The sequence below is a fragment of the Cetorhinus maximus genome, chromosome 36, assembly GCF_964194155.1.
Source record: "Cetorhinus maximus chromosome 36, sCetMax3.hap1.1, whole genome shotgun sequence".
NCBI lineage: Eukaryota > Metazoa > Chordata > Chondrichthyes > Lamniformes > Cetorhinidae > Cetorhinus > Cetorhinus maximus.
In genome coordinates this window covers 511286-583374 of record NC_135914.1, presented here as the reverse complement: position 1 = coordinate 583374, position 72089 = coordinate 511286, and the positions used below count along the sequence as shown (strand labels likewise).

The 72089-nt window shown below is 41.9% G+C and overlaps 2 protein-coding genes across 2 annotated transcripts; both read left to right on the top strand.

The window, feature by feature from the left end:
• Positions 1-18457: 18457 nt before the first annotated feature.
• LOC144672193 (scavenger receptor cysteine-rich domain-containing protein DMBT1-like) lies at positions 18458-48099 on the top strand. Its single transcript, XM_078534011.1, has 6 exons — positions 18458-18503; positions 24096-24404; positions 29353-29661; positions 39866-40174; positions 45084-45398; positions 47858-48099. The coding sequence occupies exons 1-6, from the start codon at positions 18458-18460 to the stop codon at positions 48097-48099; spliced, it is 1530 nt and encodes a 509-aa protein (XP_078390137.1).
• A 1454-nt stretch (positions 48100-49553) lies between these two features.
• Positions 49554-58233, top strand: LOC144672283 (scavenger receptor cysteine-rich type 1 protein M130-like). The gene is made up of 6 exons (XM_078534129.1): positions 49554-49896; positions 50883-51200; positions 51430-51747; positions 54428-54535; positions 57472-57582; positions 58079-58233. The coding sequence occupies exons 1-6, from the start codon at positions 49554-49556 to the stop codon at positions 58231-58233; spliced, it is 1353 nt and encodes a 450-aa protein (XP_078390255.1).
• Positions 58234-72089: the final 13856 nt, after the last annotated feature.

The window sequence follows — 72089 nt, the reverse complement described above, 5'->3', positions numbered from 1 at the left end:
GTTAATGCTGCTTGCTGCGAAGAGGACAAACAATTCAAAGTGCATTCTGACCTTTGCAACTATCAACACATTGTTTAGCCCTTAACACGGCCATTAATATTTCCATTGTTCTTTTGTTCATGACGTCAATATTAGTCTCTCCTTTGCACTCACACATCGCTGGCCTTCTATCCAGCTTTATCTGTTCCACACGCATTGAACAGTACTCATGTCAACAAATTTCTACTTTCGCTTTAGCTCTGAAAAAGATTGAACCAAATTCGAAATATCGACACGGTTTCTCCCTCCAGAGATGCTATGGTATTTGCTGCGTTTTTCCAAAATGTTCTGTTTTTGTTTCGCATTTCAAGCTTTCACACCTTTTCGTTTTTATCTTACAATTTACTTGACTGCCACTCCTCTTCCTGGAATGCCTACCTTGGACAAATTCTGATCTTCCCTCTGGAAAAAAATATGTTCGTCTCGTTTGGCCTGTTGACCTCCTTTGTTTTCCATTTCTACTCTTGTGTTTTATAAAGTGTTTGCCAAAGCTTTCTTTCAGAGCTATATTTCCTTCCTCAGCGACTTTCTCCATCTCCGATTAACCCATGTGAATTCCATCCCACGCTCGATTCATCATGTTTCGAATCCATTGATCGGTTTAGGATTCCAAGTATCTCCAGGACACACGATGTTCCTCAGATTTCTGTTCTCCCGCATCCTGCTGTCCACATTCAGTGCACTGCGCTGCCACATGTACACATGCGGACACCCTCATATCAGCATCGACTCATTCTATCTCAAAGCTGTCCCAAGATTCATTTTAGTTTTCATCTTATCCAAGACTTCAGAGTTAACTTTTCGCTTCTTTTCAGTTGCCAAGGAATGCAAGCTCCAACAATGTATAGAAAACAACGCCCATCCACAGCCCAAACCCCTTCCCGTCCCTTTGAAATCATTCCATGCTCATAATCCCAGCCCTTGTCATTTATTCACTATGTTCTCTGACCTTACCCTCTCTGATGCTGAACGTTCATAATTCAGCAAACGACTAAGTTGCACGCCCTTATGTCCTCACCTCATTGAATTTTGTGCTGTGAACAATCGTGAACTCCTCTTCTGCTGCATTCGACTCCGTGCTCACTTCTTTAAGAAGGAGAATTCCCCACCCCCCCCCACCGCCACCCCGTTCCACGGATACTTTCAATCACTTCCAGCATTCTCCCTCCACTTGTATACCTGCCTCTGGCATGTTACCTGCTCTTGATCTTTTTTGAGAGCTGTCAGTGTGACATCAGCCAACTCAATATTAATGGTCCTATTACCCACTCTAATCTTTTCTCCATGTGAACTTGCTCCACTGCGTTCTCTTAGGTCCAACGCTGACATTGATTTGAAAACTGCTGACAAAAGTGTTAGGTTGCTGCTTGGCCTACTTCCATCTACTTCAGCGAGTCTGAGTGCTAAAGCTCCGACAACGCTCCCTTGTACCATGGCCCCACCACCGAAAATGTGGCCATTGATTGCAGGTGTGTCACTGCCCTCGTCTCTTCCGAAGATTAGCTGTCCTGAAATTCCACTCATAGTCTCCCAACCACAGAACAGCAGCTTCTACCTCCTTCCCAAAAGTTGCAAACATGACTCCCCAGCAGACAAATTTTGCCTGACTGTCCCGGCCTCACGGAATTCATTACCTCCTATCTTGACTTCGCCCTTTCTCCCCTTGTCCAGTATTTTCTTTCCTGCATGCGCGATTACTCTGATGCCCAAGGTTAAATCAACAATTTCCACTTCCCTGGCCCTAACGTCCTCCTCTTGACCGAGGATGTCCAATGACTCTTCAACTCCATCCCCACCAGTATGGCTTGAGGTCTCTCAGCTGCTTCATTGAACAGGGGCACGGGCAATCAGACATCCATCCCCAACCCCACCCCCCATCGCTCTGAAATTGTTCTCCCAATGAACAATTTCTCCTTTAACATGTCACACTTCATCCATTTAAAATGCGAGGTTATGGGTTGCCGCATGTACCCAGTTATGCCTGCTTCTTCAAGTGTATAGTGGAGCATTCCTTGTTCCAGTCCTAATCAGAACTCCTCACCGAGCTCTTTTTTCCATTACATCAATGACTGCACCGGTGCAGTTTCATTCTCTCATCCGGATATCACAAAAAAAAAAATTGCTCCCAACTTGCGTCCCTCTATTCCTTTCACATGTTCCACCACCCGCACTTCCCCTCCCTTCCTTAATATCTCTCTCATTATTTATAGTGAAAGCGTGCCCATGAGTTTTAAAGATCAGCCCATCGACTCACACAAAAACCTCGAAACATGCTCCTCCGCAACATGCTTATTGTGACGACTGCAGCCCATTCTCCAAGTTCTCTCAGCGACTTGGCATCTGAAACGATGATGGCACTTTCCAAAACGGCACAAAGGACATGTGTCCCTTCTTCCATAAGCGAGGCTTCACACCCACTGAGGCTGAGAGTGCTTTCAAGCCTGTCCTACCTAACTCCCGTCCCTCTGACCCCACATGCACTGTACCTGTTAGAACCATAATAGGGCCCCCTTTGTCCTCATTTTTCACCACAGACGTCTCCACATTCGAAGCCTATTCCTGGGCCATTTTTGCCATATCCGCAATGATGCCACCACAAATCACAACTTCAAGTCACCCCCTCTGTCAACATCCCGTCGGAAACGTTCCCTCCGGGATCCCTCGACCATTCCTCTATCTCACAGAAAATTTCAACTCCATCCCACGGCACCTTCCGATGCATTTGCAGAAGGAGCAACACGTGATCATTTACCCCATCCATCCTCACTGTGCAACGGCTCAAACGCTCCTCTCAGGTGAAGCAGCGCTTTGCTGGCACAACCTTCAATTCGGTCTACTAAATTCACTGCGCCAAATGTTGTCCCAGTGACATTGAACAGGCCAAAGGAAGACTAGATGACCGGTTTGCAGGACATCTTCAGTTTGTCCTCAGTCATGACCCAGACCTCCCTGTCGCTTGTTATTTCAACACAACATCTGCTCTTATGCCCACATGTCCATTCTTGGGCACCTGAAATGTTTCAGTAAAACCCAACTGAAAGAGGAGGAACAGGGTTTCATCTTATCTTTCGGCAACTTAGAGCATTTAACTCTTAATATTCCATTCAACAACTTCAGTTTTTTTAACTCTCTTCCCTACCAAACCCCCTTTGTAATCTCCTTTTTTCTTAATTTACTGTTATTTCATCTACATATGTAGCAGTCATTTATCCATCATTGTAAACAATGTTTCTAGGCTCTTCTATCCCATTTTCTATTATTTTCCCCACCACTGCCACACCCACCAACCCCTCCTCCAAAATTGCTACATTTTACTTCTTCCATGTTGTCCTATCACACAGTGCTACTCTTGATCTGCGATTATCGCATTCTGCTTTCTTACATTTATGCAACAGTAAGCACCGTTGTAGCCCGTAATGCTACCATTAACACTCCTTGTGTCATTTTAATTTTTTACAGCTTTGTCAATCTTGCCTTTGACCTCACCTATCGCTCGCCTTCTCTTCATCTTCAGCTGCTCCACTCCATTTAAACAGTATAATCATCATCAAAAATCCTCTTGTCCTCATCTCTCTCGAAAGGTCATATGGACTCGAAACGATGGCTCGGTTTCTCTCTTCAAAGATGCTGCAGGACCAGCTCATTTTCACTTTTTGCTTAAGTTTACACCATTCCCTTTTAACGGAAGATGCTGGTTAACTTTCCACTCAGAATATTGGTTGCACCCGGCCAACTATGAGCTCTTCATGATGTCGTAACCAGGAGTCTCAACGTCGACCAATATGAAGCTTTCTTCTCATAACGCAAAAAAAGTCCGCCAAATCACCGCTCAAATTTTAATATTCTAGGAAAAGAGACAAAGACTCCAAAAGCTTTTATGACAGTTACACTACTCACCTATGTTTTCTCGCACCTAAAACTGTTTGTGTACTTTCTCCAGTGCCAGATTATGGGGAATTGAGAGCTGGAAGTGGGTAGGGACGAACTGCATGCCAGAGATAATTTGCAAGAAGTCAATGACAGGGTCAGAAATTGAGAGAAAGAAGTTAAACAACACCACCTGTTTCGGAGGGTGGGAGTTGGGAGCGGTACGGATTAGGGGCATTCCCTGTAAGGCACGAAGACCGTGAATGCAGAGTGAGTGTGTGTGTGTGTGTGTGTGTGTGTGTGTGTGGGGGGGGGGGGGGTGGGGTGGGTGGGGGTTCAGACTTCCAGGGACGCTAACGCTGCAGTCCAAAATAAAATTAAATCTCACCAAAAGAAGGCTGTTTCAGGTTTCTGAAGACATAACAGGCGGGTTGCCGCAGGATTGGGACCGAGTGACACGATGGGGAAAGGTGAGACCCTTTAGGGACTGTACCCCAATGACAATGCCGAGGTGGGAATTGCAAGGATATTGTTGAGTAGATGAAATGTGGGGGATAAACGCAACATGTTATTTTGGGACATATTGATAGAAGATACTGAATGGTTGGCTGACCCTTGTTGAAAGCGACACTTCAAATTTAATTTGGATCATTTTCTATTCAAAGAGAATAAGAAAATTATCGGCAACTAAACAGCGAATTTGGGATTGTCAATTGGAAAAGTTCAGTGCCTGCGCATAATATTATTGCAGCATTAATTCGGTTGCAATCCTGAATGTTAAATGTACCTGTCAGAGAGACTCAGTTAATGTTTTGACTGAGAAAACGTAGGGAGGAATGAAAGTGTCTGAATGTGTTCGTTCATACAGAGTAATAGAAATGCATCAATAACCATTATAATTGGAACTGAAGGAGCGAACAGGATCCCGAAATTAGGCGAAAATTGGGAAGCAATACTTGCTTTTTGTGAGATCAGCCCTTAATGTGCAAAAATATGGGTATTTTGTCAGGATAGTTCTGAATTAAGTGATGTCCTGCATTTCGAAATGTCTGTCTTGAGTCAAATAATTCAAAGCTGCTGACGGAATGTCCTTCTCTAAGTGAATGAGGTTTCGAGCAATTATCGAATCAAAAACCATCGGTTGATTCTCACCCCGTGTATCCGTCAGGGTCCATTTGAATGGGTCTATTCAGAGTTCCTTCATGGAATGCCTTTTCCTGACCAGCAGAAGTCGCTTTTTCACAGCGAAATGTGTTACACAGTAATCGAACAGGTGGGTTTAATTAGTTTCACGTGCTTGCAGCTGCTGAAGTTCCTAATGAACTTAAATGTCAGTTCTTAATATTGTTACTGGCTATGAAATATACTGTTGCCATAAGTTTCATTTCTCACTGTGTGCAGTACACAAGCGTTTTTTTTTCACTTTCAACAGCTGATGATTAATCGATGCCCCAGTCTCTGCTATTTCAGTCTTGTAGCAATTGCCCTTTATCTGTCTTTCAAAATGCTTTGAAATGTTACGAATTTGAACTTGCTTAATATTCGTACGCGGTGCATTGGACACGTATTTTTCGGCTAACAGCATGAATCAGACCATCATGAGCTATGAACATTGTTTATCTGGGGCTACATGTCTTGAATTATTTGCAGTGTTTCGGAATGAGGCAGTTGACAGTTTACATTTTAAAAAGCGGCAGCGGAAATTCCCATCTCTCCAATAGCATGCTTCCTTTTTAAATCTGATTTCATTTTTTTATTTTATGTTCTCACTGTTGAGTATTTTTTCATTCTGGCACTGCCTCAGATTTACGATTAAATTCCCTGCCAAATTATTCATATCTTCTCGCAACTACATTTTGGAAGAATTTACTGTAACTGGCCACACTGACAAAAAATAGACACTTCAATTGGACGTTCTATAATTTTCAGGGTTTCTAAAGGGATGTTCCATGTTTCTGTAGAGAGGACGGTTCTTTCCAGTTAAGTGTAAAGTTAGAGGAAGCAGAGATTAAATGGACTTTCTGCCATTTGAATCGTAGGGCAATCTAGAGCTGCGCTTCACAATTGCAAGAGGGACATTTTTTTTGTGTGAGTTCTGTCTGGAAAAACCATAGAATATGTTTTCTTTCTCTGTGCATTGTATACTCTATAAACAGGTGGAGAAATGCTTCGTTTTTCAACATTTACAGCTGCTCACAGCGGCTTCAAACTGTGACTTGTACTGTTGAAAATCTGGCGGCCGAAAACCATGGAAAAACAGTGTTTACTGGCGATTAAGTTCTTTGAAAGAAGAGAAGAGAGCGTTGGAGATTGGGAGAACCAAATGCCGTAGTAGAATCATCAGTCTAAATAATGCAGAAGGTTGGACAGCTGATATGTTCGCAGCAATTACTGAGACAAACTGATATGAAGCTCTTCATATGATGCTGCCAGGTATAGTGAGGATTCACGTGGACCTGTTCCCTGTAAATTCAGGTTATCAAGTCCTCAGTTTTTTTTTTTCCCCTGAAGCTTCATTTTCCTTCCGTACTGAATAACCAGGCATATTAGCGTCTTGTTTTTATTTCAATGTTGTCAATTCACTGTTTAGCTATCGCTAATTATATTCTATCTGGCAGCTGAGTTGAAAAAATGGCAACATTATTTCTAGAAAATTATTTAATTGAGTGCTCATGAAAATGTGCTGAGGGAATTAATCACACGTGTTATATTCCCAGGTTACTGGTTCTGTAACACAAATGGCAAAAGGCAATTATGCGTTATTTCCCTAAATGAACACTGTTGCTCACATTTTTAGACAATTATTCTGCTGAAATTTTTCCCTGTATAACTCAGCCTCCTCTTAGTTGTTCAATTTGTCTACTTGCCAAAAACCTCTCCTCCATCCATCCTTCCACCTCGTACAATTAATTTCCCTTCTCTTTCTTAAAATGTAACTCAATGTCTCCTTCTCCAAATTTCTCTTCCAATGGGGGCCAAAAGCGCCAACCAACTAGCTTGTACGTCTTTTTATTTTAAAGGTTGCGTTATCAAAGCGATTGCGTCAAAATAGTAGAACGAACCAGCTGTAATAAACGTTGTCACTAAGTTTTCCGTGCCCTTTGACTCCAGCCCATATGACAATTTAACCATTTGGATTCCGCCTGTGTAAAACACCTTCTGCCTCTCGGCTGGCACTGCAGACTCACTCAGTCCCTTCCGTGGCATCTGTAATATTTGCTATATTTATTAAAGGATTTCATTACTCGTTGCTGACCGGTTTTTAAATAAACTACATTCAATAGTTCATAAAAACAGCGTGAATCGTATGATGCTTTATTTTTCCCTCTCCCAGTTAAATTGCTGGAGATTGCGATCCTTTCCTGAGGAAAGTACTGTCTGTCCAAATGTATCACTGGGCACCTGCTGCGCATGGCTGTGGCCGATCTACCTGTGGTTCTCACTGAAACGATATTGCGATATAATGTGCTGCTTTATTTCCGAGATTAGTTCCTTTGAATTACTGCTGTGAGCTGCATCATATTCTCCTTAACATTGCAGCCTCAGTGCTTTCTATATGGTTCATATCCACTTTCAACTTTGACTGATTCTGGCCATTTGTTGCGAGAAACTGAAAACAAAATATTGTACCGCGAATAGAGCGGCTGTGGTTCTTGGAACAATCAGCGTGGTGGGCTGCTCCAAACTGTCCCATTGTACATTAAAAGTGAAAAAATATATAAACGTGATTATGTTCCCTAGCATGTCATATTTAAATTTTATTTTGCTACTTCACCTGCATCATCCGCTTATTTATTGTTTCTTATTATTTCATTGTCCCAATGATCAGACATATTGTGTTTTCTAGTAGAATGAGACGATGACTCCAGAGCTGAAAGAAATCAGAAAATCTCAATGACCCAGAGCTCGAGTGCAAAATGACGTCCAGCATTTCACTTTTCAGTCTATGTGGCAGATTAATTATGTTGTTGTTTAACCATCTTGTTTATAATACTTACCTTATTTATTGCACAACCTGTTAATATGAAAGATCACAGAGCAACAAAGCTGCCGCTTTACAATACCCTCATTTACATTGTTACCCGGACTAAATTCAAAAACCAGATGGTGAACGGTGTCAAACGCCCAATCAACTTAATTCCGAAAATGATGAAAGGTCGATTCTACTGCAGTCCATCTAGCAGTGAGAGTTCCTTACCCATGTAGGCTGAACTCTAAAGTTAGTGATGGTGGTGCCTGACTGAATCATGAACAATGAAGTGCAAAATAAGCAAAGTGGAGCGGCGGGTAGAGGCAGAGTGTTTGGCGGGTGGTGTGGAGGGTAAAGAATGCAGTGTTACTAGATCATCTAACATCTCAGTGTGTGTGGTGCGCGGCCTGCAGGGGTGGGGTGGTTCTGTGAGGGGAAATTTCCCTTTCTGGTGAAAGATCATGGTGTGAAGTCGGAGTCTGTGTGTCCGCAATGCTCTCTGTTTACCATTTATTCACCCATAGTCTGGCGGTCGCTCGATGGGCCGAAATTATGGCGGATTCCTAATAGCCCTTGATAAGGATGTGCTGATTTGCCTTCGTGCAACACTGCATTGCATGATGTGCAGTAATACCTACAGCGCTGTTTACAATAGTTACAGCAATTTGAATCATCGACAGTGAGGAAATAGTGGTTTCTATCCATATCATCATGGCTATGGCATGCAGGGGAACTTCCAGTTGGTCGTATTCACATCTGTCTTTATCGTTGTAGTCGAACCGGTTTTGAGCATGATATCCCATGGTACTGTTTAAGGAGGTTTGGGGGACCTGCTGTGCATGCTGTTGATGGTACACAATGCTGCCAATATGCATCATCGGTGGATGGAAAGTATGTTTGTGGAAAAGGGAGACAAGGAGTGGGCTGCTTGCTCCTGTGTGTTACCAAGTTTCTTGAATTTAGCTTGGCTTACACTCATTCAGTGAAATATAGAGTATACCATCACTCCTGATGTACCTTGTATATGATGGACAGGCTTCGAGGAGTCAGGAGGTGAGTTATTCATTGCAGTGCTCCAAGTCTCGTACCTGCATTTGTAGACACAATAATTATATGGCTAGTCGAGTTGTAGAGCTATCAGTGTGTGCTTGCTGTCTTCGTGTCGTGCTCTCTTTTAGCCAAGTAGCTAAATGTTTTGGCGGGAAATTTGTGTTAGGTCCCCCATGTGAGTGTTCCAATGTGGGGATTCGCTTTGACAGGGTAATGGTTTTTGGGGCATCAATATGCAACGGGGTTTTTGTCTAAGGATCATCCTCATACAGGTTGAAACTGTTTTGCCAGGTGCCACCGCATTGGGAAGGGTAATTGTTTTTGTGGAGGTATCGCTGGGTTTGAAAGGGCGCACTTCCATATCAGTGTGGGGAGCATTGTGATTTTGTATTGAAGTTCCCGTGTGAGCACGGGTGTTTGCATGAAGTGTTTTCTGTGTGAGCCTGTTCCTGTGCCGCGTTTGTTTGCAGAATATGGGACGTCCATGCGTGCGGTGGGTTTCCCGCTATTCGTAAAGTATTTTGCAGTTCTCTAAATGTGGATTAGATGTCTGTAGTATCAATAAGTCATTGTTCCCTTCTGTCTGTACTTTGGTTTTGACATTGTGTATTACTCTCCTATTTTAAAGGCCACGATTGAATCTTCCCCCAGCCCAACATCAGGGATTGGTTTGCAGATCAGATGTTCTCGCCCTTGATTCATTCACAGTGTTCTTAAATGGGAGCACTGTAATTGACAATCACGTCACCATGGGGAAAACCTTTCCTCTGTCTAGTCTGCACAATATCCACATCGTTTTGATCACCAAGGTGATATCTCCACTGTGTCGCCTCCCCTCATCGGAGAACAGTTAAAATTTGACTGACCTAATCAGATAATTGAAATCCTCCACTTTGAACCACCGTTTCTGCTTCCTCTGTAATTATTGTATGACATTAATTTTGTGTGCTGTTCAACACTGCACTCAACACTACAGTTGAATCTGAACTAATGTTGTTTGCATGTTTATCATGACTGATTTTCTCTTGAAATCCATATCCCTGTTAATAAAGCAGAAATCGTGGATGCATTATCATCAGTCTTTCAATTCAGTAATTTATGGAAATATAGCTGCCCTCACTGCCTCGAATCCACTTATTTATTGTACCCATTATTATCTATATTCTCTCCTCCATTTCCTTACCAAGTTATCACTTGATACCGTCATGTCATTGGCAAATTTTGAAATTGTGTGTTTACTTCCATTTATCTGTCATCACTACATACTTGGAAAAACAGGCGGATATCGTTAATACGTTCATTGGTTAGTGAGGTAATGGGCGATGGGGAGTTATCGTTCGTGGAATTCTTGGTCATACTTGTGGGGGATCCCATTTAGAATAATGAGAGATGATTTTATTTACACTTGTAAGGTCCTGATGGAGATTGACTTGTTGACGTCTGAATGGATGCTCCGCCTCGTGGGAGATTCTGGAACTGGATTGTAGGGTTTAAAAACTAAGGTTCCTACCATTTCAGATGCAGATGAGGAGGCTTTTTCTTTCAGATGGCCGTGAAACTTTGAGCGTCTCCTGTTCAAAAGCAGTGGCAGAAGGGCCAGTGCACATTTTTTAATGCGGATCTAGAAGCACACTTGATTAACAAGGGAGTGGAAGTTGATCGGGGGTAGGTTAAATGTGGGGTTGAGCCACAATAACATAAGTAATGACCTTAATGAATGGCAGAGAAGAATGTAGTGGAAGAATGGCCTACTATTTTACCTAGCCAGTATGTATGGGGAATATGTTATTGCTGACCAACGCCTGCTTGCTGCCGTTTCCGTGTGAGAAAGCGAAAGGTGGTATTTCTTTGTGAAGAGAGATCTCTGTGTTTACGATCTTTCTCTGAATGGATGTGGTCTGAGGAGGGCGCTCGTGTGCGTGAGTGGGGAGAAGTCCTCTCTGTGGAGCAAGGCTGCTTCAGCAAGATTGAAAAATAGCGATGAAAAACATTGCATACTCCTCCTTCTGTCTCTCACGGTCCTATTCACACCTTTTTTCCTATATCATCATCTGGCCTTGTCTCATACTGGCTTCGATTTCAAATTAAAAAAAAACACCGCCCGAGATCTCTCAACTGCTGACATTCTGCTGCCTTCTCCATCTCAGATTTCCATCACTTCGCTATTGTGAAGCGAGGGTTACAAATAAACCACAATCTCCTCCTGCTGTCATGCAACCAATACAACTTCACAGATCATCTTTCAAAATATGCCTCAGCCACCGTTATCCCAGATGAAAAATGGTAAAGGTAGTTAATTTAAGATCAAGATATAACCTGTCTTCTCGGAAAATAAAGAAGACGATACGAAGTTGCTTTTTTTTTTTAAAAACCGCTTAAAATGCCTGAAAACAACTCTGCTCGTCTGGCAGCATCTGTGGAGAGGGAAACACGGAAAATTAGGTAGTGCGATAACGCTCATTTCATAGGAATTAGAGAGCAGTGGAATTCCGATGAGCGAAATGCTGTTGCAAAAAAAAAAAAGGGGCAGTGCAACACATTAAGAGCTCAGGGATATGCAAGAGGGTAGGAGCTGTTAGATTGGAAAGATGCATTGGGACAGAAGACAAAGGGAATAACAATCAAATTTCTAAACTTAGATACTTTTGTATAGACCAGCTGTCGATAGCACAATAAATGTCAGCAATATCTGACCCAAAATTAAATGAAGACTGAAAATGGCAGGAAAATCGCGCCTATTCTGTCTAACAGCAACTACAAAAAACGCTACAGATTTGCACGGCCGAAGAATAAAATCAAAAACTTGAACATAGTTCATTGCCTGGAGTTGGTAAATACAATTCTGAATCCAAGAGGCATTCAAATGCCTCATAGGAAGATAAGGCGTTGTTCTTGCAGCCTGCATTGGCCTTCATTGGAAAATTACAACAGGTTGAGGAAAGAAATTTGAGCATGAGAGCAATCTGGTGAATGGAAATAGCAAGTGATAGGAAGATCGGGATCATTCCTTACACAGATCATTTTATTTACCGGAAGACCACCAAGTCTGCTTTCGGTCTCCGCAACGTAGAAGACAGCATCATGAGCAGCAAATACACTGGAATACATTGAACAAAGTGCATGTAAATCGCTGCTTGACCTGGAGGGACTTTTTGACGCTTTGAAGGTGAAGGAGGAGTAGGTAAAGGTGCAGGTGTTACAGATCCTTCGATTGAAAGTGAGAGTGCCCTAGGAACGCAATAAGGTGTTCGATGTGTTTTCGGATTACTCTAGGGTGTCACAGAGAGTGTTGTTTCTTTGGAATGTTGACAGGCTAGGGAGGGACGATGTGTTTGCTGCTGGCATCATGCTACAATTCGTGGAATTGTTGTGAGTTGCTGTGGTGAAGAATAAGTTCGAGGGGAAACACTTCATAGTTTCCGGTAGAATGTGTGCAGAAATGCTGGATATGCGTTGGATACTGCTCAGGGGCCAAATAGTGGGGTTTACTGGGCTGGGGAAGAAAATAGGCTTTTCAGGATGTTAATTGTGAACGGCAACTTAATCAGATATGTGGGAGGCAGGAAGCTTGGGGACAGAAGAGAGTCCTTACCGAAAGAAGTATGTGAAAATTTATAACCGATACAACTGTGGAAATTGGTGGAATTGTAAAGAATGTTCATGGACAGCCTATTATCAGCAATTCAGACAGATAAATCAAAGAATGGAGTTACTGGAAATGTATAATGTGAAGGTGAGAAAGGGATACAATTGGAAGCAAAATTGAGTAATTATATTTTTTCCAGACATTCAGGCGAAAACATGAATTGGAGCGGTAACAGCCCTTGCTGTTCCAAAAAAAAACAACAATCACGGGATTGGTCCTCAGTCGGACTTTATTCAGAGACATCGAACATAACCACCCCCAATAAAGGCAAATGCAGATGGGGTCCATACTGGCAGCCATGCCCACACCGATTTGAGTGCAAATGTGATGAGAGAAACAAGCGTTTTCACGCAGTGAGTAGCTAGGGTTTGGAATGCCATGACTGGAATTGTGGTGGAGGTAGTTTCGATAGAGGCATTCAAAAGGTCTGTGGATCATAATTTAAATGAGAACAATGTGCAGGGTTACAAGGAAAAGTCAGGAGATTGACACGAAGTTAAAATGTCCAGAGAGCCGCTATACACACGATGGGCCTAATGACGTCCATCTACACCTTTACAGTTCGGTGATTCTGTGATTCTTAGTTTGCGGAAGGAAAATGATAACAAGTTAATGTTTGTTTCCTCAATGAGAGAACAAGTTCAGCCAGGCAGAATTGGGCTTTGGCGGATGTATACTGTTCGGGTCTCTGTTCACTAAAGAAACTAAGAGCCATCAACACGCCCATGTGGAGGAGGATGTTTTAGAGGGATTGGAAGTACAGAGTGAAGAGTGGCGATTTGGGCCAGGTAACTGGAAAATGTTTAGGTGATGTTGGGCGTCTGAATAATCACAAAGTTAGGTAGTAGGTTTATGCACAGTGGGGAGATAAATAGGGACAAATATGAAGAAATCATTTCATCGGGGTAGGCACTGGTAGAGACAATGGGTTTAATAGGACAGTCCATTTTGGGAGTATTTATGAAGTAGGTACAAGTAGGCTGTACAGTTGGGGCATCATGAGGCTCGAGGGTTTAGAGGGAAGGTCTCCTTTCAATTTGAAGTCAGTGGCCGGCTTGAAAACTATTGCTTGATGTTAATTGGTGGGGTTTTGGGCCAGATGGGGTGAAGAAGAAGTTTCTGAGATTTGCTGCATAGAATCTGCATGGTAAAGGACGATATGCCAGGCAACATGCGCACCAAAATGAGTGTGTTAACTTTGTTTTTGTGTATGCTGAATTAATGCCAATGACTGAACACACAGTCACACAAAACTACATGTTCATGAACCCTGTGATTCTGAGCCAAGCGCATAGCAATGTCAAAACAAATTTAGCTGCCGGTGTGACTCTACAGCGACACTGGGCCATAAACCGGCATAATGAATTATAAACTGACATTGCGATGATAAAGTAGTCAGAATGATGGAAAAAAAGTAGTCACCACCAAATTGGTCCAGATTCTTTAATCAATTTTGCAAAACAAACAAAAAACAAGAGATTACCCGTGTCCCAAATTAATTGAAGAGCCAGAAATTGTCGCCCTGCCCATACACTGTGCCAATGATTAAGACGCAATCTGTTGAATTTAAACTGTTCAATCACCTCCAAACTAGCACCTGACATTATGTACCTAACTGTCATTAAACTAACTCGCTACACATTAACTTCCTCACACCTCCAAAAGGACAAACTTCCCAAACAGAAACCCTCGTACAACCAATGAAATAACGTTAACTTCGAGCAGTCCAAAAACTGCCACTCTCGTCCTAGCAACGCTCAAAAGTCCATAAAGGCACATTTTGCTCTGTTGAAATAGAAAATGAAGCACCACTGACATAATCAAGCTGTAGTGACACAACTCCTATATTGGGACCCTGAAACATTTACCAATAATCTGACGGATCACCCGTAAACTGTGCCAGTTAAATTATTGAGGACCATAAACTTATGTGCAATTGCAGACTGAAACAAAAGCAAGAAATTGGCTCACAAATATCTACCCGAACCATTGTCGAAGTAGTTCATCGTGTACTCATTTAAGATATTTTTTTTAACTACCTGTAAAACAATGCACCATCAATTAACTGAACTATTCCAATAAAGCGAAACATCAGTAATTACAAACATATGTAGCATTGTACGACTCATTGAGCTAATTAAAAATTCAGGCATAATAAAATGACCAACTAGCACTGAGTATTCAACAAGCGCTCATGATGAACTATCAATAATGATATAACTCAAGAATTGTATTAATATGAACCCATTAATTTTATCAGCTTCTTGATTAAACCTTACCCATCTTCTGTTGGCTGACTCGCAACAATCAGCTAGGCGTATGAAAGACCTGCATCAGCAATTTGAATCGTTATCTTCCAATTCAAATATTAGGCAAGAACGGTGTGAACACAGGCCAGGTCGTTGCACGGCTTTCGACGGAAGGCCGAGGACAAGGGTCGGTTAACTGGAAAAAGATTTAAACATTAGGCATAAACATTGTGTGCCCTTAGAATGGAGGCCGGGGATTATTTGGGACTAATGACAAAATGGTTTGAACATTAGGTACATTCATGTATCGGCTTTAAATGATGCCTCGGGATGATTAGGGACAGACAAATACAATTTCCATTGTCGGCAGAGGGCATGATTTTTGCACTGAACACCTACTTTGAATCTAAAAGTGCTGGAGAATCGATTTTTGCTAAAGTGTGATTCACAGATAAGAAATTGGCAACCTTCAATTTAAAACACGTTGGCATGTTGGATATAGTAAACGCCAGGATTTATTAAAGCAGCAAAATCAACTGTCCGACAATCCGCCCGGGGGACAGAAAGCAGGGAGTGATACTGAATGGTCCTTGATTTTACATGAAGCAGCACAGCAGTACTTCCCCGAAGGTGTCTGTGTTTCTGGCATTTTCTCATATTTAGGCATTACAGTCATCATCAGAAGTGAAACATTAAATCCTTCAGCATTGTATATAAGCAGTGACCAAGCAATTCATCATAAAAAAATCTTGCATTTGGGGTTTGCTAAGTGATACATTTTGATGGTAAATTAACAGGTGGCAAAATGTAAATTACTTAAACCGAGAAATGCAAATAAAAACAAGGTTTGCTTGCTGATTCTAGAACCATAAATGACTCAAGGCATCTGAGGCAATAATTATACCTCACCCGCCACAACAAACAGCTGCAATTTTCTGAGCGCCGAACAACAAATTTTGAATTAATCACTTAACAAATTTACCACGACCCATCAACTCACCCGTCGCTAATAAATAAATACAATGTAGAAAAGCTAACCTAGTGCTCTGAAATTAAACCAGCATCTCAGAAATCCTCCAGTGTTTATCAATTTCGATATTATCTAGCCATCCTTTAGAATTTAAACTGATACACTGCACACTGGCCTAGAACCATTAAGAACATTCAGTACCAAAACACAAGAGGCATACGCGTTATCCGAGGTAATTTTTGGCCCTAATCGAAATCCTATCCCTAGCGTGATGCCCCTGTTCTGCTCTGGGGAGTTGGGCTACACCAATGCAATTCATTTTTTCAGAAGAATCCCAGGCCGCCATTAGCTTTAAGGCGGTTTTGGTGAGGAGGGTGAGGTTAAGAATGGGTTTTGGGGGCCGGGTGGCAGCGATGGTAAATGCCGTCATGCTGGCTGTAGGTTTTCACAGCCTGAACAATGGAAATAGTTGGATAAATCCGCCAAGGTAGTCGTTCTGTATGTGGCACACGCCAGACGGTCTCGGCAATTTACCGACATCTTATTCCCTGAACAACTATTAATGACACTGGTTAGGATTAATTGCAGGCGAAATTCTGTGATTTTTTTTCCCTGGAATCGGTGCTGTTATCCATATATACACCCTCGATTCATTAGCCTGAACATGTTCAATGCCCAAAAACATTATTTCAATATTATAAGGGAGCAGCGACGAAGTTGCTTGCGCAGACATCACCACAAAGCCAGGTGCTTCCTGTCAGTTCTGCACAGCCACAAAACATACAGCGAGTGCTCTGTGAATCTGCACATTGACAGCTGATTTGGGATTACACACAAACAACTTCAATGCTAATTCCACATCTTTAAAAAAAAACACATTTCATGTTGCAACAAATATCCCCGTGGTCTCTACTTCTCCCCCAGACTAGCGCTGAATGATGGAAACACAGTTATTCAAATGATTGTCAATATTTCCTGAAGAATGTGCAAGTACATTTCGGCCGCATAAAGAGAATGATTTAGCAGCGGCATAGTTCAAATTTGGTTAATTGGGGAAACCACCCAAGTAATAATGGTGGTCTCTACACATCTGTTATTGGTGATAATGGCAATCCAGCAATTGCCCTTTAAATGAAGAATTTGACAAAGTGTGACAAGAATGGGCACCAATAAATCAGCAGTCAATGGAGATGCAGCCGGTATTTAGATTTAAGTTTATTTCGATCTCAATTGTTAGCTAAATCGCTTAGTTTAGCTGCTTGAATTTCAATTGTTTTGACTATCATCTTATATGGAATGTCCGTCCAATTCTTCTCCACAACATTGACAAATTAAAATCCTTATGGGACTGCAGATAATCCACTGAAATTTATAAATTGTAGCCACCAAAAAAACCAGTGCAAACGCACAGTTATTTATCTGCGAAGCTTTTAAAATGGGCTCTTCGGCCTTGGTCCTTACAAAGAGAAGTTGTAAATTAATATTTGTGTTGATTGTGTCCATCGCTTTCCTATGGTGAAAAGGCCTCTAGAGAAAATATACCTGTGTGTCAAGTATTTTTTAAATTGATTAACACGTTTAATAAATTTATGAACTTCACCTCTTTCTGACAATGCATGTTCAATTTCAATTGAATTTTCTATCTCATCCCAGTGCCATCAAAAACCAACAGAGTTAACGATTCAGGTTGAAATCACCTCCCATGTGGTTCAGAAAGGGTTTAAATGACAGGTCATCTCGGCATGAAACGTTAACCGCTTCTTCTCAGAGGAGATGTACCACCCCCTGTACATTCTAGCATTTTGTTTTGTTTGCTTTTCACATCAACAGCCTCACTTTTTTTTTCATTTTTCGTAATGGCCGGAAAAGTCCTGTAATGGGAGCAAAGAGATGGAGAGACAGTTAGATAGTCAGACGGTTAGAATGACAGAGACTGAGTTAGAGAGAGTAAGCCAGGAAATTGGCAGATAAAGAGAAATAAAAACGAACACACAGACACACACACAAAGGCACACGCACACACACACCAACACATATAAGACATATATATCAGGGTGAGTATGAAAAAGTATTCTAACTGGCTTGTGTGTCATGACTTAGATGTTATGAACTTAAATCAATTGGAATCATTGTTGCGGAACAGAAATTGATTCACACAGCGGGTTGTTAAGATCTGGAATGCACCATTAGACATGATGGTGTAATCAGTTTCCACAGGATTCTTGAGAAGGCAGTTGGACATGTGCTTTAAGTGGTCTCATTTGCAAATGTATGTAGGGATAACAGCAGTTGTAACAGAGCAGGTGTAAGAGCCCAGAGCTTTGTAAGTTCCTGCTGTAAATTTCAGTGATTCAATAATCTGATACCGTGTTAGTGACTCATATCCTTTCCTTCCTCACAGGAAAAGGTGGTGGATGGTTCCACGGATCGTTTTCTCCATTAATGGGCACCTTCATTCTCATTGGTGTATTACCAGGCGGCAGTTGAGCTCTCACATGATAACATCATTCGGTTATTTGGAAGGAAGAGCCTCCTGTACAAACGTTTTCAAAGGTTTAATTGCCGCGTCAGCCGTGTTTTCGGAAGGTGTTCGAAGCAGAGCCCGGAAAGTGTGCACAGCATTCGGCTAATGCTCAATTCCCATCGAAGGACCCAGTGCCGGGACGATGTTGCGGTCATTTATGACTCTAACTGCACTGCAGCTTCTGAACTGTGAGTGATTACAAGTAGATATTATCCTGTTATACGTTAAGGCTTCCACTAGTATTAAACAATGAATATTATCAATAGACATGTTGATATTTAATGCTGAAAATATTTAGATGCTTTGGAAGGCAAATTTTGGATTTTATTTCAATATTAACACTTATGCCTATTGTTTAATGGGATACTGATGCATAATAATAAGCAGATCGAAGGAAGTTCGCTGCCTGAAATGCCGGTGAATGCAGAAACCCTCATCACATATAAAACATTGTCGGTTGCGAATTTAAATTATGAAAACTGAAAAGTGGGACTAGGCGGTATCGTATTGTTCGACCTGCGAAGGCCCATTTAGCCGAAGACCCTAAATCTGCGACATAAGTTCCTATGGTTTACGCGAGTGCATAGTTCTCTGTTCTCTATCGGCTTTCGACTGAGGTCCCTTAACCGGTTGGCTAGTTCGGAGTCGAAAACATTCCCAACTAATAAGGATGTACACATGTCAAGCAGATGGCTTTCCCGAGAAATAGTAATCCAGTACGGGCTTTATTTATTGAAAAGGGAAGATTTACATTTATTTCTGCCCATCATTAATATCGTATAAATTGAGGATTGAAGTGTCGAGTTTATTTGCCGATATTATTTCCAATCAATATTTTAGGCATTTCAATTGATTTGAAAAGCGACCATTTTGAATCATATCTGAAATATATTACGCCTGATTGGCGGTTGTTTTAAGTGTCCATTTGATATTTACCTCGGTCCGATTTAAATCCGAAATAGAATGTAAATAACACAGCAGATGAATTTATAGGGTCATCTTCTTCTCTTCCACACGCACAGCTCATTAAGATTTACACTCTGATCAGAAAATTTCAGCTGAGCTGGTACGACGTAGAGAGCAGTCACTGTTAGAATATCATGGAGCGGAGTCTTGGTTTACATCAATTTACTGAGTATGAAACTGCTCCTCCTAATGTGTGAGCCTCCACACATATTACTGTCAGGGGTATTTCTCAGTCGATGTTCGGTCTACATTGTGATTTAGTGGCAAGTACTAAATAATCTATAACAGTTGGTTCAGCCTGAGACTGTTTTGAAGTTCGATAAATAGTGTATTTTCATGTAAGATTAAAGAGCACAATTAATATTATAATGTTTTATTTTGGTGATTAAGTGCATTCTCCAAATATATTGTGACTGCAACTTCTTTAACTCATGGGAAATAGCATTTATCAACATTCTTGATAAATTTCTTAATGCTTCCTTCCAAGATGTGATCACATTTTATGACGGTTAAAATTCGCATTTAATTGTTTATTTTGAAGGTTTATGTCATAAGTACGTTGGCTCAAATTTATTCCCCATATTCTCATTTTTTTTTTTAACGGTCCCTTGTGGTGTTTATGAGGTATCGAAGTCTTGTGCCTTTATTTCCTTCCACCTGCCTGATAATTTTGTTCACTTTTATGTCGATGCCTTGCTTCAGCACTTTTGCTGATTTCAATGTTTGTCTTCGGTTACAATTATAAATCTCTAATTAGCGATATCAAATGCTGGCATACTGACATGTAAATCCCGCTGCACTCTTGTCAGGTACACAATAAAATGCAGGTGGTTCTCAATCTGATTCTCAATCAGTTTTCATCATTTAAACATAAATGACTGACACTAAACGCCAGATATTGTAAATGCTTTGAGGAACATGTTTTCTAAAGCACCGAGGTGCTGGAGGTACACATTATATATTGTTCCAGAAATTATTTTCACATAATCAGGACTGAACAAAATGCTCCCTCGAAAACTGGAATGTTTTCCCTTAAATTCGGGATTAATTAGGGTTGTGTAAGTGAATCTTGAAATAGTTAATTTAATTGTGGTGAATTTTGAGCTAGTAGAAACTTTGCACATGTGTTTACTTTTAAATCCATCAAGTTCAAAGGGCCAAAATTTGTCATTTCCATTTGGAGAATGTAAACTGGGCTAACAGATTTTGCAGCTGATTAACTTATTTCCAATTGAAACTGAGACTTGCGTGTCAAAAGGTAGAAAGTGAACACACTCCCAGCAGTTTGCTTTTATCTTGACCTCTGCGCCTCTTGTACAGATTTAATGGTATCGACATTCAATTCTAACCTGGTAATTTAAATAGAGCGGTAAAGGAGCGGAGAACGTCGCTGTTAGAATGGAATGTATCAGAGTCCGGAATGTAAATTAACTCAATGAATGCAGAATCCTACTCAGGGCTGCACTCACCGGTGAATGAAGCAATGCAGATCTTTCGTTAACTGACTTTCATCAGTAGAAATGCGGTCAAACCTACTTGTGATTCAGTGAAATAAGAAAGAAGTAAATGCTTTATTCAGCATTAGAGGGTTGGACACGATTTTTGAATAGATTATAGTAAAATATTAATCATTGTCAGAATCAACATTGCTTGAATGAGCTTTTACCATAAGTATAATTGTTAACTGCAACTTCCAAACAGTTATGTAGCTAAAAATGTGTTTTATATTTACGTATTTGCTATGAGTTTTGTTTAGCATTTATTTTCTCCAAAACAATTACGATTTGATCTGAAGTTTGGTGTTTCTATTTCATACTTCTTAGATGTACAGACTCAGGAAATTATCAAGTTTTCTCCTCCTCCTTCCACATCCCCGATAACTTTTATTTAAAGTTAAGGCAATCTCGGGAATTATTATGTTTTTATTTTCAATTACTTTGCATCGGGGCCAGGATTTTTTTTTGCTGCTTTGTCGATCGAAGGCACAAAATTAAATGTGAGCTTACTGACATGGATTAAATTCGAGATAGATTTTTGATTTACCGAAATAAATTTACATTGGCTATTCACTTTAATGTTAAAAAAAGAAATAGCAACAAAGTTTAAATTCTAAAATCCTTATTGTGTCCCTAATTTAACGAACATTTCATGCACAGCGCAGAAAGGAGACAGAAGATGAAATTTATATTGTACAGAAGCGTTTTCACAAGCCAAGAGCAGATCAAGTTCAATTCCCCAAGAGCAGCCTTATTTTGCTCAAATTTGGGTTACGTGGGATTAGATGGAGCGAGAATTGAATGGGTTTAATTAAGTTGTAGAAAGTTCACTGAATGCATATTACAGACTGCCTTCATTTGCGTACATTCGACATCAAACAGGGAAATTCATTTTTCCTATTATATCAAAAACTGTGATACCTAATTTGTAACTTGCATCTGCTTAACAAAAACTTTGAATACGCGATCAAATACATATCACATTTCGATTTAATGTAGCATACATCTCAAATAACGAGACAGTTAGTTTTAATTTCTCCCCTGCGGCTCTTTCACAGACATAGCAGAGTCGATTGCAAATGTTTTTTAACCCAGCGTGCTAGAAACACAGCGCCTTTACTCTTAGAGAAGCATGGACAACATTCCGGGATGTAAGGTCATCGCTGACTGCACAGACCCTGTTAAGGTTGCTGTTAATGCCAACTGAACCCGCGCACATAGTTTTCAATCAAATGCTTAATAAATACTAAAGATTGGTGACTTCTGTGTGCTATAATAAGCTGAGAGATTTCAAATAATGTTTTGAACTTTGGAATTATGGACAATGACTGTTAATTTTGCAAAGTTAAACTGTAAATTGAGATTGATAAACGTTGGTTGTTATAGGAAAATTAAGGTCATGATGAGTATTAGTTGGACGCTGAAAGGTGAGGGGAGCATAAGATCTCACATTTTCCCTGGAATTAACCTGTGAACATGCTTTATTTTTAGTTTCTCTTTTGGAGGGGGGCGGGGGGGGGGGGGGGGGGGGCGGAATCAGTTTTAATTAAAATGAAGTATCCTAAGGAATACATTTACATGTATATTATTTATGTGAACATGAAGGTATGTCAGCCTTATTCCACATCCTTCATATTTTTTATTTTACACAGGATCATGTTGTAGTGAATGAGATATCAGATCTGAACTCCCAATCTCGTTTCCCTTTATTTTGATTTGTACCAGACTTTAGGGCGCATTAATATCTTGTGCATCTTGTACATGAGATAATTAATGAGGAGATGTTTGGACTGCCGATCAAGGGGGTTTGTTTTGACCTAGCTGGTGTGCAGTTTTTCAGGATTGTTGCGACTTCCATTACCCAGGCAATTATAGGATATTCCAACAAACTCCTGATTTATATATTCTAGGAAGGCGCAGCCTTTGTGCAGGGATTTAGGAAATCATGCAAAGGGTTGCAGAAATCCAACTGATGACCGGAATCAATGTGAGATGTTCTATAACACGTCAACGGGGAATATAGAGACTCCAGAAGATCCTTCTGGTTCAATTAAAAACCCAAACCAAATTTTGAAAATGTTAACGCACAGCCAATGTTGTGAAACCAACAAATAGAAAGTGACCAAGAAACAGTCAGGCCATCATGTCATCGAGCGCCGAGGGTGGGAGAGGTCAATATACCATCGATAGTTTGTTAGGGGGACTTTAGATGGTGAGAAGTTTGTCTCTGTAATGGGGCATTCTCGGGATCTCCTGGAAAAACCTTGACCAGTTAATAACATGAGCTTGCGGCTGAGCCTGTACTGGATGCTTTATTCGGAATGCAAAACAGACGAACTCAAAAACCGCGGGATTATGTCTCCCAAAAAGGGACGGGAAATCTACCTTCAGATAATGATGGAAACAAGGGTGTTTGCGAAATATTTTAACATCAAGTTCCTGCAAACATTATGCTCAAAAAAATACAAAATATTCTTGTTGTTGTTTTTGTGAAATAACGTTCCTGGCCGTTTCATTGTTCTCTTACCCCATGAAAATTTAATTATCCATATTTCATTTCAGGCAGAACAGGGAGCAGTCAGGATAATCGATCAGGTAATAGCTCTCAATTTTCATATTATCTGATATTTTCCTGTCCACTCTACGTTAATTAAAAATAACTGTCGGAGACAATTACGGAGCCGATTTGATCGATGATTAACTCACTCTGCATATGCCTGTCGGGGAGGAATTGGATGTTTCCTGCCCTCTGATTATGAATATATTTAAGTCCTGCTTAGGGACAATTGCTGCCTAATGCAGAACGACCACGGCTGGGATCCCGGGGAGGAGAATTTCAATAACAATTGATACCGCTTAAGATCCCACATGGGCTGCCAATTCGCAAATTGCATCCAGCCAGAGAGAGATGTTCCGTGACGTTCCAATTCCGGTGGTTGGGGGAGGGTGGGGCTGGCTGGGAGAAGGAGCTTCCCATTTGTACTCTGGCTGGATCTCAATTTCCCCCAATCACTCAGAGAGCTACTACAGTCACATCCATCTCCTGATCTCTGGGGACTAGCATATATTCGGAAAGTATCGACCAGCTGTCCCTGAAGGGGCATCTCTCCAACGTATTATCGACTCTTTTAAAGGGGTTCATACTATTATAAAATTGTGCTTTTCATGTATGATATTAACTCCGGTTTGAATGGGAGATTGGGCACAGGCCAATATTCCAAATTCTTCTACTCTGACCTGCTGAAAGTTGAAACCGGTTAGCTGGGAGACGAGGGTTTCATAGGTATTATTTCTGCCATCATTATTGTTTTTTTACAGTGGCGTTGACACTGGTGAATGGGGGCAGTCGGTGCGCAGGAAGACTGGAGATTCTCTCGCAGGGGCAGTCGTGGACTGTGGCTGATTACGGCTGGGACCTGAAGGATGCCACTGTTGTGTGTCGGGAGCTGGGTTGCGGGATAGCGCTTTTAGCACCGGGCGAAGCTCACTTTGGAAAAGGCTCCGGACCCATTGTGACGGCTAATTTTCAGTGCAGCGGGAACGAGGCCACCCTGGTTGAGTGCCGAACAGGACCCCAGGATACGGATGCCTTGACACACAGCAACGATGCCAGCGTGATCTGCTCAGGTACAAATATATTTCCTGCTCTCCTCGCCCGTCGGGTCTGATTTTTTTCCCCTGTTGTAAAGGGGGAAAAGCTATTTTGGGACTGCCCATTGATGCAAAATGAGAGTTCCCGCAGGATATTCCAGTTGGAGTTATTCTCATTTTCAATAAGAATCAATTTTTGTAATAAATTCATGCCAGTAATTGTGTTAATTTTTTTTAAAAATAACAAATAAGCTCACACCGGACTGCCACGTTGTGCCCTGCTTTGCACCGCTGCTGGCTGCTTTCGTGAGGAGATCCAGACCTTCTGAGGAGAGGGAATAATGCTCGGAAAATCCCGCAAGCAAAATACCCTCTCCCTCGCCTGTCGCTCGGATGGTTAGGGATGCTTTTGGGGGATTCAATGAGAGCGAACGCGCAGCCCGGTTGTTCAGTTGCCCGGCTGTTAGATATTTTTTTCTCCCTCCCAGTAGATATTCCATGGCTAACGACCCCGGGGATAACTGACCACATTAGAGCACGCCGGAGTCTTTGATTCAAGCTCATTTGCGGAGTCTCTCTGGAAGCAGGGGAATTCCCTAGATCAAGTTGAAACTTAGGGGGCTGTTCCCACATAGTTCAAGGCACGAATACTTCCGCATGTCTCGCCTGCGCATCTCTGCGGTACCTCTGGTTTCCGAGAGTCCGGAGAAGGGAATATATGGGCCGATATTATACAGATTGTGAAGCGGGAATTGGGGTGGAAGGCTTCAGAGTATAGGCAGAGTCCACGTCAGAGGGCAGCATGGGGAAAAGCTGCAAACAGGATCCCAATGTTAAGTGCCGTGCACGGAACAATTGCAGTGATTAATCAAGCGTTATACTACTGGATGAAAAGCGGAGAGTTCCCCATCCCTGCCCCCAAGAAATCCTGGCACCTGGTAATCATCAGAACAGCTTGATTAGCAATTTAACACTTACCTGGATTTTGTAGCAGAGGGCAGCAATTGCGAAAATGAATACGTCTTTTTAAACAAAACTCAGTGGAGATTAATGGGAAACCGCACTTTCTAAATTACTGATCAATGTCGAACTACCTTCAACGGCTTCATTCCTGTCCCTCTTTACGTTGTAAGTTCAGAAGAGGAGTTGTTTGATCATGATTGCTCAGTGCACAGCTCCATTCACAATTCATCAAATTAGGAATCAGCCCAGTTCCACACAGCAAATCCTGGACAACATTCATGCCTCAAATTAATGATAGGTTCCGCTTGATATTCAGATGCTTTCCAATCAAACAGTCCCTCGCCATATTAAACTTGGGGCACATCTTTGACTGATCACTCATCTGCAATACCCATGCAAATGCCGTGTCTACTTGAACATGCCAGAGGCTGAATATTCTGTGAGTCTCGCTCTTCACCTGTTTGAACACAGTTTCTCATGTCCAGGTTCATCGCTAATCGTGGAATCTCCACTTGAACTGTATAGGCGCTGCTGAGGAACTGATGAGCAGCCTTGTCATCCCCAGGCGAAGTTTTGTCTTTGACTGGGGGTTCAGTCACCGCCAACAATCTCCATTCTCTCCCTCAGTTGGTTCGTAAGACTGCATTCTGTATTACGTCAAGGGGGAACGGCAGCACATCCACAAACATTCGCTTCTCCATTTCTCAAAGCCACGGCCTTCTTCTTGCTGTATCAAATTCCATGAACTCCCAATCTACCAGCAATGTGGTAGCCCCTTCACCGCACACAAGGCAGCTGCTTTTAAGAAACGCGGAATAGTCTTCTCAAGCAACAAAGGTTTGACAGTAAATACAGGTCGTGTTAGCGAAGTTCACATCTGTAGATCTTTTGCAAAAATTACACAGAATTACACACTCTCGACAATAAAGCGACTGACTCCGTAGGCCAACTGGTCAATCTCGGGGTTAATGATCTAATCGATCCTCCCCCGCTCCCTAACCGCTTCACCCTCCCCCTAAAACAACACCTCCTCATCTACCTCCATCAATATATGCTGAGGTTGCATTTCCCTCATCTGGTCGTATAACTTAAATACATCCATGTCAATCACCACATTGAATGTTCCACATTCTGACAACTATCCAGTAAAAACATTTCTCCTGAATGCATTTGGCAATTTTAGTAGTTTTTTTTTTAAGGTTGCAAGTGTGGAAATAGCCCACAGTTAGTGATCGTCTATCCAGATAATTTATTCAATCGTCATAAAGTTCTTTATCATGTCGGTGCTTGGGTTACCTTCTGTAGTGAAAACAAATGTACGCAGGCAATTCATTTCCCTTCCACAAACCTTCCTCGTAGAACTGTCAAAATCTACGTCAACAATTTTCAAATTTTCTGGCGTCCCTTTGAATTTGACGACCCCTTTGCGGCAGTGGCTTGGGTGTAAATGGCGGCGAGCTATTCAAGTGACCATTGACTTCGGTAGGACAGTAAAATGCCGGTAGCACAAGAGTGGGTTGACCGAAATATAATGAAACTATTAGGCTTTTCAATTCTTTCCCTCCAGCAATGAAGGACGAGTCACTGAGATCGGATGGCGCATCTACCTCATTTGTACTTTGATTTTCCAATGAGTACATGGCAACTGAATTAATTCGAGCAAAAATAATGCATTGCCCTTTTCTATTATCACATTCATGTACAAATTAAATACAGATTTTATGAATATTTTGCATTTAATATTTATTCTCTCTCTGTAATTATCGTTCTGTAGTACCTCCTCCCAATTTTCCTGAGTTTCAACTGCGCTTCCAAGCTGAGTTCACACACTAACTTTGAACTGTTTGCTGTGGATAATCTGTTTCTATTAACCGTAAACGGTATTGTTCCTGGCATCAGTCCTGCTGGAACAGAGCTTTCTATCTTTGTGTTCGTCTGAATATCTACCTTCAATCCCCAATCATTGATGTCTCTTTGCTGTTCAGATTAGAATTATTTCTGCTAGCGGTCCGCTCACTCCACATGTACACTCACGGATTTATTTATTTTATTTTTTTTTTGCACGACAGTACGGAAAACCTTCTGTTAAATGATAAGGAAAGGATGTAACTATGGTCTCTGTAAACCAAAAAAAAAAAACAGAAGATGTTAAAACCACTGATTTGGGAAAGTGGTGCCTGTGTTGAGACAAAATTCACGTTTCACACCAGTAAGATTTTGGCACTAATACTGTGAAAGCGTTTTAATTAAAATGAAGTATCCTAAGGAAGATATTTACATGTATATTATTTATGTGAAGATGAAGGTTTGTCAGCCTTTTTCCACATCCTTCATATTTTTTTTATTTTACATAAAATCATGTTGTAGTGAATGAGATATCAGATCTGAACTCCCAATCTCGTTTCCCTTTATTTTGATTTGTGTCAGGCTTTAGGACGCATTCATATCTTGTGCATCCTGTATATGAGGTAATTAATGAAGAGATGTTTGGACTTCCGATCAAGGGGGTTTGTTTTGACCTAGCTGGTGTGCAGTTTCTTCAGGATTGTTGCGACTTCCATTACCCAGGCAATTACAGGATATTCCAACAAACTCCTGACTTATATATTGTAGGAAGGCGCAGCCTTTGTGCTGGGATTTAGGAAATCATGCAAAGGGTTGCAGAAATCCAACTGGTGGCCGGAATCAATGTGAGATGTTCTATAACACGTCAACAGGGAATATAGAGAGTCCAGAAGATCCTTCTGGTTAATTAAAAACCCAAACTAAATTTTGAAAATGTTAACGCACAGGCAATGTTGTGAAACCAACAAATAGAAAGTGACCAAGAAACAGTCAGTCCATCATGTCATCGAGCGCCGAGGGTGCGAGAGGTCAATATACCATCGATACTATGTTAGGGGGACTTTAGATGGTGAGAAGTTTGTCTCCGTAATGGGGCATTCTCGGCATCTCCTGGAAAAACCTTGACCAGTTAATAACATGAGCTTGCGGCTGAGCCTTTATTGGATGCTTTATTCGGAATGCAGAACAGACGAACTCAAAAACCGCGGGATTATGTCTCCCAAAAAGGGACGGGAAATCTACCTTCAGATAATGATGGAAACAGGGGTGTTTGCGAAATGTTTTAACATCAAGTTCCTGCAAACATTATGCTCAAAAAAATACAAAATATTCTTGTTGTTGTTTTTGTGAAATAACGTTCCTGGCCGTTTCATTGTTCTCTTACCCCATGAAAATTAAATTATCCATATTTCATTTCAGGCAGAACAGGGAGCAGTCAGGCTGATCCATCAGGTAATAGCTCTCAATTTTCATATTATCTGATATTTTCCTGTCCACTCTACGTTAATTAAAAATAACTGTCGGAGACAATTACGGTACCGATTTGATCACTGATTAACTCGCTCTCCATATGCCTGTCGGGGAGGAATTGAATGTTTCCTGCCCTCTGATTATGAACATATTTAAGTCCTGTTTAGGGACAATTGCTGCCTAATGCAGAACGACCACGGCTGGGATCCCGGGGAGGAGAATTTCAATAACAACTGATACAGTTTACGATCCCAAATGGGCTGCCAATTCGCAGATTGCAGCCAGACAGAGAGAGATGGTCCGTGACGTTCCAATTCCGGTGGTTGGGGGAGGGTGGGGCTGGCTGGGAGAAGGAGCTTCCCATTTGTACTCTGGCTGGATCTCAATTTCCCCCAATCACTCAGAGAGCTACTACAGTCACATCCATCTCCTGATCTCTGGGGACTAGAATATATTCTGAAAGTATCGACCAGCTGTCCCAGAAGGGATATCTCTCCCACGTATTATCGACTCTTTTAAAGGGGTTCATACTATTTTAACCTTGTGCATTTCATGTTTGATATTTACTCCGGGTTTGAATGGGAGATTGGGCACAGGCCAATATTCCAAATTCTTCTACTCTGACGTGCAGAAAGTTGAAACCGGTTAGCTGGGAAACGCGGGTTTCATAGGTTTTATTTCTGCCATCATTATTGTTTTTTTACAGTGGCGATGGCACTGGTGAATGGGGGCAGTCGGTGCGCAGGAAGACTGGAGATTCTCTCGCAGGGGCAGTCGTGGACTGTGGCTGATTACGGCTGGGACCTGAAGGATGCCACTGTTGTGTGTCGGGAGCTGGGTTGCGGGATAGCGCTTTTAGCACCGGGCGAAGCTCACTTTGGAAAAGGCTCCGGACCCATTGTGACGGCTAATTTTCAGTGCAGCGGGAACGAGGCCACCCTGGTTGAGTGCCGAACAGGACCCCAGGATACGGATGCCTTGACACACAGCAACGATGCCAGCGTGATCTGCTCAGGTACAAATATATTTCCTGCTCTCCTCGCCCGTCGGGTCTGATTTTTTTCCCCTGTTGTAAAGGGGGAAAAGCTATTTTGGGACTGCCCATTGATGCAAAATGAGAGTTCCCGCAGGATATTCCAGTTGGAGTTATTCTCATTTTCAATAAGAATCAATTTTTGTAATAAATTCATGCCAGTAATTGTGTTAATTTTTTTTAAAAATAACAAATAAGCTCACACCGGACTGCCACGTTGTGCCCTGCTTTGCACCGCTGCTGGCTGCTTTCGTGAGGAGATCCAGACCTTCTGAGGAGAGGGAATAATGCTCGGAAAATCCCGCAAGCAAAATACCCTCTCCCTCGCCTGTCGCTCGGATGGTTAGGGATGCTTTTGGGGGATTCAATGAGAGCGAACGCGCAGCCCGGTTGTTCAGTTGCCCGGCTGTTAGATATTTTTTTCTCCCTCCCAGTAGATATTCCATGGCTAACGACCCCGGGGATAACTGACCACATTAGAGCACGCCGGAGTCTTTGATTCAAGCTCATTTGCGGAGTCTCTCTGGAAGCAGGGGAATTCCCTAGATCAAGTTGAAACTTAGGGGGCTGTTCCCACATAGTTCAAGGCACGAATACTTCCGCATGTCTCGCCTGCGCATCTCTGCGGTACCTCTGGTTTCCGAGAGTCCGGAGAAGGGAATATATGGGCCGATATTATACAGATTGTGAAGCGGGAATTGGGGTGGAAGGCTTCAGAGTATAGGCAGAGTCCACGTCAGAGGGCAGCATGGGGAAAAGCTGCAAACAGGATCCCAATGTTAAGTGCCGTGCACGGAACAATTGCAGTGATTAATCAAGCGTTATACTACTGGATGAAAAGCGGAGAGTTCCCCATCCCTGCCCCCAAGAAATCCTGGCACCTGGTAATCATCAGAACAGCTTGATTAGCAATTTAACACTTACCTGGATTTTGTAGCAGAGGGCAGCAATTGCGAAAATGAATACGTCTTTTTAAACAAAACTCAGTGGAGATTAATGGGAAACCGCACTTTCTAAATTACTGATCAATGTCGAACTACCTTCAACGGCTTCATTCCTGTCCCTCTTTACGTTGTAAGTTCAGAAGAGGAGTTGTTTGATCATGATTGCTCAGTGCACAGCTCCATTCACAATTCATCAAATTAGGAATCAGCCCAGTTCCACACAGCAAATCCTGGACAACATTCATGCCTCAAATTAATGATAGGTTCCGCTTGATATTCAGATGCTTTCCAATCAAACAGTCCCTCGCCATATTAAACTTGGGGCACATCTTTGACTGATCACTCATCTGCAATACCCATGCAAATGCCGTGTCTACTTGAACATGCCAGAGGCTGAATATTCTGTGAGTCTCGCTCTTCACCTGTTTGAACACAGTTTCTCATGTCCAGGTTCATCGCTAATCGTGGAATCTCCACTTGAACTGTATAGGCGCTGCTGAGGAACTGATGAGCAGCCTTGTCATCCCCAGGCGAAGTTTTGTCTTTGACTGGGGGTTCAGTCACCGCCAACAATCTCCATTCTCTCCCTCAGTTGGTTCGTAAGACTGCATTCTGTATTACGTCAAGGGGGAACGGCAGCACATCCACAAACATTCGCTTCTCCATTTCTCAAAGCCACGGCCTTCTTCTTGCTGTATCAAATTCCATGAACTCCCAATCTACCAGCAATGTGGTAGCCCCTTCACCGCACACAAGGCAGCTGCTTTTAAGAAACGCGGAATAGTCTTCTCAAGCAACAAAGGTTTGACAGTAAATACAGGTCGTGTTAGCGAAGTTCACATCTGTAGATCTTTTGCAAAAATTACACAGAATTACACACTCTCGACAATAAAGCGACTGACTCCGTAGGCCAACTGGTCAATCTCGGGGTTAATGATCTAATCGATCCTCCCCCGCTCCCTAACCGCTTCACCCTCCCCCTAAAACAACACCTCCTCATCTACCTCCATCAATATATGCTGAGGTTGCATTTCCCTCATCTGGTCGTATAACTTAAATACATCCATGTCAATCACCACATTGAATGTTCCACATTCTGACAACTATCCAGTAAAAACATTTCTCCTGAATGCATTTGGCAATTTTAGTAGTTTTTTTTTTAAGGTTGCAAGTGTGGAAATAGCCCACAGTTAGTGATCGTCTATCCAGATAATTTATTCAATCGTCATAAAGTTCTTTATCATGTCGGTGCTTGGGTTACCTTCTGTAGTGAAAACAAATGTACGCAGGCAATTCATTTCCCTTCCACAAACCTTCCTCGTAGAACTGTCAAAATCTACGTCAACAATTTTCAAATTTTCTGGCGTCCCTTTGAATTTGACGACCCCTTTGCGGCAGTGGCTTGGGTGTAAATGGCGGCGAGCTATTCAAGTGACCATTGACTTCGGTAGGACAGTAAAATGCCGGTAGCACAAGAGTGGGTTGACCGAAATATAATGAAACTATTAGGCTTTTCAATTCTTTCCCTCCAGCAATGAAGGACGAGTCACTGAGATCGGATGGCGCATCTACCTCATTTGTACTTTGATTTTCCAATGAGTACATGGCAACTGAATTAATTCGAGCAAAAATAATGCATTGCCCTTTTCTATTATCACATTCATGTACAAATTAAATACAGATTTTATGAATATTTTGCATTTAATATTTATTCTCTCTCTGTAATTATCGTTCTGTAGTACCTCCTCCCAATTTTCCTGAGTTTCAACTGCGCTTCCAAGCTGAGTTCACACACTAACTTTGAACTGTTTGCTGTGGATAATCTGTTTCTATTAACCGTAAACGGTATTGTTCCTGGCATCAGTCCTGCTGGAACAGAGCTTTCTATCTTTGTGTTCGTCTGAATATCTACCTTCAATCCCCAATCATTGATGTCTCTTTGCTGTTCAGATTAGAATTATTTCTGCTAGCGGTCCGCTCACTCCACATGTACACTCACGGATTTATTTATTTTATTTTTTTTTTGCACGACAGTACGGAAAACCTTCTGTTAAATGATAAGGAAAGGATGTAACTATGGTCTCTGTAAACCAAAAAAAAAAAACAGAAGATGTTAAAACCACTGATTTGGGAAAGTGGTGCCTGTGTTGAGACAAAATTCACGTTTCACACCAGTAAGATTTTGGCACTAATACTGTGAAAGCGTTTTAATTAAAATGAAGTATCCTAAGGAAGATATTTACATGTATATTATTTATGTGAAGATGAAGGTTTGTCAGCCTTTTTCCACATCCTTCATATTTTTTTTATTTTACATAAAATCATGTTGTAGTGAATGAGATATCAGATCTGAACTCCCAATCTCGTTTCCCTTTATTTTGATTTGTGTCAGGCTTTAGGACGCATTCATATCTTGTGCATCCTGTATATGAGGTAATTAATGAAGAGATGTTTGGACTTCCGATCAAGGGGGTTTGTTTTGACCTAGCTGGTGTGCAGTTTCTTCAGGATTGTTGCGACTTCCATTACCCAGGCAATTACAGGATATTCCAACAAACTCCTGACTTATATATTGTAGGAAGGCGCAGCCTTTGTGCTGGGATTTAGGAAATCATGCAAAGGGTTGCAGAAATCCAACTGGTGGCCGGAATCAATGTGAGATGTTCTATAACACGTCAACAGGGAATATAGAGAGTCCAGAAGATCCTTCTGGTTAATTAAAAACCCAAACTAAATTTTGAAAATGTTAACGCACAGGCAATGTTGTGAAACCAACAAATAGAAAGTGACCAAGAAACAGTCAGTCCATCATGTCATCGAGCGCCGAGGGTGCGAGAGGTCAATATACCATCGATACTATGTTAGGGGGACTTTAGATGGTGAGAAGTTTGTCTCCGTAATGGGGCATTCTCGGCATCTCCTGGAAAAACCTTGACCAGTTAATAACATGAGCTTGCGGCTGAGCCTTTATTGGATGCTTTATTCGGAATGCAGAACAGACGAACTCAAAAACCGCGGGATTATGTCTCCCAAAAAGGGACGGGAAATCTACCTTCAGATAATGATGGAAACAGGGGTGTTTGCGAAATGTTTTAACATCAAGTTCCTGCAAACATTATGCTCAAAAAAATACAAAATATTCTTGTTGTTGTTTTTGTGAAATAACGTTCCTGGCCGTTTCATTGTTCTCTTACCCCATGAAAATTAAATTATCCATATTTCATTTCAGGCAGAACAGGGAGCAGTCAGGCTGATCCATCAGGTAATAGCTCTCAATTTTCATATTATCTGATATTTTCCTGTCCACTCTACGTTAATTAAAAATAACTGTCGGAGACAATTACGGTACCGATTTGATCACTGATTAACTCGCTCTCCATATGCCTGTCGGGGAGGAATTGAATGTTTCCTGCCCTCTGATTATGAACATATTTAAGTCCTGTTTAGGGACAATTGCTGCCTAATGCAGAACGACCACGGCTGGGATCCCGGGGAGGAGAATTTCAATAACAACTGATACAGTTTACGATCCCAAATGGGCTGCCAATTCGCAGATTGCAGCCAGACAGAGAGAGATGGTCCGTGACGTTCCAATTCCGGTGGTTGGGGGAGGGTGGGGCTGGCTGGGAGAAGGAGCTTCCCATTTGTACTCTGGCTGGATCTCAATTTCCCCCAATCACTCAGAGAGCTACTACAGTCACATCCATCTCCTGATCTCTGGGGACTAGAATATATTCTGAAAGTATCGACCAGCTGTCCCAGAAGGGATATCTCTCCCACGTATTATCGACTCTTTTAAAGGGGTTCATACTATTTTAACCTTGTGCATTTCATGTTTGATATTTACTCCGGGTTTGAATGGGAGATTGGGCACAGGCCAATATTCCAAATTCTTCTACTCTGACGTGCAGAAAGTTGAAACCGGTTAGCTGGGAAACGCGGGTTCATAGGTTTTATTTCTGCCATCATTATTGTTTTTTTACAGTGGCGATGGCACTGGTGAATGGGGGCAGTCGGTGCGCAGGAAGACTGGAGATTCTCTCGCAGGGGCAGTCGTGGGACTGTGGCTGATTACGGCTGGGACCTGAAGGATGCCACTGTTGTGTGTCGGGAGCTGGGTTGCGGGATAGCGCTTTTAGCACCGGGCGAAGCTCACTTTGGAAAAGGCTCCGGACCCATTGTGACGGCTAATTTTCAGTGCAGCGGGAACGAGGCCACCCTGGTTGAGTGCCGAACAGGACCCCAGGATACGGATGCCTTGACACACAGCAACGATGCCAGCGTGATCTGCTCAGGTACAAATATATTTCCTGCTCTCCTCGCCCGTCGGGTCTGATTTTTTTCCCCTGTTGTAAAGGGGGAAAAGCTATTTTGGGACTGCCCATTGATGCAAAATGAGAGTTCCCGCAGGATATTCCAGTTGGAGTTATTCTCATTTTCAATAAGAATCAATTTTTGTAATAAATTCATGCCAGTAATTGTGTTAATTTTTTTTAAAAATAACAAATAAGCTCACACCGGACTGCCACGTTGTGCCCTGCTTTGCACCGCTGCTGGCTGCTTTCGTGAGGAGATCCAGACCTTCTGAGGAGAGGGAATAATGCTCGGAAAATCCCGCAAGCAAAATACCCTCTCCCTCGCCTGTCGCTCGGATGGTTAGGGATGCTTTTGGGGGATTCAATGAGAGCGAACGCGCAGCCCGGTTGTTCAGTTGCCCGGCTGTTAGATATTTTTTTCTCCCTCCCAGTAGATATTCCATGGCTAACGACCCCGGGGATAACTGACCACATTAGAGCACGCCGGAGTCTTTGATTCAAGCTCATTTGCGGAGTCTCTCTGGAAGCAGGGGAATTCCCTAGATCAAGTTGAAACTTAGGGGGCTGTTCCCACATAGTTCAAGGCACGAATACTTCCGCATGTCTCGCCTGCGCATCTCTGCGGTACCTCTGGTTTCCGAGAGTCCGGAGAAGGGAATATATGGGCCGATATTATACAGATTGTGAAGCGGGAATTGGGGTGGAAGGCTTCAGAGTATAGGCAGAGTCCACGTCAGAGGGCAGCATGGGGAAAAGCTGCAAACAGGATCCCAATGTTAAGTGCCGTGCACGGAACAATTGCAGTGATTAATCAAGCGTTATACTACTGGATGAAAAGCGGAGAGTTCCCCATCCCTGCCCCCAAGAAATCCTGGCACCTGGTAATCATCAGAACAGCTTGATTAGCAATTTAACACTTACCTGGATTTTGTAGCAGAGGCAGCAATTGCGAAAATGAATACGTCTTTTTAAACAAAACTCAGTGGAGATTAATGGGAAACCGCACTTTCTAAATTACTGATCAATGTCGAACTACCTTCAACGGCTTCATTCCTGTCCCTCTTTACGTTGTAAGTTCAGAAGAGGAGTTGTTTGATCATGATTGCTCAGTGCACAGCTCCATTCACAATTCATCAAATTAGGAATCAGCCCAGTTCCACACAGCAAATCCTGGACAACATTCATGCCTCAAATTAATGATAGGTTCCGCTTGATATTCAGATGCTTTCCAATCAAACAGTCCCTCGCCATATTAAACTTGGGGCACATCTTTGACTGATCACTCATCTGCAATACCCATGCAAATGCCGTGTCTACTTGAACATGCCAGAGGCTGAATATTCTGTGAGTCTCGCTCTTCACCTGTTTGAACACAGTTTCTCATGTCCAGGTTCATCGCTAATCGTGGAATCTCCACTTGAACTGTATAGGCGCTGCTGAGGAACTGATGAGCAGCCTTGTCATCCCCAGGCGAAGTTTTGTCTTTGACTGGGGGTTCAGTCACCGCCAACAATCTCCATTCTCTCCCTCAGTTGGTTCGTAAGACTGCATTCTGTATTACGTCAAGGGGGAACGGCAGCACATCCACAAACATTCGCTTCTCCATTTCTCAAAGCCACGGCCTTCTTCTTGCTGTATCAAATTCCATGAACTCCCAATCTACCAGCAATGTGGTAGCCCCTTCACCGCACACAAGGCAGCTGCTTTTAAGAAACGCGGAATAGTCTTCTCAAGCAACAAAGGTTTGACAGTAAATACAGGTCGTGTTAGCGAAGTTCACATCTGTAGATCTTTTGCAAAAATTACACAGAATTACACACTCTCGACAATAAAGCGACTGACTCCGTAGGCCAACTGGTCAATCTCGGGGTTAATGATCTAATCGATCCTCCCCTGCTCCCTAACCGCTTCACCCTCCCCCTAAAACAACACCTCCTCATCTACCTCCATCAATATATGCTGAGGTTGCATTTCCCTCATCTGGTCGTATAACTTAAATACATCCATGTCAATCACCACATTGAATGTTCCACATTCTGACAACTATCCAGTAAAAACATTTCTCCTGAATGCATTTGGCAATTTTAGTAGTTTTTTTTTTAAGGTTGCAAGTGTGGAAATAGCCCAAAGTTAGTGATCGTCTATCCAGATAATTTATTCAATCGTCATAAAGTTCTTTATCATGTCGGTGCTTGGGTTACCTTCTGTAGTGAAAACAAATGTACGCAGGCAATTCATTTCCCTTCCACAAACCTTCCTCGTAGAACTGTCAAAATCTACGTCAACAATTTTCAAATTTTCTGGCGTCCCTTTGAATTTGACGACCCCTTTGCGGCAGTGGCTTGGGTGTAAATGGCGGCGAGCTATTCAAGTGACCATTGACTTCGGTAGGACAGTAAAATGCCGGTAGCACAAGAGTGGGTTGACCGAAATATAATGAAACTATTAGGCTTTTCAATTCTTTCCCTCCAGCAATGAAGGACGAGTCACTGAGATCGGATGGCGCATCTACCTCATTTGTACTTTGATTTTCCAATGAGTACATGGCAACTGAATTAATTCGAGCAAAAATAATGCATTGCCCTTTTCTATTATCACATTCATGTACAAATTAAATACAGATTTTATGAATATTTTGCATTTAATATTTATTCTCTCTCTGTAATTATCGTTCTGTAGTACCTCCTCCCAATTTTCCTGAGTTTCAACTGCGCTTCCAAGCTGAGTTCACACACTAACTTTGAACTGTTTGCTGTGGATAATCTGTTTCTATTAACCGTAAACGGTATTGTTCCTGGCATCAGTCCTGCTGGAACAGAGCTTTCTATCTTTGTGTTCGTCTGAATATCTACCTTCAATCCCCAATCATTGATGTCTCTTTGCTGTTCAGATTAGAATTATTTCTGCTAGCGGTCCGCTCACTCCACATGTACACTCACGGATTTATTTATTTTATTTTTTTTTTGCACGACAGTACGGAAAACCTTCTGTTAAATGATAAGGAAAGGATGTAACTATGGTCTCTGTAAACCAAAAAAAAAAACAGAAGATGTTAAAACCACTGATTTGGGAAAGTGGTGCCTGTGTTGAGACAAAATTCACGTTTCACACCAGTAAGATTTTGGCACTAATACTGTGAAAGCGTTTTAATTAAAATGAAGTATCCTAAGGAAGATATTTACATGTATATTATTTATGTGAAGATGAAGGTTTGTCAGCCTTTTTCCACATCCTTCATATTTTTTTTATTTTACATAAAATCATGTTGTAGTGAATGAGATATCAGATCTGAACTCCCAATCTCGTTTCCCTTTATTTTGATTTGTGTCAGGCTTTAGGACGCATTCATATCTTGTGCATCCTGTATATGAGGTAATTAATGAAGAGATGTTTGGACTTCCGATCAAGGGGGTTTGTTTTGACCTAGCTGGTGTGCAGTTTCTTCAGGATTGTTGCGACTTCCATTACCCAGGCAATTACAGGATATTCCAACAAACTCCTGACTTATATATTGTAGGAAGGCGCAGCCTTTGTGCTGGGATTTAGGAAATCATGCAAAGGGTTGCAGAAATCCAACTGGTGGCCGGAATCAATGTGAGATGTTCTATAACACGTCAACAGGGAATATAGAGAGTCCAGAAGATCCTTCTGGTTAATTAAAAACCCAAACTAAATTTTGAAAATGTTAACGCACAGGCAATGTTGTGAAACCAACAAATAGAAAGTGACCAAGAAACAGTCAGTCCATCATGTCATCGAGCGCCGAGGGTGCGAGAGGTCAATATACCATCGATACTATGTTAGGGGGACTTTAGATGGTGAGAAGTTTGTCTCCGTAATGGGGCATTCTCGGCATCTCCTGGAAAAAACCTTGACCAGTTAATAACATGAGCTTGCGGCTGAGCCTTTATTGGATGCTTTATTCGGAATGCAGAACAGACGAACTCAAAAACCGCGGGATTATGTCTCCCAAAAAGGGACGGGAAATCTACCTTCAGATAATGATGGAAACAGGGGTGTTTGCGAAATGTTTTAACATCAAGTTCCTGCAAACATTATGCTCAAAAAAATACAAAATATTCTTGTTGTTGTTTTTGTGAAATAACGTTCCTGGCCGTTTCATTGTTCTCTTACCCCATGAAAATTAAATTATCCATATTTCATTTCAGGCAGAACAGGGAGCAGTCAGGCTGATCCATCAGGTAATAGCTCTCAATTTTCATATTATCTGATATTTTCCTGTCCACTCTACGTTAATTAAAAATAGCTGTCGGAGACAATTACGGTACCGATTTGATCACTGATTAACTCGCTCTCCATATGCCTGTCGGGGAGGAATTGAATGTTTCCTGCCCTCTGATTATGAACATATTTAAGTCCTGTTTAGGGACAATTGCTGCCTAATGCAGAACGACCACGGCTGGGATCCCGGAGAGGAGAATTTCAATAACAACTGATACAGTTTACGATCCCAAATGGGCTGCCAATTCGCAGATTGCAGCCAGACAGAGAGAGATGGTCCGTGACGTTCCAATTCCGGTGGTTGGGGGAGGGTGGGGCTGGCTGGGAGAAGGAGCTTCCCATTTGTACTCTGGCTGGATCTCAATTTCCCCCAATCACTCAGAGAGCTACTACAGTCACATCCATCTCCTGATCTCTGGGGACTAGAATATATTCTGAAAGTATCGACCAGCTGTCCCAGAAGGGATATCTCTCCCACGTATTATCGACTCTTTTAAAGGGGTTCATACTATTTTAACCTTGTGCATTTCATGTTTGATATTTACTCCGGGTTTGAATGGGAGATTGGGCACAGGCCAATATTCCAAATTCTTCTACTCTGACGTGCAGAAAGTTGAAACCGGTTAGCTGGGAAACGCGGGTTTCATAGGTTTTATTTCTGCCATCATTATTGTTTTTTTACAGTGGCGATGGCACTGGTGAATGGGGGCAGTCGGTGCGCAGGAAGACTGGAGATTCTCTCGCAGGGGCAGTCGTGGACTGTGGCTGATTACGGCTGGGACCTGAAGGATGCCACTGTTGTGTGTCGGGAGCTGGGTTGCGGGATAGCGCTTTTAGCACCGGGCGAAGCTCACTTTGGAAAAGGCTCCGGACCCATTGTGACGGCTAATTTTCAGTGCAGCGGGAACGAGGCCACCCTGGTTGAGTGCCGAACAGGACCCCAGGATACGGATGCCTTGACACACAGCAACGATGCCAGCGTGATCTGCTCAGGTACAAATATATTTCCTGCTCTCCTCGCCCGTCGGGTCTGATTTTTTTCCCCTGTTGTAAAGGGGGAAAAGCTATTTTGGGACTGCCCATTGATGCAAAATGAGAGTTCCCGCAGGATATTCCAGTTGGAGTTATTCTCATTTTCAATAAGAATCAATTTTTGTAATAAATTCATGCCAGTAATTGTGTTAATTTTTTTTAAAAATAACAAATAAGCTCACACCGGACTGCCACGTTGTGCCCTGCTTTGCACCGCTGCTGGCTGCTTTCGTGAGGAGATCCAGACCTTCTGAGGAGAGGGAATAATGCTCGGAAAATCCCGCAAGCAAAATACCCTCTCCCTCGCCTGTCGCTCGGATGGTTAGGGATGCTTTTGGGGGATTCAATGAGAGCGAACGCGCAGCCCGGTTGTTCAGTTGCCCGGCTGTTAGATATTTTTTTCTCCCTCCCAGTAGATATTCCATGGCTAACGACCCCGGGGATAACTGACCACATTAGAGCACGCCGGAGTCTTTGATTCAAGCTCATTTGCGGAGTCTCTCTGGAAGCAGGGGAATTCCCTAGATCAAGTTGAAACTTAGGGGGCTGTTCCCACATAGTTCAAGGCACGAATACTTCCGCATGTCTCGCCTGCGCATCTCTGCGGTACCTCTGGTTTCCGAGAGTCCGGAGAAGGGAATATATGGGCCGATATTATACAGATTGTGAAGCGGGAATTGGGGTGGAAGGCTTCAGAGTATAGGCAGAGTCCACGTCAGAGGGCAGCATGGGGAAAAGCTGCAAACAGGATCCCAATGTTAAGTGCCGTGCACGGAACAATTGCAGTGATTAATCAAGCGTTATACTACTGGATGAAAAGCGGAGAGTTCCCCATCCCTGCCCCCAAGAAATCCTGGCACCTGGTAATCATCAGAACAGCTTGATTAGCAATTTAACACTTACCTGGATTTTGTAGCAGAGGGCAGCAATTGCGAAAATGAATACGTCTTTTTAAACAAAACTCAGTGGAGATTAATGGGAAACCGCACTTTCTAAATTACTGATCAATGTCGAACTACCTTCAACGGCTTCATTCCTGTCCCTCTTTACGTTGTAAGTTCAGAAGAGGAGTTGTTTGATCATGATTGCTCAGTGCACAGCTCCATTCACAATTCATCAAATTAGGAATCAGCCCAGTTCCACACAGCAAATCCTGGACAACATTCATGCCTCAAATTAATGATAGGTTCCGCTTGATATTCAGATGCTTTCCAATCAAACAGTCCCTCGCCATATTAAACTTGGGGCACATCTTTGACTGATCACTCATCTGCAATACCCATGCAAATGCCGTGTCTACTTGAACATGCCAGAGGCTGAATATTCTGTGAGTCTCGCTCTTCACCTGTTTGAACACAGTTTCTCATGTCCAGGTTCATCGCTAATCGTGGAATCTCCACTTGAACTGTATAGGCGCTGCTGAGGAACTGATGAGCAGCCTTGTCATCCCCAGGCGAAGTTTTGTCTTTGACTGGGGGTTCAGTCACCGCCAACAATCTCCATTCTCTCCCTCAGTTGGTTCGTAAGACTGCATTCTGTATTACGTCAAGGGGGAACGGCAGCACATCCACAAACATTCGCTTCTCCATTTCTCAAAGCCACGGCCTTCTTCTTGCTGTATCAAATTCCATGAACTCCCAATCTACCAGCAATGTGGTAGCCCCTTCACCGCACACAAGGCAGCTGCTTTTAAGAAACGCGGAATAGTCTTCTCAAGCAACAAAGGTTTGACAGTAAATACAGGTCGTGTTAGCGAAGTTCACATCTGTAGATCTTTTGCAAAAATTACACAGAATTACACACTCTCGACAATAAAGCGACTGACTCCGTAGGCCAACTGGTCAATCTCGGGGTTAATGATCTAATCGATCCTCCCCCGCTCCCTAACCGCTTCACCCTCCCCCTAAAACAACACCTCCTCATCTACCTCCATCAATATATGCTGAGGTTGCATTTCCCTCATCTGGTCGTATAACTTAAATACATCCATGTCAATCACCACATTGAATGTTCCACATTCTGACAACTATCCAGTAAAAACATTTCTCCTGAATGCATTTGGCAATTTTAGTAGTTTTTTTTTTAAGGTTGCAAGTGTGGAAATAGCCCAAAGTTAGTGATCGTCTATCCAGATAATTTATTCAATCGTCATAAAGTTCTTTATCATGTCGGTGCTTGGGTTACCTTCTGTAGTGAAAACAAATGTACGCAGGCAATTCATTTCCCTTCCACAAACCTTCCTCGTAGAACTGTCAAAATCTACGTCAACAATTTTCAAATTTTCTGGCGTCCCTTTGAATTTGACGACCCCTTTGCGGCAGTGGCTTGGGTGTAAATGGCGGCGAGCTATTCAAGTGACCATTGACTTCGGTAGGACAGTAAAATGCCGGTAGCACAAGAGTGGGTTGACCGAAATATAATGAAACTATTAGGCTTTTCAATTCTTTCCCTCCAGCAATGAAGGACGAGTCACTGAGATCGGATGGCGCATCTACCTCATTTGTACTTTGATTTTCCAATGAGTACATGGCAACTGAATTAATTCGAGCAAAAATAATGCATTGCCCTTTTCTATTATCACATTCATGTACAAATTAAATACAGATTTTATGAATATTTTGCATTTAATATTTATTCTCTCTCTGTAATTATCGTTCTGTAGTACCTCCTCCCAATTTTCCTGAGTTTCAACTGCGCTTCCAAGCTGAGTTCACACACTAACTTTGAACTGTTTGCTGTGGATAATCTGTTTCTATTAACCGTAAACGGTATTGTTCCTGGCATCAGTCCTGCTGGAACAGAGCTTTCTATCTTTGTGTTCGTCTGAATATCTACCTTCAATCCCCAATCATTGATGTCTCTTTGCTGTTCAGATTAGAATTATTTCTGCTAGCGGTCCGCTCACTCCACATGTACACTCACGGATTTATTATCTTTTTTTTTTGCACGACAGTACGGGAAGCCTTCTGTTAAATGATAAGGAAACGATGTAACTATGGTTTCTGCAAACCAAAAAAAAAAACAGAAGATGCTAAAACCACTGATTTGGGAAAGTGGTGCCTGTGTTGAGACAAAATTCACGTTTCACACCAGTAAGATTTTAGCACTAATACTGTGAAAGCGAAAGACAGAGACAACATTCGTTAATGGATAAACGGTCCATGAACAACAATGGTAACCATTATGGAAGGCCGTGATCTGATACTCTGTTATCCAAACATCTCTATGTATCCGGCAGTGCAATTGCTTTTCTGGATGAAATGAAACATAATTATTGAGGTTCATGTTTGTTTTTATCTCTTCTCCCCTACGTTATACGACGTAATTCAAGCTACGTGGTGGAAGGTTACTGGCAATTAATTGCCGAGGCCAGTGCAGACTGGTCCGGTGCAATGACGTTGCTTTATCATCGCCTTTCTCTGAACTGATTAAACCAGATATGAGGGCCGAATGAGGATGAGAGAGAATAAAAATGGAGTATCGATGTCTTCCCATTAATTTGCACATTGATTATCAAGTTAACACTTGGAAGACTGGGAAAATTCTGGGGAGCCCGAACTGCACTCCTTATATGATCAGCGTATTCAATCTAAGGCTTGGTGATCAGAACTGTACATGGTTATCCATGGATCCGTTCCTTTAAATTCTAGCTCTCAATATCTTTAAAATGGTCAAATAGAGCGAGCTATTTTATTATTCCCTTGTTTGTGACCGTTAGATTTTACTGACCTGTTCGAAAGGACCATGAACATTGCTTTACACTTCCAGTGTTCGTACCTTTTCCAGAGGAAGATATTCCCCGATCGATCATTTTATGCCTCAGGTTGTTTTGTGTCTTTGTTCATCAATGTGTTTCATTGACGAAATGACAAACTCCAGCAGAACAATTGTAAACTCTAAAGATTCGAGGACAAGTTAGGATTCCTGGATTAATCTGAACGATGTTCTGGCCCGCCACAGTGTCTCCAATATGTTTAGTTCCAGTCGCCAGGTGACAGGGAAGAGTTAAGCCCTGGAATTTTTATGAAGAGAAAGCTGCAATCGCTTCCATTTAAGTAGGTGTTGTGAAGAGTGGGTCGTATAAATTCAAGAGAGGGGATTGCAAAGTGAGCGGCCAGAGGTAGTGAAAGCAGGTAATTTGGGACGTTGAGAAAAGATATATATTTCAACCTATTAAATAGAACTCGATAGAAAATGCAGAAGGGAAGAGAAAAGCTGTTTTTGGTGATCGGATGTTTTCTCGCAGGGATTGTTGGGTTGGGGTTTGGGGTGGGGGTGTTCGATGCCACCTGATGTAGTTTATATTTGGAAATTAGTACCAATTAGTACCATCTGTGAAAAGTCACACTCCGGTTGATCTTCATTAATGAGATCGATCGCCTGCTCATCGAAAGTGTGCCGGTGTGTTGGGTTGAAGGATGGTATGGTTGGAGGGAAAGGGTCACAGTACCTTTGCTTCATTCAGTTTAGGCAGAATGTTAGTGGTCTTCATAGGCCGCGTCTCGGTCTCTGCTTTCTGGACGGGAATCGGGGTAAGAATGATATGGGAACCTAGGAAGTTGGCTGCTGGAAGAGCAGAAGGTGCTTGACATCAAAGTGCACATCTCTCTCAATAGATGCATAGCCAAGTTCTCTCTGCAGATAGAGTGCGTGTTTGGAACACGAAACTGAGGTCGCAATAACTCTAAGTGTGTTAAAGGATGCATATGTCCACTTTACAAGCAATAACTTGTGGAGGAAGATGGGGTTTAGCTTAATTGGTATTGTGCCGGAACGAAACCATTAACGGAAGGCATCATGAGGGTTTTGCTTAAACAGATACCCACAAAATTGAAAATGATTGGTGCTATCATGAATTGTTTTTACTCAGATGACAGGCTTCCCAGACTAATATCTGGGGATTCCCAATGCTCGGGCAGACTGGAGATACGGTTCGGTAGAACCTGGAGAACAGTGTGTGATATGCACTGGGATTGGAATGACGCCAGTGTGGTCTGCCATCAGCTTCAGTGTGGAGTCGCCGTGTCGGTGGGAAAAGTGGCTTTTTTTGGAGAAGGCACTGGACTTCTAGGGAGCGATAAATTTGAATGTAACGGCAATGAGACAAGACTGACAGACTGTCCAAGCTCTCCAGTAAATCAAATCGATTGCACCCACATGAACGATGTCAGCCTGAGCTGTTCAAGTGAGTAGAATGATTCCGAAAGACGAAAAATCTTTCTGCTGCCTTTTTCAGAAACTGAGAAACTTCCATTGCTGTCTACTTCTAACATTTTCATTCCTAAACACATCTTTCTATTTCACTGTCGCGTTTTATTGTTCTGGAATAACGTAATTATTTGTCAGTCAGTAACTTCTACATTATCTGAGATTAGCACATTATTCTTGCTATTTTAATGCATGCACCATGCATAGGTTTATCATTCACATTTGAAAAAAAAATCTATTATGTTTTATTAAAAAACATCCAAACTGTGGAGGCAAAGTAAGTTTATCATCCCCAGAACCATATGTTGAAGCATTTCTGCACTTTTCTAAAGCCGTCAAACCATCCATAATGTATATAGCTGATAAATGGACAGAGTAATCCAGTTGAGGCCGAAGTGAATCATGACATATTCCCTGCAGTGTACTCCGTGCCTTAGTTATAAACCAAATAACCCACAACTGTAATAGCCATTATGCAACCTGCTCTGTCTGCAATCATTTCTACCCATTCACCCAAGGTTCCACAGCTGCTGAAACTCCTTTAGAAATGATCCCATTCTACATTGTTCCTTCTACGAGTCTAACGTTTTCCAATCTTGCTCCACTTGATGACACTCTCAGTTCTAAAGCACAAGGCCTGGTACAAGCCCGAGTCAAGTTATTTAGCAGAGCAGTCAAGTCTGAGAATGAAGTGCAGTGCTGCGGGAATGCTGGCCTCTATTAATTGTCGTGTTGCAGGTGAGAGATAAAGTCGATGCCATAACTGCTTTCTTCAGTGGCGGTTAATAAAAGTATTAACAATGACTCTACGTTCAGGGAAACCAGGGAATCTTCCCAGGTGTCCTATCCAATATTATCCCTTGATCAATATCAAACAATGCAGCTCATCTGGTCATTATCACACGACTGTTTGTGCGATTTTACTGCGCCCATGATGGCTGTGGCGTTACTTAAATTGCAACAGTGACGACACTCACGATTCAAATAAATGACTGTAACTTGCGTTGAGACATCCGTTAGTTTAGAGAGAAAAAGGTTATCTACTTAAATATGCATTTTTTTTTACTACCGACAAAAGTGGGCCAACCGATACTTCTTTGAGCTGAATTTCATGTGGCACATCCCCCTCCGTTATAACAACTTGTCTGTGTTCGATTGAATTTTATCCTGTTCACAGTATACAACACTTAAAAATTCCGTCTAATTTTAATTTAAAAAATGAAAATGTTCCTCTTACAATCAAGTCTCGGTGGCTAATATATATCAACGGAAAATCAGGGTTTCTAGCCAGGTGGAATGTTCCGTTCCTCCGGCCTGGAAAAAAAAACGCTGAACGCGGCATCCTGTTCCTTTCCAACAGCAATTCCACCTCCAAGCAGCCATTTTTCATTTTATTCCAGAGGCTCGAACCGTTCTGACAAGCATCATTCGTGGCCAATTACCGAAGGTCATTTGAAAGTCCACCAAAACCACATCCACCACATTGCCCCCATTAACACTATCAGTAACCTCTTCAAATTACACCAGCAAATCCGTCCAATGCGATTGTCCCTTAACAAATCCTCCCTAGTTTGATAAGTAACCCTCAAGTTTTTCAACTGGCTGTTACTTCTTCCCCAAGGTATATTTTCCATGAAAAAAGAGGCTTTCCCACAGCCAATATTAAACTTACTGTTCTGTAGTTACTGCGTTTATCTTTACACCCTTTGTTGAACAAGGGTGTAATATTTGGATACTTCAGTTATTGGTGTTGAAGAATGATTGGAACATTATGGCCATTATCTGGCGATTTCAGCTCTGACATTGGACATGCTCCACTAGTAAATCGCATCCACTCCATGTGTCTTGTCAAATACAACAGCAGTTACCCAAGATAATTCGTCCTCATTATAAATATCTAGCCATTCCATTGTGTAATCTGTTTATTCTTAGCCCATCATTGAGCAGCATTTTCTTCCTTGGCAATAATATTCTCAAAATGCTCACTCAGCACCTGAGCCATAACATCAGCATTCATATGCCGATTTCCTTACTGATGTCGGCTTAGTGCCTACATAAGACTGTAATATGCCGTTTTATGTTAGTGGGAGTGTATTATACGCTCTGGGAATTGTACATTAATCGTGGATCTCACTTGCATTATCCAAATTCAATATAGTTTGCTTTTTTTTTTCTCTGCCTCACCTTAATCCCCATATCTTTTATCACCCAGGGAGACTTGGCGTTTTTGCATTTTCCTGCACCTGTCTAAGCCAATTGTCCATCATCGCTCCTGAATCATTATTAGTGGTGGCTAACTGCGCCTGCCCGTCACGAAAGTTATTTACCACAATGTATGTTCACAAAACTGAACGGTAAATCTAATTACGGGCCTATTACATTCCCTGTTACTGTAATCCTGAATAACACCACTTTAGTTCCATATTCCTATTCTAGTTTTCTCAGCACTTTGGTTTTCCTCTTTACCATTATCTGCCCGTTCACAAATCCCTGCAAATTCGTTCATAACTGCCCAGCCAATAAACCAGACGGACATCACCCCTGGATTTTTTCAGGTGAAACAAATGAAAACATCCATTGGTCCTTGGTGTTTTGTTCACAACACCCTTAAACTTCATCTGCAGGACTACATTCCTCTTCCTACCTCTGTCATCGCTCCAGTAACGGAGCACGACTGATGACTGTTCACCCTCCCGCCTCTGAGCGCTCGGAGGCTCCCAGTGATATGCTTCACCTTGGCATCTGGGTCAACCATTTAAGTGAACAATTATTGTCCCGGTTACATTGAATAAAATGTACCTTATTTTGTTGAACTTTAACCGTTCCTCTCAATGGCTTTCTTCTTGTAGATGAAAGTTGGTCACTGAGACTGACGAATGGGGGGAGCCGCTGTGATGGTCGGGTGGACATTTACCACAACGGTCGCTGGGGCAGAGTACAGGACAGCCTCTGGGACATCAATGATGCTAACGTGGTCTGCAGGCAACTAGGATGTGGTGTCGCAATTGCTGCTTATAACTTTTCAAAGTATGGAGAGAGTGAAGGGCCTGTATGGTTGAATGATGTCCAGTGTGGAGGAAACGAATTGCATCTCCGCAACTGCAGCTCATTTGCACTGAATCCGTCTCTCAATGAGAGTATCGGCGTCGGGGTTCTGTGTTCAGGTGAATAAATAGTTCACTTTTATAGCAACATAAACATAAATATCTGATAAGGAGGTAATTATTAATATATGTCACTTGTTCCTCGAGCTCCTTTAAGCTAACTGCTTATCACTGGAGGGTTTACGCGGATAGAGTGGGTGCAGACAGAACTGATCAACAAGGTGGACATGCATTTTTGCTGCGCATTTATTAACGAAGGAATTCTCAATTTTCCGTAGGACAGGAAATTCTGTCTGAACGGTTGGAGAGTCCTTTGCAGTTGTTCACATGGGGGCAGGCGGAGTTCTGAGTGGAAGGCGCGGTGTTGTCGGCAGGGGCGATACAGCTTGGTGCGAATGGGTGTGTTAATTTAACAATGTTTTCATAGAATTGCAGTTCATTAACGGCTCAGGGCGACAGGCCGCTCCGAGGGTTTATGGATTATTCCATCCTTGAAATACCGAGGCAATTATAGGCCAGTCAGCTGCAGAAGGCGAAGCTACTATGAAATGTCTGTCAGGGACGTCAACTTGGTTTCTTTTTCCACTGATGCTACCACACCTCCGGAGGAATTACATCGTCTTTTTTTTTTCCATATTATTAAAGCAAAATAGCGAGATATTTAGAAATCAAGTGAAGAAAGGGTTCGAGGTGCATGCAGGGAAAAATATAAAGCTTTATACAATTGATGTTCATAAATAGTTGGGGTGGAACGATTAATTTGAAAAGTTCAATTCTTGAAACAGCGCACATTGTATTCAGCAACCAATATGTGAACTGCAAGCCAAAATGTGGAAGGACTAAGGTGTCGGAATACCTGAAATGTTTGTGCAATATACATTATTTATTGGAAGTATTTCGAATTACATGTTTTCAACCATAGAAACAGTTACCTGTCACAATCAAGTTAAATGTTTTTTTATTACTTTTACTGGATAATATGCAATAGTTTCAATTGAGTTATGAGATAAATATGCAATCGAAGAATCATGATATATATTGTATTTTTTGGATCAGAGCACATGCAGTTAAGGCTGTCAGATGGCGGAAGTCAATGTGCAGGACGAGTGGAGGTTTATTACAAAGGGACCTGGGGCTCAGTTTGTGATGATACCTGGGATCTGACAGACGCTGACGTAGTTTGCAAACAGCTGCATTGTGGAAAGGCAGTGCACGCAACACTTCCTTCTTCTTTAGGATCAGGCTCAGGTCCAGTTTGGCTGGAAGGCTTGAACTGTTCAGGAGAGGAATCTAACCTCTGGCAATGTCCCTCTGCATATTGGGGTTCCCACGACTGTTCTCATAAAGAAGATGTGAAGATCATGTGCTCAGGTAAGGGTGGCATAAATGAACTCATTTCCTTTATAAGAGAATCTTCAAACAGGTGGCATTTTACAGAATGGCGCAGAAACTGCACCTGAACTGTCCATTCCGCTCAACACTTCTGATGGCTGCTTATTCTGCACGTAATTCTTTCATCATTTAATCTGACCCGATCTGTGTTCCACTCTGTTATTTTTCCCTCGTGTGTTTATCAAACGTCACATTCAAGGCGTCACGACAATTCGCCCCACCAAACGTACATGTTCCAAGTTCCACATTCTCCTTACGTCAACGCAATAGAGATTGCAAAAATACTCCTGAACTCCCAAATAGTTTGGCTCTTGTGTTTCTTTGTGCCAAAAAACACGACTATAGTCTAACCAGTGCTGAAATTATTCCGTCATTGATACGCATATCCTGCCGTCTCTGAACGTCTTCTTCCAGTTAGTCGAGTAAGTCCTGGTATGAACTTCATGCCCTTGTACTTTTTGAACATTTACTTCAATTCCAAATACCAAATAGTATATGCTAATCTTTAGCAGAAGTGACTCCCAGCATCAATCCACTTGCACACCATTCACCCAACTTCTGCTATTCAATGTACATCCTTTTTTGTTGCTTGTTGACTTTTTTCTACCGTGTCGTTAATTTCATATTTCCTGATCTCAGCCTTAGTTCGGCTGCGTAATAACACATCGGAAGTGATTTTTTTCAAAATCCCCGTGGATTACATAGACATTATTATCTCTGCATAATCTTTTTGAAACTTCTTTAAGTAATGCAATGAATTGGGAGATGTACAAATCGCTCTTTTGGAAACTCTGTTGATTATCCTTGATTGTATAATTCAATTGTAATTGTTCCTCTGTTACATTTGTGAAATAATTATCCCTATTCAGTGCAAACATCTGGCACAACTTGGGTTGAGGGGGGCACATTTGTCATAATTCCATTTATCACAGGAACCATCTGGAGAATTCTTATTTCGTTTGTAGAATACAAGGAGCTGCGGCTGGTTAATGGAACGCATCACTGTGAGGGGAGAATAGAAGTGTTCTACAATGGGACCTGGGGAACAGTGTGCTCTGACGCGCTTGATCCCCATGATGCTGAGGTGATATGCAAACAGTTGCAGTGCGGCCCCCTGGATCATATTAAGTATAGCGCTTTGTCTTTCGGAGAAGGATCCGGACCTATCTGGCTCGATGAGATGGAATGTAATTCACAAGAGTCGACCATTTGGCAGTGTCAGACAGACCCGTGGGGACAACACAACTGTTATCACAGGAAGGATGCAGGAGTTGTCTGTTCAGGTAATGCAACAACTCCCCCAAATATCCGTGCGTTATTTCAATCATTGATGTCCAAATGAGTCAGCACTTTTACATTCTCAACAGGGGGAAATATAAAGGAGGGCCAGCCCGACAGTGAAAAGTTTTGTGGTCGAGAATCAGGTGATTGCTCCGTTTTATTATATCAGTTATCTGAGTTGTATATCTGTATTTTTCTGCAGCAAAATTAGTGATTGATTCTCTTTGACAGATTCTGGTGTAGTTTTGCGCCTGGTTGGAGGTAACAACAACTGCTCCGGAAGAGTGGAGATATTATGCACTAATACCTGGGGCACGGTGTGTGATGACTCCTGGGATATGGCCGATGCCAATGTTGTCTGCAGACAGCTGGGTTGTGGCTCTGCTCTATTGGCCACAGGATGGGCCGCTTTTGGCCAGGGTGAAGGTGATATCTGGTTTGATGAGGTGAGATGTACTGGAAGCGAATCCTTTCTATCCGATTGTCCTTCCTCAGCTTCTGTTCACCCTGATTGTGACCACAAGGAGGACGCCAATGTGATTTGTTCCGGTAAGGGTATTGCTGAACGGTCGGGATTGGCTTCGGGATAATTGTGGTTGTTCAATGTTCGCTGAATATGACTCATGAATTCGTAAATTATGAAAAACTGATGGCATTCTAAATTAAATCTCTATCGTTTTTTTTTGTATAATATCCCATAGGTCCCGCAATGTCGGCGACTGCTTCTCCTTCCACAGCCAAATTTTGGACTTATTAATAAGTAATATTCTTGTCAAGTTTAATGTCACGAATGGTCTGACATTATTGACATTTTCTTGTTTATTTAAACATTTCTCAAGTTAATCTTAGAGTTTCAGAATGATGGACCATTTACAAATACAAAACATTCTGTGTCCCATTTTAATCTTTCTTTAACATTTCATTAAGAAAATGAAGGTGAGATTATTTCCTTCCATCTTGTGATCGGTATAACACTCGGGACCCTGTTGATCTGTGAGTTCATCGCACTAATTGTGCTAATGCGGAGACAATCATCAAGGAAAGGTGAGACTCAAATATTACCACTGACTTCACGTTAAATCTCGGATATTTATATTTTTAATGTAAATTCGTGAATGAGATTTGAGCCTCGCTGGCTGCCCTGCATTCATTGTCAATCCAGAATTGCACTTGAATAAGTGGTGATGAACTGCCTTCTTGAACCATTGCAATCCATGTTGTGCAGGTAGACTCACATTGTTTTTAGGGAGGGAGTTTGAGGATTTGAACCAGCGACCGTGCCGGAAGGGCGGCATATATCCAAATCAGTATTGTGAGATGCTTGGAGGGTAACTTCCAGGTCGTGGTTTCCCCATGAGTCTGTTTCCCTTGTCCTTCTCGATGGTCGTTTATGTGGTTTTAGAAGGCCCTGTCTAAGTAGCCTTGCTGACCTCTTCATGTACATCCTGTAAATTGTACACACTGCTGCCACTGAACGTTGGTAGTGGGGGAAGTGATTGTTTGTGCATATAGAGAAAATAAAACGGAAGGCTTAATTCTGGATTGTGGGAAACTTCTTAAGTTTTCTTGTAGCTGCACTCAAGCAGGCAAATGGAGAGTATCCATCAACACTCCTGCTTGCCCCTTGCAGATGGTGTTAAGGATTTGTCGAGTCAGGAGTTGAGTTACCTCAGAAGGGTTCCTTGCTTATGAACAGATTTTGTCACTACATCATTTAAATCGCATCAATTTCAGCTTCTGTTCAATGGAAACCTCCAGGATGTTGTTAGCGGGGGATTCAGTGATGACGATGCCAATGAATGTCAAAGGCTGACTCTTAGATTATAAGTTGTTGGAGAGGGACTTTACCAGCCACTTGTGAGGCGCAAATTTTACTGGCCACTTTGAAAGTCAGTCCAGGATGTTATCAATACGTGGCTGCATGTAGACATGGCCTGCTGAAGTAGCTGAGGAATCGGGACTGGTGATGAACATTGTACAATCATAGCGACCATCCCCACTCCTGACCTTCTTTTGACGAGCAGGTTATTGATCAAGAAGATGAAGATGGTTGGGTCTAGCACGATATGCTGAGGACCTCCTGTAGTAATGTCCCAGGACTGAAAGATTATCGACCTCCAACAACCACAAATCCCTAGTTTTCTGCTCACTCATACTCCATCCAGTGAAGAGTTTTCCCCCTGAATCCTATTGACTACAGTTTTTTTTCCGTGCGTTTTAATTCCACATGCCCTGGCGAGGACTCACTTTACTGCCCTTTTCCATAGAATGTCACTTGTCATGTTGGAAACTAATTTTAACCTATTTTAGCCACTATTGTCGTTCAAAGCACTTGGTGAAACAGTGAAATGTGACAAGTAAATGGAAGTTTAACTTGACTGTCCACGTTAACAGTGATAATTGATGCACCGCTACTCTGGCTCAATGTCAATCTAATTGTTGTAGCAATAGATTAGAAGGTTTTTTTAAAGCATTTTGGACTTAGTGCCCAGTCATTATCCATCCGTGAATCGACCTCTATCCAATCAGTGTCCGTCCAGTCCTCCCATCTCCGTGCCTGGATGCCCAATCTCGAGCTGCCTAGACAGAATCGATCCACAATTTTGATGCATTAGCCTTTTTTGGGTTTTTAGGCACCACTTTACGAATATTGTTTACCCTGCCAAACTAAATACTCTGATCTGAACAACCATCACACTCCTGTTCGATGTACACGGCAAATTAATTTTAATGCTGATGTGATACATAAAGGAAACGTGAGCTCCTCACTCTTTCCAAACTGATGCTGTCAGCAGATTTGAGTCATTTTTTTCCAAGTTTCTCTTCAGCTGAACTCACCGTGTACCTCACGATCGAGTGATCAGTAGGAATTGATTTCTCCCGAAAACGCCTCCTTTCATCATTTCCAAGGTTAATTAAGTTGGGCCCTATCAGGTGGAGTTGAAGATATGTCCATGCGGTTACACACACACGCACACACACACAGACATGGTCGCACGCACATACCGTCTATCTCGCTATGCCTCTCACTCTCTCGCAAACACACAAACATATGGATACGCGGTCTCTCATAAAAATACCTACATAACAAGAAATCCTTCATAGCCAGCTCACTGACTTTCTGCATTTACTTTCAGCACCTGCTTTGTGTTATTATTTGCAAACATTTTATTATTAAACAAAGGTAAAACGCAACAAAGTATTAATCCATCCACCTTGTCTCCATCAGGTTATGTCACTGGCGGTATGCGTTCACCAATTGATTTGAACCAAGCAATTTATGAAGAAATTGAAGATATTCCGCCTGTCAAGAATCCCGCTCCGACCCGTGACTCAGGTTTGTAACTTCCATTGCAATACCAATCCGCACTGCAGAATTTCAATTCTGTTTACCCCCTTTATAAGTCAGTGAAATGAATGGGCGTGACTGGCAATCATCTTACTTTCCTCATGTGTAAGTGTCCTATCTCCGTGTGCATCTGTTATGTGAGAAGAGTAATGAGCTTCACAAAATTACCATAATTCTGTCTTGCTCAAAAGGTGTTTTGCCTGCAGCGAGCAGATCGCTGTTTGCCACTTCCCAAGGGAATGCTCACTGCCTCCTTTGTATACCTGAGTGACTAAATACACAAAGAGAGTATTATTGAATTGAACATGCAATCCGCTCACTCCAACTATGATAGTCTACAGGTCCTCTGATCTCAGGGGAAGAGAATGACATTTGGAAATAATTTCTTCAAAATTATGTATATCCATAATTGAAAAAAAAGCTCATTCAAACTATGTTCAAATGAATCCAACTGAATATATTTCAATAGCTAAAAAGAATATGCTAAACACTAGGGCAAACCATTGGGAACAACAGCACACTAGGAAAAAAAAATAACGATAACGTATGGAAGAATAAAAATGGTGGTAAGTGGCGGAGTGGCAAAGCTGGATAAGGGAGAAAATGAAGAAAGATGACAAATGTAATTCCTGTGAAAGTAATGACTAATCAATGAAATCAGACAGGATCGTCTAGCAATTTAGGACAATATTTACCGGCACAAAGGATTGGTAGGTCAGAATGGCATGACCGTATTCCAAAAAGGAACCAAAAGAATAAGAACAGCATTCTTGTAATATCAGAAATATTAATCAATAACATTATTTTAATATTTGCCAGGGGTAAGAGGACATGAAGTTGGAAAATTAGGTTAGCACTGACACAATTACATTTAAAATGAATTAGAGTGAAACTTTTTAAAAAAACTTTCCAAAAAAGCTCTGGTCAGAACAGTTTGCATTCATTCATTAAAGAAAAATATTAGAAGAAAGTAGAGGCGCAATTGCACTGCTAAACAAGATCATTTCAAGCGGTGGTACTTCCACGATCCTGCCAAGATAACTAACATTAAATGTGCAGTTAAATATGAAGAAGGAAAATGTCCAGGCGCAAAAGATCCTCTTTCTGAACGTTGGTTGGAGAAAAACTAATTAAATTGTTACTATGGAGGAAAAGAATACAAATACGAATGAATAATGTAAAGCGCAGTCAGCAAATATTTCATTATGGGATCTCATACATTAGGAACCTCAACAAAATGTTCAAAAATGTAACAGCATAGAAAAGGTTAGCCGTGAGGACGTACATTCTGCGGATATGATAAATAGTTTTTGGGAAATGTCCACTTTATATACTGATGGATAAGACAAGTGATTACATATCAGCTATTGCCCAGTGGTTACCAATCTTTCTTCTGAGTGAATATTTTCCGGCATCCATTTACACTCCAGTACTTGTACAGAAATATTATGGCTGCCACTCTGGTGCAGAAATGAGGGGCTCATGCCCTCTAATCAGGGTTCTCTTTCAGAGTCGTTGTTTAAGTGGTGAACAAAATGTCTTCTCCTGGAGACTTGAGAGTTGCCCTTGCTATACTGACAAATATTTATCACTTGTGGCAATGCAGAACGTAAGGATATCTGCTAATTAGCACATAGCTGGGATTGCCCGTGAAAGATTGTTGTTTACAAATTGCCTGCCGCGTTTCCCATATTTCAATAGTGACGATACATCACAAGTATCCATTAGCTGCAAACAGCTTAGGACATCTGGTGATCATAAAAAGAACTGTTTTCTCTTATTCATTAAATTTACATAGAGGCAAGTGACACCTATGAGGATGGGTAGCCTGCCTACAAGACAGAAAACAGAGTGTGGGATACAGGATAATTATGTAGAGGGAAGAAAGTGGGATTGGGTTTTCAACACCCATTCCTGCTGGGATCACTGTTGTTCAAAATTTATCTGAGTGTTTTAGACTTTGGCTAAAAACGATATTTTTTTTCCTCAATTTAACTATTGACCAAATTGTGGTGGGCTGGATGAAAGCATTTTAAAAACAGCCATTAATGAATTGGCGGCAATGGACATACAGTTGGCAAATTAATCTGGACGTAAGTAATTATGAGGAATTTCAATCTGGACATAAACTAAGAATTAATTTTCGATCTGTAACAATGAATCGGAATTAAATATTAATGTCGTGGGATGCAGGAGTTCAGGGAAACAAATAAAAAAAGAAAATCGATGCATAATGATAAGTCTGTCAAAAACCAAACCAAACACTATATTTAAGTTATGGATAGATGGACTGAAATAACAAGATTAGTCTGGTGAATGTCAATCGAATATTACATAGAGGGAATCTGGATTATAATTTAGGGTCCTGGTCGGCATATATTGAAATGATATGTAGGAGTATTTGATGAGGCTCAAAACACTTTACAAAGACGGAAACTGTGTTGGGAGCGAAAAATATCCAAAAAAGCTGAAAAGAAGGAGCATAAAATGTTTGTTGGCCTCTTTTTCTTTTCATTGCCCATGAGCTCCTTTCTCTTCCGTCAAATAGGACGTATTTAACTTCTCCAAAAATAAAAGAGAAGGGGAGTTTTGGGGAGGGGAAGGGACTGTAGATCAGGAAACTACACCCACTGACCTACTGAAGGTAATATTGCCTTCGTGAGGTCTTCCGAGACATTTACTTTCCATCCCTGGATGCCTTGATAAGCTAATAACGGCCCATCCCCTTGAAACACTACAATCCATTTGGCGAATTTTCTGGAAAAAATGCGATAAGGTAACAAAAACCCGGACATTGCTAAATGGACCATTAATTATTTTGATCTCTACTCCATTGGGCTAAATGCTTCTGCAACGCGATGACGCTATAATGACATCATTTATTGCTCCAAGAAGCAGCGTACTTTTTGCCCTCTCTTTAACAGTGTCTGCTTCCATTGACTCACTCAATGATATCGAATATTACACCAGCCACATTTTGGATGACAAAGGCCCTGGATCGGAAAATGTTGACGAGAGCTCCTCCAGTAGTCTAGGTGGGTAAACTTTTAGTTGTGACCATCTGGTTTTCGTCCTTCACATTCAATAATATCTACAATCGAATAAGAAGTATGAAAAAAATACGAACACACCATTAAGTTGCACGACAGATGATATCAGGTATTAAGGAGTGACTTTTGATAAAAAAAAACGCTTCTAAAATACTTTCAGGCAGATACAATATCATGTGGTTGCACTCAGTAATATATATGGTTGAAAAAGTTTCATTTAAAGTACATATCATGTTATTAGTTTCATCACAATGCCCAATACTCTGTGAAATGTGAAATGAGCATGCAGGCTGGAGAGATCATTGGTCAGTGTGACACGTGACATAAAAACAAAAAATAAAAATACTGTGACGTGAAATGTTCCAAAAATTCTCCACGCTTTAAGCTCCCTCCCCTGTATGCGCAATAGAACCACTGTCCTCTCATCTCATTTTTTTGGTTGATTGACAATTCTCAATGTTGTTCTAAGTATTAATTGTAGGAATTAATCTCACAGAAAATCGTTTGTTCCTCCCAGCTCTCCGCGATTACGACGATGCTGATACTGTTGGCAATGATTCTAAGGGCGAACACTTGCTGCTGGACCATATTCATGATGATTTCTTCGCACGGGAAAGTGCCGGCGGAGATATGTGAACTCTGGGTGAGATAGGGATTTATTTATCTGCTGAGCCTGTCGCTCTGCATTGCTGGTGACTTTCCTCCTCTCTGCTTATATCGGTTCTAAAATGGATGATAGTACACTGCGCAATTTGCAGAGTCTGTCACGCGCTGCTTGAATGGTTGAGCAGACAGCTTTTTCAAAGGGTTGTGTGTTCCATCCATCATCTCGACTTAATTTATGCACTTTTGTGTTTGGTGGACTCTCGCCAACCACGGTCTCAAATAAGTCGAGGTGTTAGCTGAGTCTCTCCAGGGATGAGTTGGAGACATCCCTGAATTGTTTTGCCATCTCCTTCTGGGAGAACTCCACCTTCCCAGCCTCCACCACTGATTTTGGAATCGATGATTACTTATGATTCTTCCTTCACTCACTTCCCCACATGTGCGGAAAGAACAGGATCTGTTTTAAAGCTCACTCATATTGTTGACAGAACAAAGCTTTGTTAGGTGTATGCACCTGTTGAGATCATACGATCTATTTTGTTCATTTATTGGATATGGGCGTCGCAGGATTGGCCAGAAATTATTGCCCGGCGACAATTGTCTTTGAGAAGGAGGTGGTGAGCTGCGTTCTTGTAGTGTTGTAGTCCCTCTAGTGTAGGTACCCGCGCAATGCCTTTGGGCAGAGATTTCCATTGTTTGGAGCCAGCAACACCAAAGGAATGGCGATAAATTTCCAAGTCAAAATGGCATGTGCGTTGGAGGATAATTCCAAATGTTGGTGATCCCATGTACGCAATACCCTTGTCCTGCTAAATGACTCTGGTCCTGTACTCATAAGGTGCTGACACAGGAGCGTTGGTGAGCTTCTGCAGTGTCTCCTACAGATGGTGCATGTTGATTATACTATTCTTCGATATGGAGGTAGTGGATGATTGTGGAATTGGTGTCAATCAAGCAGAGCTCCTTGTTCTGTAGGTTTTCAAGCTTCTTGAGTATTGTTGATCGTGCACTCGTCCAGTCAATTGGAGAGTATTCTATCAGACTCCTGACTTGTGCCCTGTACGTGACGGAGAGGTTCTGTGGAGTCAGGGGGTGAGTTCCTTCCCTCAGAGTTCAAGCATCTGGCATGCTCTTGTAGCCAAAGTGTTTATCTGGCTATTCCAGTTCAATTGATGGTCAATTGTAATCCCCTAGATTTTGAAAGTGGGGAATTTAGAGATGGACGTGCCATTAAATGTCAAGTCGTGTTGTTTAGATTCTCTCTTGTGGGAGATGGTAATTGACTGGCACCTTGGTGGAGCGAATGTTACTTGTCGCATGTCATCCCAACTGTGGATATTATGTAAGTTTTCCTGCACTCAGTCATGGACTTTTCCAGAACCTGAGGAGTAGTGAATGGTGATGATCAGTATGCAACCATGAGCGAACATCCACACTTCTCAAGTTGTGATGAAAGGAAGGTCATTGATGAAACATCTGAAGATGGCTGGGCCAAGAACACTGCCCCCGAGGACCTCCTGCAGTGATGCCCTGAAACTGAGATAAATGGCCACCAAAAACCACATCCATCTTCATATGTCCTATATATGACTCAAAATAACGACGAGTTTTTTTAATGTTTCCCTTGGATCCCTGAGACTCCAGTTTTGATCGAGCTCCTTGATGCCACACTCGGTTACATAACGTTGTGACCTCAAAGGCAGTCACTGCCACCTCACCTCGGGAGGTCAGTTTTGCTTTCCATGTTTGATCCAAAGCCGAAATGAATAATGAAGCTCAGTGACCTCGGCAAAACCCAAACTGATCCTCAATGAGCAGATGGTTGCTAAGCATGTGTCACGTTTGATTAAATATTCCATCATTTTTTTGAGGACAAAAACTAGTCTGATTGGGTGCGTGTTGTCTTCCGTCAGTAGCAAAATTAATTTTGTTTGCTGTGAATTGTCTCACCTGTTTAGATCCCAAGCAGGAAAAGCTCCAGGGCTCAAAATGAAACATCGGACTTTGGAGGACGTCGTCTGTTGCCTCACTGCCGTACAACACAGCCCAGAAAATACTAAACACCATTTCTCTTTCACTCATAAATAAACAAATTTTAACCTATTCATGCTGCTGTCACACACCCACATACACGCGCACTCGCGCAAACACACACACAAACACAGACACCAGAAATACATCCGCTTTTAACCCATTAGTAACCAATAATATGTCCATCGCAAGTGCATAACACTCATGTTATTTTTTGACCACTCTTGATCGGCCCCTCCCATCCCTAATATGAATGCCCATGTCCTCTGTGAAATATTCACAAGCCCGCAAAATCTGTCGCCATAAAGCAGTGAGGGTGTTGCTCAAAATTTACAACATATATATCAAACTGGTAAAACCAATGCTTTATTAACTGCTCCAAGCTTTCTCCGAACAGTTGGGAATTATGCAACCTTCTCTGCTTTTTACCATCTGATTACACAGTGTTGTTCTGATGTTTTTATTGGTGCTGAATTTATCAAGGATGACGTGCTTTTTTTTCGCTCTAGAAACAAAAACAACAAAAAACCAGTTAATTTGGAATTAGTGCAAACAATAATAAAATTGAATGCATGACATTTATTTAGATGATGGTGGAAAGAATTGCAACGCTCACTCTCAAACAGTATATATTCACCCATCTTTCAGGTCAAATACATCGAAAAATCCAAGATGTGATGCGCTAGGCGTTTGACTCACTGTGTAAAATCTGAAGAACCGCCAATAACTTATCCAAAAATATATCCTTCTCGAAGATGCTTTCCTTTCCGATATAAACACGCTTTGAAAAAAAAATCACACTTTATCTTGTGTCGAGACATCTAAGTTCGTTTTTTTAAACTACAATTTGTCTTAAAAAGTATGAAAAAATTCTAATCAGAAATGACGGAAGCAGCGATTTTTTTGCGCATTTCCTTGTGTATAAGAAAACTGTAACACACTCCGCTGCACCGACCATACAAACCATCAAGGGAATTGGAGAAGTGATGGCTATGCATTACAAGTTTATTTCAGCTTCATTGTGTAAACTTTTGTTTTCAAATGCCTTAAAGGGCAATAAATGTAATAAATGTTTCACATCCATTTGCTGTACTTTCTCTCTAGACTGCTACATACGGGGAACTCAGTGAGCTGCATTCTCAGAGCAGCACACCGCATCACAATGTTACTTTACAGCACGACATATAACTCTGCTATGAGTGTGGAGGAAAGCAGGAAAATATTCAGTATTCAATAAGTCTCCTATACTTTATTTCTACAAGATAACTATTCAGTTATCCATCATCGGAGCTAACAGTTGACTTACTCTGGATAAACATTTCATCATCCAGTATCCCCCGGCAGCTGCTATTATAGTTCGATGAGGTTGCCGATTGAATCTGGCTTAACCACAAGCTGAGGGCCACCATTATAATAAACAAAAAAAAAACACAAAATAGAGGGGGAAAAAATGTACAAATCATGACATAACATAGACTGAGAGGAAAACAGTGCTCATGTTTCCTTTGACAAGGTCAATGGCTTGAGTGATTAAGTAAATCCTCGGCTCTGTGTTCTGTCTCGGTGAACTTGCTGTGCAATGTACCATCAGAGCCATAACATTTCCTTGTCAGTAAGGCCAGTGGAAAAATAATCACCTTTGATGTTTGTTGCCAACCTTCAAGCTGATAGATCATAATCACCAGCAGTTTGGCATTTTGCCCTGTCTTCACCTGTAACGAGACGCCAACAGTTGACATCAAGCCATTCTTTCTCAGACTCTCACAGGACGCCATGTCCTCTGGGGTTATGCGCTCAGAACTTTAATTACCCCTCAGACAACACTCTACTCGAGCTTCTTCCGCACCCTTCCAAATTCACATAACTCTCAGGAAGCTCAAGACCATCCAGAACAAAGCCACCCGCTTGATTGCCACCCCATAATTTCCTTCCCCATTGACAGTGGAAGCAGTGTGTACCATTTGAATGATGCACTGCAAATACAGGCCAAGGTTTTTTTTGGCAAAACCTTCCACATCCACGGGGTCTCAAACATAGAAGCACAAGGGCATCAGCCGCATTGGAAGCGATTCCACCTGCAATTTCCTTTCTACGTCACACACCAAACCGACTTGGAACTACATTGGTGTTCTTTTACTGCTGATGGAAGAAAATCCAGGAACTCCCTCCGAGCAGCACTGAGAATGTGGCTCCACCACAAGGACTGCAGCGGACAGCAATTTCACCCCCCACCCCCCCGACCATCTCCAGGGCAATTGGCAATGAGCATGTAATACTGGACTAGCTAGTAAAGCCAGATCACGCAAATGGCTATATAAAAATGTTGCTGCTGTCCGACCCATCATTCCCACTTCCTCCAGTCACCAATATTTGCACAGTCATTTAAAATATTCTTCCAACATCACGCATAATGTTTAAGCATTTCCATTACCATGGCATTCACCAATTCTGTTTCACAATGGACGTCCAGTTGTCGTACAGCAACCAGCACACTCGAATGACCTTCCTTCGAAATCTTTGAAACATCCCTCCCTCAGTTGAACATATAATCCCACTTCAAATCAATCCTTCACCAGGTCACGAAATCCCTCTACGTCTCATCCATCAGGAGGACATTCAATCGCCCTGCAAATCCATCCTTCACCAGGACATCCAGTTCTTCTAAACATACATCGTTCAGCACTAAACCTGGTCCGTCTGACCATTAATCCTTCAACAGGGCATCCAGTCTCTCTATGCCACCACCCTTCACCACGACATCCATTCCATCTTTACCTCCATCCCTCACCAGGACTAGCCGTGTCTCTGAATACCCTATCCTCACCAGTGTATAATTTCCTCTACATCTCCATGCCCCAGCAAAAAAATAAACCGCTCCACATACCCATCCCTCATCATGGTACACAAACCTTATGCATCTCCATACCTCACCAGGAAATTCACACTCTCTAAAACTCCGTCCAACAATTCAGACATTCTGCTCCTTCACCTTCAACAGGAAACCCAATCACTCCACGCCTCCATCCCTCAGTACGACCAGCAGTGACTCCTTACCTCCATCCCTTACCAGGACATGCGGTTCCTCTGCACCCGCGACGCTCAACATGATGCACTTTGCCTCTACATCTTCATCCGTCAGCCTTGCAACCAGTAAGACTTCAGTGCCATTCCTCACCCGGACATCCAGCTTGTCCACAAAACCTCATTCACCCCGGCTTCCGGTCCCTCTACATTTCTCCTTCCACAGACATCCAGTCCTTATACGCTTTCATTCCTCACCAGGACATCAATTTCCACTCCCTCTCCAGCCCTCACCAGAACAACCAATCCTTCAGCAAGTTCACCCCTCACCAATGCACTAAGTCGCTGCACAACTCTATACCTCAGCTGGAGAGTCATTCCATCTAACACTTTCTCTTCTGTTAAGGACAGGCTGGCAACGGCACCACCTGTCAGCTGGACGTTCATTTCCAGTGCAGCACAATATATGGAGAAGACATTTTGGCAGAATAAACCTCTGTCTGTAATCGGAATGGCTAGCAGTGATATCGGCCTTACCTTTTTTTATTATATTTCACCAAGGTTAGAAGTGGAAAATGACCCGCCCTTATAGTGAATTCTGGGGATGTCTCCCCGATGCCCCCCTTCGCCGCCAAACCAACGGCCCATCTTTTCCTTCCATACACGTCAGGCCAAATAATTGCAATGTAACTGCAGCAACCTTCATCTGTCTAACCTTTACTCTCATTGGAAAAATCGCCTTTGCATCTAAACCATTTCTCCAACGATATCAGAATAATAGTATTGAAATCATTATGTGTCTTAACTATGTCTGTTTTTATTTGGGATTCAGGGAACACTATTTCTGATATTTTGACTGCCACGATATTCTGCCTTGACTTAACTGCTCTTATCTAGGACTGGATCATCTATTTTTTTTTTAATGATTCAATCCCTGTCCTCCCTTTGCATGACTCATCTTTGAGGCCTTCCACTTCCTCCAACGACTTCTTATTTCCATTTCTGGCCATAGGCTGCTTACAATGCGTGCTACAAGGCTGCCGCCATGCACAACATTCCATATCATAATGACTAGCATTCTGGCTTCTGTAATCTCTCAGCCGAATTTTCACATTCTTCCGCCTTCCTCACATCTGTATTTATTGGGCTATGTTCCATAACAGTACATTATAAATTCCTTCCTTTATCCTCTGCCAATAAGTCCGCTTAACTGGGGTTCGCAAGGATCTCGACAATGACTGTCCCATACCCTGCACTTCCGCCTTCGCCCCTCTCCCCTGCATCAGCACCATGCAGGACTCCCATCTATACCCACTTTTCACAAAAGTAAACATCACTTATTTTATTGGCTTTCCAATTTGAACCTAATCCGTGAACAAACGTGCTTTCTTCTTCGCCTGGCCTCGTTCGCTAATCATAAGTCGGCCATTTTAAGTCTGGGGCTCAACTTTATTTCTGTACGAAACTGCAGAGCCCCCCGTCGAAGAATATTATTATTTTTGAATCACATGCCATACATGCAGAAGACTCTTTCCACTATTGTATTTTCATTGTTCAGGGCCACATCTATTCCATCCAGGTGAAGTAGTCATTTTTGTCAGATCTTCTGCTTTGCTATTCTGTATTCATTGAACAAGCGGATATTGCTACAACACACTAATGAGCCTTTTTGCAGCAAAGGTGGATGTTGTGCAGATCTGTGAGTCAGCAACATGTCAAATTATGCCACGAATTTGAAAGCAAAATAGTGCAGCCGCTGGAGGCCTGTAATAAGCACAGAACATGCTGGAGAAGCTCAATATGGCTAGCAGCTTCCGTGGAGAGAGAAAGAGTGTTAGCTTTCCCAGTCCGATATGTTTCCTCTTTGGAATTCAGAGTTCCAAAAAAACTGAGTTAACTCTGTTATTAACTCCACACATGCTGCCAGACCTGCGGGAACTATTCAAACACGTTATGTTGTTGAAATGAAGGAAGCATCTTGTTATCTGTTCTCCCAGCCCTCTACTTGTTCGCTGTTTTACACAGCACATACTACCGTTTGAAGTGAAGTGAGAACTATGAAGGTAACTGCTTCGCAATAGTGCCTGAGACATGCTTCAGAAGAAATTGGACTGTGCCGCTTAGTGTGTCCAATTTCAGGAGTCACTTAATGGTATATAATGCTTATAACATGTATATTTTTGTAAAACTGAAGTATTGAACAGTTTCAATTATCTGTTATCCAAATTATTACAATAATTCTATTGTTTTCGTTCCCTTCCCCACTTCTACCTGTTTGTGTTTGACGTTTTCCAGCTCTGATAAGCCCTGCAGTGACAAGGCTACAAGGAAACAGACGCTGGGACGTTATTATCAAACAGCATTGAACATTCATGTAGAAAAGGCAGATGGAAAATCTGGTGGATAGCACAGTTAATAAATAAGTAATAATACTGTAGTGAGAGATAACCTTGGTTCTGAAGAAAAAGACATGGAATTAATTTTGGTGGAATTAACAAACAACATGCTCCAAAAACGGGTGCATGAAACAGCAACTATAAAGTAAATCATAAAATAAATTTGGAAATTTTAAATGTGTGTAACAAGAGTAATACCATAACCACAAAATCATGCAATAAAAATCACAGCATTGCAGTGCAGATGAAGCCATTCGGCCCATCGAGACTGCAACGTCACGAGATTATCACCAGACCTAACAACCTTATTAATTTTCCCTGCCCTTGGGCCATAGTCTTGAATGTTATGACGTGCCAAGTGCTCATCCAGGCAAGTTTTAATGAATGTGTGGCAACCGTCAGCCACCAACGTCCTAGCCAATGCATTCCAAACCGTCGTCACGCTCGGGATAAGAACGTTTTACCTCACATCACCCCTAAACTTCCTGCTATTCATCTTGAACTTATGCCCCCTTGTTACTTGACATTCAACTCAGGGGAACATCTGCCCCCGAACCACCCTGCCCATGCCCCTTAGTCTTATCTGCTCCAACGTAAACAACACAAGTCCAGCCAACCTCGCTTCATAGATTTAATGTTTCATCCCAGGCAACATCCTAGTGAATCTGCTTTGCACACTCTCCAGTGCAAACACATCCTTCCTATAATTTGGCGACCCGAAATGTACACAGTACTCTAGCTGTGGACTCAACAAGGTTCTATACAAATCCAACATGACCTCCCCTATTTTGTAATCTATGCCTCGATTGATAAAGGCAAGTGTCCCATATGTCTTACTCATAACCTCACTAACATGCACTTCTGCCTTCAGGGTACTATGGACACAGACGCCAAGGACCCTTTGTTCCTCATAACTTCGTAGTGACATGCTGTTCATTGAATATTTCCTGGTCAACTTAATACTTCCAATTTGTATCACCTCACACATTTCAGGGTTAAATTCCATCTGCTACTTATCTTCCCATTTGACAATTCCGTCTATATCTTACTGTACCTCAATACACTCAACATTACTGTTAGCCACTCGGCCAATCTTTGCGTCATACGCAAAATTACTAATCCTGCCACCCACATAGTCAACTATGTTGTTTATATTATTGACAAAAAATAGCGCACCGAGCACAGGTCGCTGTGGTGCGCCACTGGACCCTGGCTTCCAGTCAAGAAAGCATCCCTCCGTCATCACGCTCTGCCTCCTTCAAATTTGAAATTTTGCATCCACCTCATCAAAACACCCATAATTCCATGTTCATTTGTTTTCTTTATTAGTCCCCCATTTTGGACCTTGTCAAAGGCTTTGCAGAAATCCATATAAACTACACCAACTGCATTACCCTCATGTATACAGCTGGTCAATTACTCAAAAAATTAAATCAACTTGTTAGGCATGAACTCGTTCTGACAACGCCATGTTGACTATCCCTGGTGTAACCCTGCCTCTCCAAGTGAAGATAGATACCCTTCTTTAGATCTTTCTCTAACAGTTTCCCTAGCACTGACCTGAGATTCAATGGCCTGTCGTTCCCAGGCTTATCTCAATAATCATGAGGAACTTCAAGCCACAATATACTGGGAAATACTAATCAGTACTAATGTTGTGTGGGAAAGGAAGATATATTTGGAAGTATGCAAGATGGTTTCCTGAACTTGCACGTTGAATAACCAACTCGAGAACTGGCAATTTGAGATCTCTCATTGTGCAATTAATGGGCCGAATAAATAATTATGTTGTCAACTTGACTTTATGATAGAAAGACCATAAAACGATAAAAATAAGCATTGAATCACAAATTGGTATCGTTCTTAGTGATATTGGTCTAAAAGGCAAAGAGAGGGACATGTGAGGGCATGAAGTTAAATTTGGTTTAGTTATTGCAAAAACGTGTTAAAGGGCATGATGGTAGACAGTCAAAAGATACAATTTAAGAAACGTGTACATAGTTTACATGAAAAATACATTAATTGAATGCAACATGGCACAGCAATGAATGTGACTCAGCCGTGGCTAATTGAATAAATACAGGACTTCATTCCATGAAATAAAGAAGCGTACAAAATTTGCAAAAATGGTAACCCTGAGAATTGGAAGAATTTTAGAATTCAGCAAAGGGGAAACAAAAAAAGAGAGAATATTCGAAGAATCACAGAATCACACAGTGCAGAAGAGGCCCTTCAGACCATCGGGTCTTCACCAGCACGTGAGAAACATTCTGACATATTAAAGGGGAAAAGAACATAAGGCTAAACTAGCGTCACAGATTAAAATATGGAGTGTTAAATATCCTGTAGGTGAACAAAAATGAAAATATTTGGGAATAAACGTCGAATGTGTGCCCATTACCGGGAGTCATGAGAATTTATAATGCAAAATAAGGAAATGGCCGAGAAGCTATACAAAGACAATATTCCTGCCTTTATGGATGAAAATAATAAAACCTCACAGAAATACTGGAGGAGCAGGGGAAGCAAGGAATTGCATGACATTAATATTTGTAATGGAAGTAACACTGGGGAAATTACTGGCATTTAAGCAAATGGCTCCCCTTGGGGTGAAGATCTACTCCAAATAACTTGAAAGATGTAGTCTTATAGATATGAGATGCATTGGCGACCATCATTCAAATGTGGAATGCATCCTGCAGAACGGAGGTTGGCAAAAGTAATTACGTTATTTAAGAAAATTAGCAGATAGCGAATTGTGAACAATAGCCTGACATCATTAGTAAGGAATATTCTCGTATTTGTTACGGAGCCTGTGGACATGAAACAGCGACGAAATAATCGCAGGGTTAGCCCGAGTCAACATGGATTTATACCAGGGAAATAGCGATTAATAAATTTGTTGGAATTCTCTGAGATTGTGCTCAAACAGAACAGTTCACGGTGAAGTTCTGCAAGAGATATGTTTAGAATTTCAGAAAGGCTTTAGTAAGTTCCCACACGTGAGGCTGGTAAGCAAAATTTGAGCGCATAGGATTGCGGGACTGAGGTGATTTTGAGGGTTGTAGGGGCTGTGGTATGCAAACCTGCATTGAGAACTGGTTAAGAGTCAGAAAACGGAGACCAGGTATCAGCAAATATTTTCAATTAGGCAGGCTGTGACTAATTTGGAACTGCAAGATTAATTCCCAAGGATCCACTTATTTATAATCTATATCAATGATTCGAATCTGGGGATTAAAGAAAATATTTCCAAATTTGCAGATGAGGCAAAACAAGGTGGGAGTCGCAATTTTGAGACGGATGCAAGGAGGTTTGGAGAAGCTAAGCGACTGGTTGCAGGTGTGGCAGATGGAATACCATGTGGAGAAATGCGACGTCATACCCCTTCGTAGGAACAAGAGAACTACCGAGTATTCAATAAATGTTCAGAGAATGGGAAGTGTGACATTGTGTGTTCTTGTTCATGAGTCACTGAAAGCGAACATGGAGTCAACGAAAGCAGTTAAGATGGTCAATAGCATATTGGCTTCTGAACAAAAAAAAATTGAGTGCAAGTTTAAGTATTTCTTACTGCTATTTGATAGTTATATTTGCCGAATGGGAATGGCAACGAATGTTCACCAAATTAATTCACTAAATGGAGGGATTGTCACATGAGGAAAGGTCAAAAAAAATCATTCAATATCAGGAGTTTTGAAGTTGAGGTGCGATCGCATTCAAACAAAAATAGTCTAACAATGTTGGAGGATTCACCTGGCTCACGAACCGAGAAACAAGGGAGGCAGTCTCTGAATTAAGAACAGGCCATTTAGGACAGAGATGAGGATACAATTCTGCATGGAGTGCGTGAAGAATCATGCGAATTCTCTGCCCTCGAAGTCGGTAGAGCCTCAGTCATTGCGTATTGAAAGGACCAATGTCGATAGATTTCTAATTTTCATCAAGGGATACGGGGAGAATGCAGGAAAGTCGGTTAAAGGCGATTAAGACTCACTACCTAATTGGTTGGCTGGACGTCCCGAATGTCTCAATAGCTTAGTTCGTTTCTTATTTATCCTTAAGGACAGGTATGGCAGCTCAGTACTTGGACATGATTTAGGTTATACAAATGATCACAAAAGCATGATTTTAATCAATCGGATTGTCGACCATCCAGCCTCGAAATCTACTTCACTCTACCAATCATTCAAAGGAAAATGTTTAACCTTTATTCAATGATGGGAGCAAGACCTGAGTCATAAGCTGCCACATACAACTAAAATGTAGCTGTCAACAGGTTGAATGGACAGCACATGTCTCATGCCATTCCAAATTTGCGGAACAGCATAAAATGTGCAGAGCTAAGTGATGCCCAAGACAATGGATCAGCTCAAAGCTCTGCAGGCCTGTCACATTGTGCACGATTTGTCGTAGGCAAAAAAAACAACTAATATTCTGAGGCAGGTCAGCTCTGCCCCATTTGCTTCCAGGATTTGTAAAGGACAGGAATGAAGCATTTGACACTAACTTCAGCGAGAGGACCCCTCGCATCACAAATGCTGGTCCTGAATCAATTGTAGTAGTTAACTGTCGCAGATATCACTTCTCCTCTGAAAGCAAGTTACATCCAATGGGTTCATTGAACATGTCAACAGTTTTCTCTCAACAATTAGCCTCCTGGGTTATTCCATTCTCAGTCCAAAAATTAAGTCCAAGGCGTGTGGTGTGGGGGGAGATTGTGAAGAAGCGTAGTTGCGGGCTGGTGTAGGGCACTCTGCACGGGATTTAGTCGCACCTAACACAAATCCCACAGTATTGTTTTTTTGGCGGTGGTACATCCTCTGAACCCCAGGGCAGCGTTTTTTTGTAATTGCTGACCTTTGTGTCCTAGGCCCAACTTTCGTTTCGTCCTTTATCAATATCTCCCCTCCAACATAAATTCATCAGTGGTGACGTTCGCCGAAGGCTGAACAAAATTCAGCACTATTCAGATCTCCTCAGGCTCTGAAACCGTCCATTCCACCATGCAACGATACCTGGACAACTTTAGCACTTTGACAGATGAGTGGCATAAGTCTGCTGCACGTTGCCCGTTCCAGGCAATTTCCAACAAAAGACATTCGAAACATGTCCCCTTGCATTTCAGTGCCATTAACACCAACAAATCTTCTACCTGCAATCTGCTAAGGAATGATAATGTGTAACTACTTACCCGGGTGAGCAATATAACTATTGTGCTGGCAAGTCCAGGTAAGTGGTTGACAATACTATGACGAGTAAATCATCACCTTCCCCCCACCCTCCCCCCCACCCCCCCCACCACCCCAAAGCCTGCTCCTTCATCAATATGTAACAACTGATGATTTCCACAGGCTAACTACCACTTTGCTAGGCCTGCCAAGCTCAATCAACACTCAAGAAGCACGAGAGGATCGGAAGCAAACCTTGCCTTACTCACTACATAAAGCATTCTCTTTCTCCACCATCTGCGTAATGTGACAGCAAGGTGTGCCATCTACATGATGCACAATAACCCGAGACAAATACATAAAGGGCAGCAGAAGCTTGAGAACACAACTACCTGCATTTCCGCTCAAAGCCGCACACCATCATGACTTGGGTACATATCACCGTGCCTTCATTGTCACTGGACGAGCATCTGAGAGAACACTCCCTTATATCACAGAGAGTGCACCATGGTTACACGTAATGGGTTGCATCAATTTGGTCAAACTACGAAATTGCAATCTGGTGTGGAAACTACTGGTGGACTTTACAGCGAAGCGAAGCTCATCAGAGTTAAGACATACGATTCCTAATGCTACCAAAGCTTCTACTAAAACTAATAATATTAATAGTGCTACTAGTATAAATACTACGGCTACTACCACTACTACTACAACTAATACTACAAAAAATAACAATGATAATAATAACAAAGATGATGATAACAATTATTATCCTGATCATCACCATCGGATCAACAGTAATATGACTAACACATCTAAATCTAATTCCATTACTACTAATACAAATATTAAAAATAATAACATAAAAATTACATCACAGTCTGAAGCAATTCCGTCCATGATATTTATTGGCCAAAATACATCATAGTTTACTTTTCAGCATTCTAACCTTGGCTCCTAGGTTTCGGTACTTCAGAGTTTTTTTTTTTGTTATGCGATGAGACGTTTTACGTCCAACATACATTCAGGCAGCTCATTCCGGATACTCACTAACCTGTGGTTGAAAGTAGTTCTCCGCAATTAACTTCTATTTCGTTTATTATGTATTGATTTAATGTATAAGCGTCGTCAAAATTGACAACATTTCAAGGAGAAACACGTCCTTCTTCTCCGCGATGTCAGCCACCATAAAACTTCATCATAGTTTGTTCGGTCTTAATTAAACCTACACATAGCCTAGTTTGTTGCAAACAGCCCCAGAGTATCA

Bases quoted from the DNA above. Each gene is read 5' to 3' on its own strand.
- LOC144672283 (XM_078534129.1), top strand. From the start codon at position 49,554: ATGATATATATTGTATTTTTTGGATCAGAGCACATGCAGTTAAGGCTG. The intron at 49,897-50,882 runs GTAAGGGTGGCA...TTTCGTTTGTAG, and splicing joins TGTGAAGATCATGTGCTCAG to AATACAAGGAGCTGCGGCTG. The intron at 57,583-58,078 runs GTGGGTAAACTT...TATTAATTGTAG, and splicing joins GAGCTCCTCCAGTAGTCTAG to GAATTAATCTCACAGAAAAT.
- LOC144672193 (XM_078534011.1), top strand. From the start codon at position 18,458: ATGTTGCGGTCATTTATGACTCTAACTGCACTGCAGCTTCTGAACT. The intron at 18,504-24,095 runs GTGAGTGATTAC...GTTTTTTTACAG, and splicing joins TGCACTGCAGCTTCTGAACT to TGGCGTTGACACTGGTGAAT. The intron at 29,662-39,865 runs GTACAAATATAT...GTTTTTTTACAG, and splicing joins TGCCAGCGTGATCTGCTCAG to TGGCGATGGCACTGGTGAAT.